The sequence below is a fragment of the Diadema setosum genome, chromosome 11 (assembly GCF_964275005.1).
Source record: "Diadema setosum chromosome 11, eeDiaSeto1, whole genome shotgun sequence".
In the NCBI taxonomy this organism is placed as follows: domain Eukaryota; kingdom Metazoa; phylum Echinodermata; class Echinoidea; order Diadematoida; family Diadematidae; genus Diadema; species Diadema setosum.
Genome location: NC_092695.1, coordinates 33,041,471 through 33,113,559, shown reverse-complemented (window position 1 = coordinate 33,113,559; position 72,089 = coordinate 33,041,471). Strand labels below are relative to the sequence as shown.

General features: G+C 38.1%; 3 protein-coding genes across 3 annotated transcripts in view; 1 reads left to right on the top strand and 2 right to left on the bottom strand.

The window, feature by feature from the left end:
* LOC140235433 (uncharacterized) overlaps positions 1-7,112 on the bottom strand; it is a 12,780-nt gene extending 5,668 nt beyond the window's left edge. Inside the window, exons 1-3 of the mRNA XM_072315460.1 lie at positions 7,088-7,112; positions 4,930-4,979; positions 2,516-2,681 (exon numbers count right to left, since the gene is read on the bottom strand). Of these exons, the coding sequence (XP_072171561.1) occupies positions 2,516-2,681; positions 4,930-4,979; positions 7,088-7,112 (241 nt within the window). The remainder of the gene's footprint in view (positions 1-2,515; positions 2,682-4,929; positions 4,980-7,087) is intronic.
* An 18,142-nt stretch (positions 7,113-25,254) lies between these two features.
* On the bottom strand, positions 25,255-35,856 carry LOC140234870 (cyclin-G2-like). Its single transcript, XM_072314918.1, has 8 exons — positions 35,733-35,856; positions 32,781-32,909; positions 30,988-31,125; positions 29,353-29,427; positions 28,437-28,703; positions 27,730-27,849; positions 27,181-27,398; positions 25,255-26,372 (listed from the first exon to the last, which is right to left on the bottom strand). The coding sequence occupies exons 2-8, from the start codon at positions 32,898-32,900 to the stop codon at positions 26,159-26,161; spliced, it is 1,152 nt and encodes a 383-aa protein (XP_072171019.1). The 5' UTR covers positions 32,901-32,909; positions 35,733-35,856; the 3' UTR covers positions 25,255-26,158.
* Positions 35,857-45,418: 9,562 nt separating this feature from the next.
* Positions 45,419-66,587, top strand: LOC140235122 (cyclin-I-like). Its single transcript, XM_072315162.1, has 7 exons — positions 45,419-45,618; positions 46,989-47,151; positions 48,936-49,070; positions 60,586-60,660; positions 62,173-62,313; positions 62,708-62,938; positions 63,791-66,587. Exons 2-7 carry the CDS (start codon positions 47,032-47,034, stop codon positions 64,172-64,174), a joined length of 1,086 nt encoding a protein of 361 aa, XP_072171263.1. The 5' UTR covers positions 45,419-45,618; positions 46,989-47,031; the 3' UTR covers positions 64,175-66,587.
* The last annotated feature ends 5,502 nt before the right edge of the window (positions 66,588-72,089 follow it).

The following is a 72,089-nucleotide window of genomic DNA, read 5'->3' as shown; positions in this document are numbered from 1 at the left end:
AGAAGAAGAAGTAGAAGAAGTAGGAATTAGTATACTTAGAGTATCAGCATTTTCACTTTCATTAATATCATCACCATTATCTTCATCGGTATTGGTAGTTGAGGCAGTTGTGGCAGTTGTAGTGTCATCATTTCCAAAACTACTAATATAGGTTTTCCCATTCATTTTCAAACTTTTTTTTAATTCAATTTCACAAATTTTTACTTCAATTTCGTCGCGGAATGTCGAGAGTAGGCCAATCTTACTTTCAAATTCGTCTTTCGTCGTTCATTTTCAAGAAAGTCCATTCAATTTAGTCATTTGGCATACATTTTCGTCATTTACAGTTCAAATTCGTCAGTCTCACTCGCAGCACTCAAAACAGCAGGATCGATTCCGTCTTTTGTCAATCATTTTCGTTAATTTTTCATTCATATTCGTCTCATATCTCTACCCGGTGTGATTTTCCAGTCATTCATGTATTTTTTTCCTGTAACCGTTCACATTTTACATTCAGGAGTTAACATACACCTAAGTGCCCCCCCCCCCCCACACACACACACACATACACACACAGAACCACAGATACAGACACACACACAAGCAATCCGAGTACACACTGAAACAAACATACATGTACCATGTGTACGTATACCGTCTCGTAAACGAAAACACTGACAAACAATTTCTAGGCAAACATGATTAAAGACAAAATTTAAGTGTAGAATTGTCGCCTGTTTAATGTCAAAGAATGGATAACATAATTATGTTTGCTGCTTTAAATTTAAACTTTGCTTCATGCATTAGGCCTATGATGCGAAAACCTGAACATTTTAATACGAGTTAAAGTCCAAAATGTGACACTGACATACTGTCCTGGGTTATGACTTTTGACTGTCGTTTATCCTTCAATCATTTTCGTTGGTTGTCTTGTTTTTTGTGTACTGTTAAAGCAAATGGTTAGGGAATAATGTGTAACGATACAGTTTACGAGAGAAAGTAAAAATATCTCGGCTTAAAGTTGGTTCACCATCAAAATAAAAAATCGACAACATCTGACTAATTTGAATGAAAAATTCATGAAATTGTGTGAACAAAGACGAATTTGATTTTCACATTCTGCGATCCATCAGCGGGAGGGACGAATTTGAATGACAACTGACGATTTTGAATGCTATGTCTTCGAAAATGTTTGACGAAAAACGAATTACAATGACAACTGACGAAATTGAAGTTAGGATTGCGTTCCACCTGCTTCTCGGGACGAAATTGAATAATAAATCTTTGAAATTGAATGACAAAAGTGCAAAATGGATGGGAAAACCTATATTACAGTCACCTTAGTTACAGACAAGCTCGTTGCGTCTTGCGTGTGATATCTGATGGTGCTATTGACATTTTACTGGGCAAGGGAGGGGAATTGGTTTTGCTGTTTCATTGTTGCAATGTCCTGTATGCACCTGCAAAACGAACATGAGTTGTTTGGTAAGGTGTACTTTTTGTTGGCACCAGCTCAACGAGACATTCACTCATGGGAGTGATACAAATTAATAAGGGGAAGTGCGCTGTAAGGTCGAATATACTCACGAAAAAAAGGGCATTAGTTATCCCGACTCTGACATTTGCGTAGGCCTATTATCTTTGTTGTGCGTCGCTGCTGTAGCAAATCGCGTGACAACTGTCCTGTTATTCTGGCTGGCTATTTTTTATCTATTTTTTTTTTTTTTTAATCTTTTTGTGTCAGGTCTCTCCTTCAAAAATCTCGACTTGCATTGGCAACCTGCTCACGCATTGCAGACGATGTGCAGCATGACCAATAGATGGCGCCATTTGACTTCACGGAGCTAGCTGTGACTGTTTCTTTCTAAAATAGGGGCACTCGATACGGATCAGGCACAGAGCATGCAGTCCGTGAACTTGTCAGGCACTCATGACCATAAGCAATGGCTGAGCGAAATGAACGAAATTCTATACTGTATATTTCACGTATCTTACGTGTCTGCTAGTGTCACTGACATGATCGAAATATTGAAATATTTCACAGCATCCGTCACATGTCAATAGAACTACGAGTAACAACTATGTCTACATAAGGTCCTCGGTCTCAAGCAGTTTACACCCCTCCCTGCCATTAGTGCCATAGATAACATAACATACCACGTCCAATGTGTGTTCACAGCGGCAAAGAAGCCTTCGTCAATATTAAGATCGTTTTGACATTTAGGAAAAAATAAGAGTATGAATAACAAAACAAAAAAGTAAAACTGTAAAACAAACATGGCTATGAAATTGAAAAGTTGCGTTGATTGAATATTATTCACAAAATGTTGCTGCTTGTGGCAGTATTGCTTACTTTGAGGGCGTTTAACACAGTAACAAATCGGAAACTCTCTCTCCCTTCCTTACTATGGCTTTTTGTTCAAATCTAATTTTAAGAGGTAACATATTCATGGCCCAAAATGAGAACAGATAGACCCAAAGCGGAAACAGGAAGTAGAAAAAGGAGAATACTAATGCACTTTGATGGTATACTAACTGATATGTCCGTTCCGAGCAGCAGCATGTAGTGACGTCGATCCCGTTATATCAGGCTGGTTGATATCACCCCCTCTCTCGGCAAGAAGCTGCAAGCATTCGACGTGACCGTTGGCCGCCGCCTTGTGCAAGGGTGTCGTACCAGTGTGGTCCTTGGCTTGCGGATCCTGATGGGGGTACAATGATGACGTTTGATGATTGTTAAAGGTGTTGTTTAGAATTGGGAGCAGTGATTTTAAAAAAAAAAAAAAAAACATGTTTGAGATATCACATTTGATGCATATGTGTAGGTCAGATGTATCACAAAACATCTTAACATATAAAATTTCGCAATAAAGCGTAAATTATAAGGAGATATCACAATTTTTCTCAATAAACCATAACTGTAGACTTTTTTTTTCTTTAAAAAATATTATAAGTATAGTTCACATTTTGTGTATTCAAACATGTTTGACATTATATTACACTGATTAAAATTTTATACTGGACAGGCTGTTTCTATCCCTAACTCAAATTTTAGAACTATTTTGAAGCACTATTAAAAGCTGGGGTTTTGTTTCATCTGCAAATGGTAAATAATGCCTTTAAGACGCAGGAACGTAAGGCAAGGGCAGCAAAAGTCACCCGTTGCTGTAAGCATGGAGCCCCATGCTGTAAGCATCACATCTAAGAATGTTAGATACGGTGCATAGTTTCAGAAATAAGTTACACTGTATCGCCGAATTCGCTACGTTTAAGATTTCCCAGTAGTTACAGTGTACATATAGCCCAAAGTAGATTTATCTAATGCCACCATCACACAGTCACATGCAAGAGCCAGGAGATGATGAACGAAACGTTTGTATTGGTCACAATCACATGCAGGGATATTGCATGAAGATTTGAAAAGGTTTTGTGGTGTGATCGCCTCAAAAATCACTCTAGACCTTCGTAAGAAATTATGTCTTTTTTTCCCATCTTTTGAAATAAAAACTATGATATTGTATAGGTGTAATTATGATTTTCGGATTATGGCGATTGAAATTGACAATTTATCGAGCCAACACATGATATTTATAGAATTCTTTTTAACAAAGCGAAATGAGAAAGTTGGAAAGTGACAACAGTGACAATTCCCACATATGGTCGGCTTCGAATGATATCAATATTTTGTAGAAACATTTGTCATTTTGCATATTCTATAACTTTCTATTTTCACGTCCAATTCTGAAGAGACCTTTTCATAATCGGTTTGATTTACTCGACGCCAACTGAAACAATGGAGTAATTTCACTTGAAGCTACAGTGCAGTCCCGTTATAACGAACACGGTTATAACAAAATTCCGGTTACAACGAAGTAAGAATTCCGGCCGCAACATTATCCACTCTATATATCTTTATTGTTTATTTGTTCGGAAACAACAAAATTTCGATATAACGAAAGAAAACTGCCGTTCCCGAGGATCTCGTTATAACGGGAGTCCACTGTAATATCTTGCAGGCATAGCTAAATTTTCAATCATGAAATGACGCACTCTCATAAATCCCTCGACAAGAATCACAACCGTACTAGATTATTATTTCGTGCTAACATCACATACATTGCTTTGACTATACATGTTTCTCATTCGCCCCACTCCCCTTTTCCCCTGCTTCATACCCAAAACGGATAATTCATGCTTGGTTTTTTTTTTTTTTGTTTTTTTTTTTTTTTTGGGGGGGGGGGTGTTTTCTGCTTGATATTCTCAATTTATGTCAGCCTCTTGGATATTAAATCATACGCGCGCCCGTCACCCGGGCGACGAAGCGGAGACGCTTCAATCACTCGAGCATGAACACTTGACTGTCGCACTGATGACGAATCGTTGAGATCTAAGCCATTTTTTAATCACCCTAAATTTCAGTTTCGATGACAAAATCTTTAAAAAAATGAACCACATCCTCCATTTGCTTAACATGTCAGTATGAAGCAGTTACGCTTGACGTATCAAGGCACAGTATATAGCAAGATACATACAAAAACAAATAAAACTGCTCTGTACATGTGTTCTGTTTGTGTCAGAAAGTAAACGAAGCAATATATTTATATAATGTTTTAGACATGGACTAGGTGGCCAAATTACTATACAATCAACCCCCCCCCCCCCAAAAAAAAAAAAAAGTAACTGTATAGTAAGAAACGAGCTATAAATTTCATATGTTCGTCGTCATAATGCATTTCAGTTTGTCGGTATCAAGCGCTTGCAATGTCGAGCAAACTTTTAGTCGTTGGGAACAACATTTGCTGTACATGATATACACTCGTATATAAAACTGTTATCGTGCAATCCTTTTCGAGAGTATGTATGTTTTACGTAAACTAAAACTGATTAAAAAACACAACTATTGTTATACGAGCTCATAATATTAAATCACGGGAAATAGCTGGGTTGTACCTGGCCTTCATCCAGTGCGAAGATGATGCCCCGCAGATCGCCTGTGAATGCTGAAATGGAGAAATGATACAGAGAATTGGGGCTTAAAGGGAAGACAAACCCAAAGAGCAATGTGGATTGAGTGAAAGCAGTAATATTAGTAGAACACATCAGTGAAAAATTGAGGAAAATCGGACAATCGATGCAAAAGTTATGAATTTTTAAAGTTTTGGTGTTGGAACCGCTGGATGAGGAGACTACTAGAGGTTATGACGTATGAGAGGACCACAATATAAAGGAAATATAAAAGGAATTCCACAAAAATTCACTTTTCTAGCAAAATGAAAGAGTTCTTGACTAACCGCTTTCAGAAAGCAGGGGAAATAAGTGCTACCCCTAACATATGTCAGTATCAAGTTGATGGAATATGTAATTTTCATGAAAAATGAATTTTCATTGAATTCCCTTTTTATTTTCTTTATATTGTAGTCCACTCATACGTCATAACCTCTAGTAGTCTCCTTACCCAGCGGTTCCAACACCAAAACTTTAAAAATTCATAACTTTTGCATCGATTGTCCGATTTTCCTCAATTTTTCACTGATGTGTTCTACTAATATTACTGCTTTCACTCAATCCACATTGCTCTTTGGGTTTGTCTTCCCTTTAAGGAGGTTCTCAGTTCTCAGGCTAAAAAACAAAACAAAACAAAACAAAAAAGCAAACAAACAACGACACCGATCAAACAACAAACAAAGTATTGCCATCATATCACAATAATAAAAGGATTACACACCTTTGTCACTGACGTGAGAATCGTCATAACTTTGATGGTATCATTAAAGGTTCTGTTTACCTTTGGGAGCAGTGATTTAAAAAAATGTTCAAGATATCACTTTTGATGCATATGCGTAGGTCAGTTGTATCACAAAACGTCTAAAACCTAAAATTATTACTATTTTCCTCATTAAACCATAACTGTAGACGGTATAGTCTGGAAACATTTTCATTATAACTATTGTTCACATTTTGTATAATTAACTATCGATTATACTGGTTCAAATTTTTACATTGGTTGTTTCTATCCCTAACTCACATTTTAGAACTATTTTGCATCACTAATGTTTGGTTTTTGTTTCATCTGCAAAAGGTAAATTATACCTTTAAGGAATGATATATAGATTCGGTTGAGATGGGGATTCAGATTTTAACTTTTTTTTTCAAGATAACTGAAACCCCTAATTTAAAATATAAAAGAGAATACAGTTCTAAAAAGAATCAAACATTTATGTGATGAACATTGGTTTTGAAATTACCGAGATATAGACCAAAAAAAAAAAAATACAAAGTAAAACAAAGTCGTCCTCAAACAAAGGTGGGACCCACTCTTTACAAAGACCTCTTTGTTTTTGGATATCTCAGCCATTTCAGAACCGATTTTCATCAAATATACATGCAATTCATTTTAGAACAAATTGTATGCTCTTTAATATTTCATATAAGTGGTTTCTAATTACCTCGCAAAAAGTTAAAACCTGAATCCCCATCTCAACCAAAACTATACGATCCTTTTCAATGCGTGACACGTTGTGAGAGCGGTAAACGCGAGTTGATGTATACACGGGCACATCCCCCTCCCTCCCCTCCCCCTCCCCCCTCCCCCTCCCCCCCCCCCCCCCATGTCGTGACAGGTTTGGAGGGAATCTCTCCGCGGACTAATCAGCAATTACGTGTATTATCACTGTCTTAGCTGTCACGGCGTCGTGAAGCGACGCCATGCATGTCATCATTGTGCCCGGGATGGAAACCGAAGCAAGATTGGGAGGAATGCGAGAGGGAAGATGAAATTTGCGAATGTTGCAGTGGTTAAAAAACAAAAACAAATGCCTGAACCACAAGTATTGAAACAGTTTGCATGTTGGCCTAATTCCCTCATGAACACAACAAAATTTTCATACATATATAAAACAACATAATGCTTAGAATGGAAAATGATGACCCGTTTCTTTCTACAGTTTCTAATAATGACAATGCTTTAAAGCGCTAATGAATTCACAAATAATTACTTTGAGACAAATTTGATAAGAAAGGGAATATCTGTCAATGTTATTGATGAGATATCTATCGTAGAGTATTAGACTGTCGTTAGATATCCGAATCTGCTTTTTAATTCTCTTACCTGCCTCGTTAATATCCAGTTCCATTCTCGTCATCACAATGGCAATGGTCTTCAAAAATCGTTTTCACGTTCGTTGTCTCTTAAGCTTTTCCTGGAGATGACAAAATCCTATTTGTCGTCGTTACAATAACTCACGTTCATAGGAAGAGTACATACATCACTGGAGATGGCACGCTAACAAATACTGTACACAGGTTCTGTATAAATGTTTACATTTCCCCTCCCTGCATTGATCTTCTCTCATACGACGACGGTTGATATTTCCAAGGAGCAGATCTTGCTGTTTCCGACTGAAATCGTCTGACGGAGTCGATCAGTAGACCTATAGGATCTAGCAAACCTACAAGCAAATCTAAAAGGAAATTCAAGCGATTGTATTCATTCCGGCGGGAATATTTATCACACAGGCTGCGAGAGAGAAATATACACCACTCAGACCCTTCCATACAGCTGTATGAGCAACATATACAGTTTCATCAACTAGAGCGGGTCACCTTGTACATTGTATCATAGTACATAACAATAACAGTCACGACATCAAACTTGTATTGTTCAAAACGAAAATGCTGGATCAGTGTATGATCGCGGTTGATCGACTGTTTCAGCAGGAGCAGAGAGGTTATGACACAGATAATGCGGATGACAGCCGTCGCTTAGAGTTCGACGCACGCACGAGAAGAAAACCCGTTCAAAGTTGTTGTACACAAATTTGGCGGCAGGATGTAACGAGATTCTAAGATGAGGAATAATGCGCACCGAATTTACGACCTTTCCGCACCACTACTTCAAGTTCACGTGTATACGATCGACGCAACGTACGAGGGTCATTGATGTTCCAACGACGAAAAAAGGTCGTGGATGGCGGCGCGAAAGCAGCCAGCTTCGATTGTAGGAATCTGTTCAGAGAAGTAGCAATGCAAATGAAATTGCAGAAAATGCGATAATACAGCACAACAGTAATAACATCAGCAGGATAGATCGCTTAATTAAAACACGGCTTGAGGATTTCCATCCCATGCACTGCAAAGCACGAGCGACGGGAGAAGATGAGGCTTTTGTGTTACAGGCCGTGGTATATACAGTTGTCGTTGTAGCTGTGTTCAGGCTATTCCGCGCCACAAGACAGAGTGTGACGGCCTCCTAAACGCAGACGGCAAATAGGCTGCGTTGCTGTGTGCGGCGGTTATAATAGGAGTAGATTTGTGCACAATGGATGCATTTTCCATCTCGAGTTGTTCACTCGCGTGTCTGCTTTCGCTAAATGGAGTTGGCTGGCAAACTCATTTGGTATGCACGCAGGCATCAAGATACGATGGGATCTTAGCAACGGCGTGCTGTTATCACCGGGGTTACATATACAAGGAGGGATTTTTTTTTTCTTTCGTGTTCTATGAGGTGATGGACTACAAAAGTCATAATGATGTGAGCTGTATAATATCAAAAAGTTGGATGCGGTTTAGAACCTCTGTCATCCATTCATGTGTCAGTTTGTAGCTCCGTTATTTTGGTATTATACCCGTCTCTTGATAATTACTGGAGTCGACTCAGATCTGGGGTATTAAATGTTTTGATATAACCTCAAAAGTTATAGAAATAATGCAAAGGAGTAATATGATTTAATACTATTTCCCTGTGACATCAAGGGACTTTGAAAATCATGGCGGGACATGTCATTTTTAGCACAGTTCAATAACCCCGCGACCTCTGACCCTGTGAGGGATGTGCATCTGATATATGCACTATCATGTAGAATATCTGTGCCAAATGGTAATAGAAATATTACGTATTTGCCATTATAAGCTTGTGAAATGACATGACTTGAAAACTGTAAAATGAATAAGATATATCTCTTTTGGTTTGTTTTTATGTTAGCAAGAATACTGGAAAATGCAAAATGGATGTTAAAGACTTTTGATGAAAGCATTTTCTTTTCCAAACTATTTTTCTTTAAAAAAGAAGCAAAAGCAAATTAAATATGCACAAGTTCGCAGCTATGAAATTCATCCACATAAATGATTGAAAAGAGTGGAAAGGACGGACAAATGAAAACATGTACAGGACTTGTAGATAAAAATAAAGTTATGATAAATGCATTGAAAGCAAGACAGATATAATCATAGAGACACATTGTATATAAGTAGAATCAATAAATGAATGAATGACTGAATAGGTATATGAATTAGAAACTGAACACACAAAATGGATCAGTGATGGATAATCTATATAGCAACCACACTAACTATACTCAACATCGACACAGCCGCAAGTTTTATCATGGTATCGTTTGTACAATGTGTGACGTTGAGAGCGTGCCACAGCGTTTCCATGACACACGTCAAGCCAAAGTCAAAGTCCATTTAGATTACCCAAAATCTTTTCACGTGTTGACAATTACATGTATTATGTTCTTTTGTCTTGTCACCCTGACTAAAGAGATACTAGTAAAAGAAACGATCGAAGATAGACCCAGGAAATGATGATACTGTATATAGTGTATACTCACCACTGCACCTGTGTGTGCGTATCAAAATAAAGGCGTTAAAGGAGACCTCCGGATGATTTTCAGATTTTTATATTTGAACAACTATGAATTACTTATAGGCCTACTGAGTACAGTTTCAGAATTTATAATGATTGGGATGAGGAATATGAATGTTTTCAAAATAACAAATACGTAGCAATGAACAAGGTTGATAACATGACAGCCTCACCATAAGAATGCATTAGTTGGGGATCAAGAAACAGAACAAAAGAAGAAGGTATGCATACATTCTACACCGCAGGTGAACTTGTCAATGAAGCAGTATTGTAATGGAATTACACTGCTACCACTGCTACATTTCTGAATACATAAGGCTCCTATGTCATCAAGACTGTTCAGTGTAATTTTTCAAAGATTTTTCAGAGTATTGGTTTATCTGCTCAAAGACCACAATAAAATTCCACAAATCTATACATGGAGCTGTCGATTTATGTACTACATGATGTGAAATTATGAAATCGTCTGAAATGCCCCTTTAAGGATACACCTATATGTATGTCAAGAACAATGCGGACCCCCTCCCAGATTTAGCATAGCGAAAAAAGCCCAGCCTGTTTAGGGTTAAACTGCCACGATCTTGGGTGGACAGATAGATGGACAGACAGTAAGGATGGACAACCTGCAACAGGAGTAATGCCTCTGGTAAGCTTCAAAGTCAAGTGATACAATTGAGGACACAAAGCTCCATCCCTGGTGTAAAACACACAGACAATCACACATGAACTGGTCGGTGTCAAGAATCAACATTTATTTGCATACAAATGGTCTTCTTTTAATTGAAATACAGTATGACAGAACACCAAAAAACAGTTCTAAAGGACGTAGTCATAACAATGAACAAGTTCACAGCGGACGGTGCCACATTATTAAACTTTATACAGACTGTGGAACGATGCTTACGCAGGAAATGTGTCTGTGCGCATAAGCGTGTTCAGAACGAGAATTGGCATGAAGGTATGAATTTGTGACTTTCCTGAGGAAGATGCCAACAGTAAGCTATTTGGATCATGACAAACACTCACATATGAGTTGCAACTGCATGACAGACAGAGCAAAATTTTGAAGTGATTTTATATCAAGTGATACTGAAATATAGAGAAGCATGGACTTCTTTTTAAAATCCTGTAAACGTTTGTCTAGAATTTACATAATTTCACACAAGGGCCATGTTTTATTCGTTCTATCATGAGCAGAATCATGGACATAGAAGCCGACAAAGATTGAATATTACTGGTACACGGTGCTCATATTCAAAAGGAGTTACAATATCCTCCAGGGTTCATACACTTCCACATTTTCAAAATTCCCTGACTTTCCATGACTTTCCAGAGCAGAAAATGTAAATTTCCATGACCATTTTACACGATGTACACATCTTATTCTATAAAGTGTGTAAAAATACATCATCATAATACTAGGAAGCAAAATAAGTGTGTATACAGGGCTGTACACTAACCCATTTTTTGTGCCGGTCCAACCTGTCTCTGTCGAACCAGTATATGCCCCGTTTTACAATTTTTTACTGGCCGAGCAGAAAATTTACTGGTCAAAAACGACAACCTAAAAAAACATTAAATGACTTGCGAACTTATTTTGTTTTTAATGGACTACTATTACCTCCCCCCCCCCCAAAAAAAAGTACATTTTACAGATTAGTATTTTGTAAACTTGCATTGTTTATTGCACAAGAAATTGAAAAAGAATAAGAAAAAGAATGAATGTTTGTTTGTGAATTACAGTGTAAAATCAGATCGTATCAAATGCGTTTGTGACTTTTTCTCAACATCGGCGCACGTATGCGTTTCTTAACTTGCTGCGTAATTCACTCTTGGTGCTCAGTTGGATTGCGATGATTTCATGAATTATTTTAGCTGTGATATTTTCTGATGCATGCGCCACAAGGGGTTCTTTATTTTTCTCCCGATAATCTCTTCGCATTTGTGCATGCGTTCTTGAAAGGTACACGACATGCAGGGCCGAATTCGCAATCCTTTTTGCGCCTATTTCTACCTCAAATATCAGCGGGATTGTGACGATTTTATGAATTACTTCGGCTGTAATATTTTATGATGCACGCGCCAAAAGGGGTTGAAAATGTGTCCTTTATTTTTCCCGATAAACTCTTCGAATTTCGTAAATGCGTTCTTAAAAGATGTACGACACGGCCGAATTCATGATACTTTTTGCGCCTATTTCTACCTCAAATATCAGTGAGGTTGTGGCGATTTCATGAATTACTTCGGATGTAATCTTTTGTGATGCAGGCACCAGCTAGAATGGTTGAAAATGCGTTCTTTATTTTTCTCCCGATAATCTCTTCGCATTCCGTACATGCGTTCTTAAAAGGTACACGACACGGCCGAATTCACGATCCTTTTTGCGCCTATTTCTACCTCAAATATCAGCGGGATTGCGATGATTTCATGAATTACTTCGGCTGTCATCTTTTATGATGCACGCGCCAAAAGGGGTTGAAAATGTGTCCTTTATTTTTTCACGATAAACTCTTCGCATTTCGTAAATGCGTTCTTAAAAGATATACGACACGGCCAAAAATCATGATTCTTTTTGCGCCTAATGTTTCCTTAATCTTCAACGGGATTGCAATGATCTTACGAATTATTATTCGGCTGTAATCTTTATGATGCACGCGCCAAAAGGGGTTGAAAATGTGTCCTGTATTTTTCTCCCAATAATCTCTTCGCATTTCGTACATGGGTTCTTAAAGGTAGGCCCATACGACACGGCCGAATTCACGATCCTTTTAGCGCCTATTTCTACATCAAATATCAAAGGGATTGCGATTATTTAATTAATTATTTCGGGTGTAATCTTTTGTGATACACGCACCAGAAGGGTTGAAAATGTGGTCTTTATTTTTCTCCCGATAATCTCTTCGCATTTGTGCACGCGTTTTTAAAATTAAACAATGCATGCAGGGCCGAATTCGAGATTCTTTTTGCGCCCAATTATGTTTAATCAAATTTCAACGCGGGATTGCGATAATTTCATGAATTACTATTCGGCTGTATTCTTTATGATGCAAGCGCCAAAAGGGGTTGAAAATGTGTCCTTTATTTTTCTCCCGATAATCTCTTCGCATTTCGTACATGCGTTCTTAAAAGGTACACGGCACGGCCGAATTCACGATCCTTTTTTGCGCCCATTTCTACCTGAAATATCAGCGGGATTGTGGCGATTTCATGAATCAATTCGGTTGTCATCTTTTGTCATGCACGCACCAGAAGGGTAAAAATGTGTTCTTTATTTTTCTCCCGATAATCTCGTCGCATTTGTGCATGCGTTTTTGATAACCAACACGACATGCAGGACTGAATTCAAGATCCTTTTTTGCGCCTATTGTTTCCTCAAATTTCAACGGGATTTCGTTGATTTCATGAATTGTTATTCGGCTGTAATCTTTTGTGATGCACGCACCAATAATGTGTCCTTTTTTTTTTCTCCTCTATAATCTCTTCGCATTTCGTACATGCGTTCTTGAAAGGTGTACGACGTGGCCGAATTCATGATCCTTTTTGGGCCGATTTCTAGTACCTCAAATATGTCAGCGGGACTGCGATGATTTCATGATTTTTTTTTTGTCCCGATTATCTCTTCACATTTTGTGCATGCGTTCTTAAAAAGTACACGGAAAGGCCGATTTCGGGATCCTTTTTGCGCCTATCTTCATTATGAGACCATTCTGAACGAATGAAAATATTCATTTGTGAAATGTGTAAAATATAAATGAACGAACAAAAGCAGGTGTATCAAATCACACGCAACTTTTGCATTTAAACGCAAGTGCGTTGCTGAAAAGACTTGCGTTTGATAATCATATGAAACTAAATTGTACGAACCTGAAACTCAATTGCGTTTAAACGCAACTCAAAAATCAAATGCAAGTCCATCAAATCACACGCAATGATGTATTTAAACGCAAGAGCGTTGCAGAGAAGACTTGCGGTTTTCGTACGAAACTAGAAACTGCGTTTAAAAGCATCTCAATATATCTACGGAAGTGCGTTATTGTTGAAAAGACTTGCATTACTTTTTTATGTCGTAAGCAAAATCAAAAATTAAACGCAACTCTGAAAACCAAATGCAAGTCCATCGAATCACACGGAACGCTGAAAAGACTTGCGGTCGATAATCATACGAAACTAGAAAATTGTAGGAAACTTAAACTCAATTGCGTTTAAACGCAACCCTAAAACTCAAATGCAAGTCCATCAAATCACACGGAAAGCTGAAAAGACTTGCATTTGATAATCGTACGAAACTAGAAAATTGTAGGGAACTTTTTTTTTTAAACTCAATTGCGTTTAAACGCAACTCTAAAAATCAAATGCAAGTCCATCAAATCACACGTAACGCTGTATTCAAACGCAAGAGCATTCCAGAGAAGACTTGCGGATTTTGTACGAAACTACAAGAAACTGCGTTTAAACGAATCTCTAAACACATACGGAAGTGTGTTATTGTTGAAAAGACTTGCATTATTTTTTATTTCGTAAGCAAAATTATGAATTAAACGCAACTCTGAAAATCAAATGCAAGTCCCTCAAATCACACGGAACGCTGAAAAAAACTCATACAAAACTAGAAAATAATGTAGGAAATTTAAACTCAATTGAGTATAAACGCAACTCTAAAAATCAAATGCAAGTCCATCAAATCACAAGCAACGCTATATTTAAAACGCAAGAGCGTTGCAGAAAAGACTTGCGTTTTTTGTCCGAAACTAGAAACTGCGTAAACGTATAAAAATTTACGGAAGTGCGTTATTGTTGAAAAGACTCGCATTATTTTTTATTTCGTAACGGAACTTTCGCCGTGACCGAACTTAGTCTGCACTTGCAGGGGAAAGATATCGCAACATTTACACTGACGTTTCAAACTACCGAAACGCATGCTGCTTCACGAAATGTCAATGAAAAATGATAACAAATTATTAATTAAGTTCGCTATGCCGCAGGTTTAAATCTCAGTCCAAAGTTAAATTAGTCCGACGATGGAAAGAGGTTTGTTTTACGAAGGTTAGTAGTCCGAAAGATGTCGTTTTCGCATGAACAAACTTTTCTTCTTCTTTTTATTTCAGCCGGGCCCGCGCCGTACAGAGCGGTAATTAATGTTGCAAATCGGAGCGCGCGAACAATTCATTTTCAGAGTATGGCAGTAGAAATTTAAGCAAAACAAATATGGCGACTTGGGGAAGGAAAATCACACATATTTCAACTCAGTCGGCACTGAACAGAATCATACGAAATCATACAGAATCATCTCGACAGAATCATACGAAATCACACGCATATCTTCGCAGCGACGCACTTGAATTTAAATCGCAAAGTTTAATGCAATTTGGGGAATTTGCGTTTGATATTTCAAATCAAGTTTAAAACGTAAAGTGTCTAGAAACGGGCCTAAGTTTCCGATCCCGCTCTCTCAAAATCTCTCTAGAGATTTGGGAAATGTGCGTTGTCGTTACTAACCCGCGCAACATTATGCATATTAGAGCTAAAACATTATTGTTGCTGATGTCAGTTGGCATGTTTTGGCGGCAAAAGGAGGAAGATTTGGGTAGCGATCCGCTTCGTGATCCAAATCTTACTCTGTACAGGGGAAATTAGTTTTCATTTATAAGTCGACATTCGCGATTTTGCTCAGTCCCGATTATGTAGACATACGCGAGGTTGACTGTACATGTACCTACAAAAAGGCAGACTTGCGGAAAACAACCATGAGATAGGCCGGTCGCACTGCAGCAAAGTAGCGCTAGCTAGCTAGAGCTCGCATGCGCAGCCTAAATGCGGACTAAATAAGCAACCACGAGGTTGCGATATCGTCCGTCGATTTAGCTAAGCACACACGATTTTTTTTTTGAGAGGTTCTGAAGAACACATGAGTGGCATATGATGCAAAATTATTTACATTGAAATGATTGTGTTGTCAATATTCTGTGGTAAAATGCTTTAATTCAAATTTTATATCAAAATCAAAGCACTATCTCGATCCAAAAGTAATCATACATTCGTGTTATTAGATGGCTGACGCTTCGATCATGCACGCAATTAATGCCAATCACATCACCAGCAGCGCTCATGTGACACATACATACATGTATGTGTACACAAAGGCACCACGGCACCTTACACCACTGCAATGGTGGAGTCGATAGTCATACACACAAGTACACGTGCACATGCACATGAAGGACGCAACACAATATCTGCGTGGAGTTTATTACGATAACGGTCTTAATACGAGAAACCACAAACTTGACAAACTATTTTTCCTTTGTTGATAAGAGAAATCAAATACCATTTTAACAAATATCTTGAAAAAATGATTTTCCCTGACTTTCCAGAAGAAATAGATGGATTCCCTGACTTTCCCTGACTTTTTGCTTCTGGAAAAAGCACTTTTAAATTCCCTGACTTTCCAGAAATTCCCTGACCCGTACGAGCCCTGATCCTCACTGAAGTAATTGTCATGCGATGACTGGACAGTAAACTCAGAACAGGCCTAACCTTAGCAATCGAGGGGATCGGATGAGAATCACAGGAACGACTGACCACATAGGGAATTCCAAACAGTCTTCAGTTCGTATACAATCACTCTGATAACAGTTAAGGCCTATTGTACGCACCCTGTAGTCCCAACATGCAGTGACAGACATGGTACAGTATAATTTGAGTTTCAGCATCAAACTAGATGAACAAGTGGACACAATCTCTGTCAGGTACATGTACAGTATTCCACCTGTCCTGCTTTTTGTTACACTGAGAAACGAATGATTAACCCGTTGAGGATGGGCTGATTTTGCTACAAAAAGCATTTTCCATAAACGCCTACCAAGTATACTCAGAACTACAACGTAGTCTCAAACGGGTCAAGGGCAATTGTGAATTACACATCACTAGACAAAATGGAATGCTGAAAAGAAATTGGGCCAACCAAGCTAAAACATTGTCCGAAACCACTGGATATTTGTGTGTGTGTTTTTGGGGGGGGGGGGGGTGTGAAGGATACACAATTTCTATATTCACAACATCCACAGTACAAAAGTACACCACATTTGTCATTCGATTTAGCAAAATTGAATGTTTGATATCATACATATAACACAGGGGAATTGCAGAATCAACAATCTAAACTGAAAATTGTACATACTACAATCTAGTCCTACAAAGTTTTCCCTGCATCAAAAAATGGGTATGAGATTATAGATACATACCCTGTTTCCTTAGTAATACAGTACACGGTAATGTGTAGTTAGCATGAACTCCAAGTAAAACAAAGGAAAAAAGACCAAAATGTGATTAGTGCCATCAACGGTGTGGTGCAATCATACAAAAATACCGTATGCATCCGAAAGTATAACATGAAACGCAATCATACCACGTGTATATATTCTGAGGTATTCAAACTGAGCAGTCCGCTCTGAGATAATAAAAAGCACTACTACATGTATCACTCATGTTGTTTGAAGACAATACCCACATGGAATGAGCAAATCTAATATGTTTGCATCTCCTATCACACTGAATAAGCATGAAGCTATGAAATCCAAATGAGTCAAAGCATATAATGTATGGATACAATTTTGATTACAAAAAAAAAAATAGGGCTACTCAACTGACGGAATCAATCATGATTTTTATTCTTACGCAGCTGACTACTGAGAAAAAGTATAATACAAATATGACATGGCACAGGAACGCGAGAAAACAAGCTACAAATTCATGAACAGTAACTAGATATATGATGACTGTTATTACATGCTTCATAATACAGAGAAACCTTGTTACAACGAGGTCATATAAAGTGAGATACCTTATACGAGGTAAGTTTTCGGGTCTCACTCCTAATACATTCTGTTGTTTTCATCCCTGATATGAGATACCTGATACAACGAGGAAATGTTCAATGTTCCCAGCTTGTTGCGAGCTTCCCCTGCACTGTTTCTTTCCCCATTTGGCAAAAACAGACTGAAAATATATCTGTAGGGTTGCCACCAAGATTAAGTCATAAAGACACTTCAAATTGCACCTTCTAAAGCTGGTGCTTTCTCATGAATTGGTGCGGACACAAATACTGGAGATAATGTGATAAAACGAGACATAATACCTGACAGGCATGGTGACTCACAAACGTAACATCAAGGTGATATTTTTCCTATTTGGTTTTGGTTTTCTCTTCCAAAGGATATTGTCAGAAGTTACAAGAAATCATAGGATATGGCAAGTTGAACAAGGTGTATTGTCATATGAAGGGAAATAAAATAAATACCCATTGCAGTGTGTTCCGTTGATAATGTCATCAATATCAGTGTATCACAAAACTCGGGGAAGGCAAAGGATAATTTGATTGTGTAGTGTAGTGCAATGTTTTCATGTCTCTCCTTATGGCAAATCATTTCACTTGATTAATCTATGGAATATACAAGAGGTCACACTTCACATTTCCTTTTACAATGGACAAAGAAATTTGAAATGGAAGAAGTGCTACACACATCTCAACATGGATTTTGCAGTTAACCTCATGATAATGAATTTGGGACTGAGTTTTACATGCTGAACATATAAAATGTATAATATGTTATGAATATTTCCTAAGACTATAAGAGTACTACACAAACGGCCATGTACACCTGAAAGTGCATGTGAGTTATCAAGTTTGTGAAACTCACAAGGGATAATGAAGGGCTAAAATATTCAAGGTTTTGCTGAAAAAAAGAACACAGTGCAACTAACAAGAGATAGTACAATGTATTGCAAGGGATAGCAAACTCATCTTCAATACCTGACAAGTAAGGTAGATTTCACAGAAGACTTGACTGTTACAACTTTTGATGGGATGTACCCTCTTCAAAAAACAGAAGTTATAAAATAAATGCAGATTTCAATTTTGCTTGCAGAATCACATGTTTAGAGGGAAATATATACAGGCATATTCTTCATCTTGTTTTTAACAAAGAATGACTTCTTGGATTCAATCATACTTGGTAAACATATCTTTTAAATGTTTCTCAGGCTTTATTTGAAACAGACTTTCTAAAACCCTGTATAAATTCTAACTCATTAACTCATTTATTTTTACTTTGTCATGTTACGCTACATGCAAGTAGTACAACAATGTTTACAGTTTCCAAATTAGGTTGTATTTTAATGAAGTGCACTGTATTGGTGTTTGTACACTAACAACTGTCTTCATGAAATAATCAAATGGCACAAACAGGAAGATAAAGAAAAGGAACATGATAGTCACTGGTATTAAAGCTCTCAACTGCGATAAAGGCAACACACCAAAGAGATTGTGTCATAAGTTTTGCATGACTGATGTAAAGCAGTCTTCATATCTACACACAGAAATTCATCAGTCAGTACCAACATCAATCAGAAAATTAGTATCAAAATTAAATAACATTGTTGAAATTATTGCTCCAAAAATTTGAACACAATATGCATGACTTTGGCAAAAGTATGTGAGACATGCCTAACGTTGCTCAATGGCTGTGGAAGTTTATCAAACGTGCAATCAATCATATAAAAGTAAGAAAATACAAATTTCAGCAGTCACTTTTTTTTTTCCAGAGGGGCAAGAACTTCTCATGTAATGGCTCACTCTTCAATCTTCCCTCAAGAGTTAACCACACACACAAAATGTCCACAACAATGTAGGTGCAGTGTTCATCCAGCATATATTCATCTTTTCCTTGAAGCAGTGGACACCACATAATCATGTCCATTATTTTGCCTATAAAATGACGACCACATGTACAACAACACCAAAGCCTCTTTATTGTCCTTGCCTTTCCCCTTATTCATTTACAACAGTCTTCAGCTGTTGTTGTTTTCTTTTGCTTTGTTTTTTGTTTTGGGTGGTTGTTGTTTTTTTTTTTTGGGGGGGGGGGGGGGTTGCGGGAGGTGTAAATTTGTAGACATTTCAGAATCAGCCTAACATCACTATGTCGGCTGAGAACAAGGGCTTTATCGCAATTTTTTTTTTTTTTTTTTTTGGGGGGGGGGGGTATTGAGTTATTGGTATCATGTTGCAGGGCTTGATTTCCTCTACATTATGGTGTCAATTTTAAATTACAGGTATTTTCATTTTCAGCAGAATGTTAAAAATTGAAAAAAAAATCACAATGGCAATTTTTTTGGCCCTATATTTGGAATGTTTATAAATCTACCCACTTTTGATTAAATAAACTTTTTATTTCGCAAAAATTGATTGTTTCGTTTTTAATTTACTCTCAAATCTTAGAATGCGATAGTGCCCTTTTGATTGTAAGCCTACAAAAAGGGAATTTTTCATATGAGCTGCTGAAATGACAGCTTGGAATGGTCCAAATAGATCTGATCATGTTCATGTTGATTGTCATCCATACGATCAAGCATATACATTGTATCTGTTCAACAACACACAAAAATCATCATTTCACTTTTTTTGGGAGTAAATGCTTATCAATCAGATTTTTGTCTGTTGTCTCATCACGATTAATCTGCCCTTTAAATTTCCTTTTGTCCCTGTTGGGATTTTTTTTTTTTTTTTTTGACAAACACAGTTCGACCATCCATCATTTAATCATAACATCATTACGTAATACTGATATTGGCTCACTTAAAATGCACTTTAGATGTCAACAGAAGAAACGTAGTGTTTGTTCTCTGTTACAGAAACAAATGTGACAGAAAATACACTTTTAACACAACAGATACTGACGACACAAGCACAATATTTTCAGTCATTTAGGGCTTGACAACGACGACAAAAAGAAACAGGAGCAACTGCTTTTCAGCACTGTGAATCTGAGGCAATGAAAACACCCACGTGTCAACACTTTGTGGGATTTACCAGTAGTAGACTGGAAAAAATAAAATACACAGCTATGACAGACTGCTTTGGAAGTACCAAAACATCACTGACTTGTGTATCTACCACAAGAAATACACACAAGTATTCTTCTCTTCAAATTTCCTGTGTATCTTTGTAACCATTTCCACTGTAAACAAACATATTTTCAGCTGTCTTGTCAACTAAAAAATTCTGGATGGATAATCAGACAAGCCAAACACAACTTCAGCAGTATCCTTTTGAGGAAAGATGTATAAAAAGACATGACTGTTGAACATACAATGCACAAGAAACATAAGTGGTGATACATCAAGTGCGATTTTCGCACCTGTGCAATGTATCGGTACCATCCTAACCAACGAAGTTTGCCATATGTTTGCCAATAAGTAGCAAACATTGTTATCAAGGTGTGACAAACTGCTGGACATTCAACCTTTAGCTGGGCACAGGCACCCACTGCTGCTGTTGCTCATTTTAAACACAGAATGCAGCATCTTAGTTTTAATAAATAACACCTGTATGTTAACCCTAACTAGGCCGGGCTATTTAGGTAGATCATAGAGCTGGGGGGGCCTCCCAGGCCCCCCCTCCAGATCTCGGCCGTCGACCGCGCGATCGCGACGAAAATTGGCACACACATTGCCTATGGTGTAATCTAAAGTACTACGAAGTTAGATTTTTAAAAAATTGTCATTTATGCTAAATTATGCTAATTTATGCATAATGATGCATGAAATCGGACAATTTGGTATAAATCACTAAATAAAGCTCCAATTGGGCACATTTTTTTTTGTGTAAATATTCTTTTTAGTGTCCTAAGCAAATATAAGAGAAAAAAATTGAGCTATCCGAAAAAATTTCTTAAGTATTTTATTGTTTTTTGAATTTCTTATGTATTTCTTTGTTTTTTCGACTTTATGTTTTTCATTGTTTTTTCGATGAAACTTGTCCGCGACATTGTTCCGAACACGAAAATATGTTATTGATTGATTTTAATCAATAAAACCCCAAAATAATCATGCTTTTATGAAATTTGACTGTAAGCACAGTTTCCATTGAAATTGTACACGAATTCACGTTTTTGAGCAATTTTTGGTCTGACATGCATGTACATATTTATGCGAAACTTCGGAACCGCGCGCCCAGGCATCGCAAATTTGGTGTCAAAAGATGCGGGAGACTCGACAGAAAAAAGTCATGAAACGTCTCGGCGATAGCTTTTCACGTTAGCGATAGATCGCGCGGAACGTCGAGGGGGGGGGCCTCGGAGGCCCCCCCCCCCCCGGCCTAGTTAGGGTTAACACTGCCTTATCAGGAGTCGTGTACATAGAACATGGTCAAACACCATCAAGAGATTCGCAGAAGGGAATGAGGTGTACAAACGTTTAACTCTGACAATGGTTTGAGTATACTCTAGTCCCTATATCTACTTTGCTCTTACAAACATCATATCTTTCACCATGGATGGATTTTAGAAACTTTTCCCACAATAGAGTTTTGTGTGTAGCTGTTACAAACGTAGGCCAGTTTGAAACAATTTCTAACATTTGGCATTTGATATAGCAGCTGCTTCTGGCCTGTAGTGTATTGGCACTCAAGTGTAATCTGCTGATGCACATTGTTGTATAGCCCTATCAAAGGTTGCTAATGTGCCACACATGCAGTTCCATGACATTTGCCCCTGGGACAATTGCTCCCATGAAATATCTGCACGCTAATCCAGACATTAATTCAACCCACAAACCTAACCCTAACCCTAATCCTAATCCTAATCCTCACACCAAACTAAACCTAAAACCTTATCACAACCCTAGCCCTAGGTCTTTAGAGGAAATAAGACTGGAGCAATTGTCACAAGAGCAAATGCCAAGTCACCCATCCACACACACATATACACAAACATACACACACTATGGGACTAATGACCTTTGTAAGGCACACAATGTCATGTGATCACCTAAAATCTTATCACAGCTAAAAGTTCCAAGTTCATCATCCAGAAAGTCTTATCACGTGGTAACTAGACCAGTCAAGCTTTCAAACGTCAATGCACTTAAACTCTTCTACCTCACGGACAGTATGTCTAGAGCTTTGCCCAGGGACAGAGCCTCTTGTTCTCAATGCTTAACCATGCTCATAATAATACAAGTATGTAATACATAAATGCCTACAGGCCAACGAGTGTGGTAGTAAGAGTAGAAGATGTTTTTAAATAGGATGATAAATAAGTTGTTAAAAACTCTACCTACATGTATCTCATCTATTCACAGCAGCTTGTCATTTCATTTGGCATTCTAACAATAGACACAATACAGAATTTAAAAAACACACCTTGAAGGGGCACTATTCCATATCCTGACTTCCACTCAGTTTCTTCTCATTTAAACAATGAATGTGCTGGACCACAGCTGTTTGAACTTTATTACTGACTGCAATTCAGTATAGAACAAAACTGATTTGGTACCTTTACTTAAGGCTAAAAAGGAAGGTCACCAACAACTGATCACAGACGACACACACTCTGTCTAAAGACTTATTCATTCTCCCTTAAAATTAAACTGATGTAACTTTACATCTCAATAGGCATACAGTGGAGAACATTACATATCTAAAAAATGATTGTCAAAAATGGTGTTGGCATAACTGCTCTTTATGTCTTACACACTATGGCACTAAAATTGTTTTATTTAGCTTATGTACGTCTATGATAAATTAGGTTTCCTTACAATAATACAGCAGGAAAATGATGTATGAAGGACAAGGGAAATGGAATAAAGGGGAATATATGCTAAAGGAAGAAACAGCAGAGGAAAACATGATAAATTAAATAGTAGAAGCATACAGGTTGATATAAAATCCTTTACCTACAGAACACCTACAGAATACAGATGACCTTCTCTCTTTGTTTAAGCCTGACAGTGAGCCTGATAAGAGCAAAATTTCAAATGCACCACAGTGAAAATTGGACATAAACAAAGGAAGTTATAAAATTGTAAAGTTAAGCTATTCATCACAAAACAGTTGATGCTATCATTGCCTCATAACTTGCCACATAGTTCATACACAATATTGTGAAATTTCTTTTCTTTTCTTTTCAAATGCAATAATCCCTCGTCCCAAATCTCAATACATCATATTGATCATTATTTTAGTCATTCAGCCAAAAATGTTTTACTTTTTCATTGCAGAACCATTGACCTTTTTTTTTTGTGCAAGATCAATGGAAAATTGTGAAGCGATGACATCATCATCAGCTCACTCATTTCAACATTCATATCAACTGTTCAAGCACTGTCGCACAAAAATTGGCAAATCTTTGTGAACTTCCTTATTTTATATCCCATTTTGATGAAATATTCCCTGCTGTGCATTAAAAAAAAATCACTCGTTCTTTTCAGACTAACCAATCCAGAATACCCCTTTAATTTTCTTCACTGACAAAGCACTCACTATCAACAGGACTAAAAAATAGTGTGTTCTGAATCTAAATCTAATTCTCTTTTCATTATTTGGCAACTTCTACTGATTCATCCATACTAATAACACTTTTCCCCAAGTATGTCCTACCTCTACATACACAATACAACAATTACACTTTCATTACCTCACAGAAGGAAAAGTGCTTATAACTATCCTATCAAAACCAGTGACTGCAAGATAAGACCAGAAGTGATGTGACATCAGATATAAAAATGGTGACTAAGCACTGACACCTCATTTAACTTCCATACCTCTCTGTAAGGACCAGAGCAATCAGTAAAATGTTCACTACTTCTCTTTTGCTTTATAGTACACTCTATTCATGTACTGTGGTAAAATTTCCTAATTTGGTCTTGACACTGTGTTTCATTACATCTTCCCAAAATTCATGAGCGAAATGCTCCCACATACATTCCAATCTCAAAGCATTTCATGAAGTTCAGTCTTATTTCCGTGCAGCAATTTTAGAATAATTAACCTGCCGAAAACATGCAGAATTAATAGAATATGACACAGACCATCACAATGGCTATCTCAAGGAGAAAGGGTAAAAATTGACCTTATGAAACTCACTCGTGCACCCAGTTTTTATCATCTAGTTTCTTCTGCAATTCTCAGAGAACCTTCAATGCCACAAAATGAGATTCTCTTTGCCCGTCGACAAAGAAAAGACAGGTTGGTAATCAGCCTGGGCGAAAGCAGTCAAGCGGCACATGCTCCCCCTTACCCCTTAAACATGGAAAAGATGTAAAATCTTGACTGAATGTCATGATAATTTCTATTGGACCATGTAGAAAGATAAAGGAAGAAGAGAGAAAGAAAAAAAAAGGATTGTTTCATATTGCTACTACCTACATTCATTGCATTGTGATTGTGGAACATTTGAATTGATCCAACTTGTGAAGCATTTGCTCTCAATGCCAATAATTGCACTGGACAGAGTCTCTACCACACCCTCAGAGCTGGCAGCAAGCAGCATTTGCACAGTGCTTCAGGACAGTTGGGCAGCTGAAGTGGGCAATGCCCTTCTATCTAGCTGCTCCAACCAGCTGGCACTGACACTGATATACCGCAGCATCCCTCATTCAAAGCAGCTAGACGTCAGCACCATATCTTGAAAGCAGCAGCCTCGTAAATAAATAGAATTCAAGCAGAGCTCAGTCAATTCAAAGAAGAATCATCCACTGCTACGGGTGCCTTGTGTGATGTTCTGCCCTGAAATGCAAAGTGATATGAGAGCCCCTCCCCCCCCCCCTCCATTTTTTCCCCTCCCCACAATCTCATGCAGTTCAATCATAAGACAAAACATGAGCACAGCCTCAAAAGCATGATGTCACAGTAACACACAACAACAAAGTGGAGATTTATTGCAACAGAGTTTGGTATTACCCCATACATTCACATGTACCTCACGAGTTGCAGTTGCAAATCTATCACCTGATGCTACATCGCGACATTTAGGAACTTGGGTCAACCTTGCCACAGCTTATCTCCACTGCTCTAAAGACAACATATGCAGTCAATATCTCACTAGTTACGACGATTAGAACATTACAGCATGCTCTCTCCACATAAAAGCAGGCTGTATCACCATAAAAACGAGCAGCATATGAAGAGAGTCCAAACGTTTCTCTCATCAGAATGACGTAAGACTGATGCATGGCATTTGCATCTCTGGTTTTGCCTCACGACTTTCCAGGCATTACATATAACGACATACACTGCGTCTATATCAGAGAAGAGCCTTAGGCAAGACGTTTCACTGAGTAAAGAGGTTTTTTTTTTTCTCCTGGTCATCCCACATCAGACAGGTAGAATTCACGCGCTCACTAGTACCATAGTCAGTTGATGCTCTTGAAGGTTTCCTGGTGGCCAGCACCAAAGGAATTCATCTCTTCAAAGCTTCCGGGACAATTTCGCAAGCAGCTGCATCTCAACGGCAGCAGGAATGCTGAATTCATACATGGTCCTGTGCAGCTTCAACATAAAACAAAACATTTATGCATGACAATTCAATTTGGCAAAATGATGCTACACTGTAAGAGGATGCTCAGCATCGACACAGTGTTCAGTTTCAAAAGGGCGCAGATTGATACCTCTGTCAACCCTGGTGTACCCTTGGCTTGTAGAAGCACGATTTTCGCAGGTCACGACCGCCCCCTTACTCAGTCGTGGCTGCTTTCCGCTAGTCAGCTGCCACCGTGTATCCTCGTCGGGCAGTGAGCCAGGGAGTCGCTCTCGTAGGAGAACAGCTTGTTCTCGACGCACACTGTGTCGTCGGACGACAGGGGGACCAGCTGATGGGTGTTCAGGACCAGCGCACTTGATGAGCTGTCACCAAGGACCTCTTCCTCCTCTGAGGTAGACTGGCTGACAAGACTGTCACTGAGAGCCTCACAGGATCTGTGCATTCAGAAAAAGAACAGATGCAACTGGCATCAAATCTCCATGTGATCAAATCTCTCGTGAACCGATTCACTGGTGATTCCTTGATAGATAACCAAGGAAAGGAATATTTGGTGAACAGCACTAGTACAACTGCAAAGAAAGCTCTATCGCCAAATCTTCTTTTCTCTGCAGGGGATTCCCTAAACACTTTTTTTTTCCCCTTCTTTTTTTTCGCTACTTGCTTGATTGCACCATCAGGCTAGTCTAACACATTGTACAGGCATGCATCAAGTCGTTTACGTGAATGTCTGATAGTTTTGCATACTCCATGCAAGCTGGCATTTGGGTTGCGACATTCTGACAGTCTAGTAAGTAATAGATATACCCAAATCCATTTCCTAAGAGCTACACATGCTGTGGTGTTCATAAAGCAGCAAGTCCCTTCTATCAATATTCCAAGTAGCAGCATATCGGGACTCATGGTAACTTTCGAAGTCATATTCATGTGAAAGCTGAATTTGGTTATCACTGACAGACTTGTCAATGCTGGGGTGTGATGTAGCTTAGGCTATTATCAAGAACACAGCAAATATTTTCCTGACTCTCTGATTGGCTACATAAACAGCCAACAATTTGCTTAATGGGTGACACACCTGTAGCAAAGGGGACATTTTTTTTATTATTATTATTATTATCTATCTTACTCTATTTTCATAGCTCAGCAGGTGACATACTTGTTACACTATATCAGGAACACGCCATATATTTCTGTAAGTTTCCATTCTGGGGATGCTGGGAGGATCCCCCAAAAGAAAATACTCACTCATCTGTATCACCGTCGGAAGAGCTGTCCAAGATCCCGTTCTCGGGGATGGGGGCCAGGTCGGAGGACACCTGGGCACTGAACTTGAGCTGGCGGGCGGTCCTGGTGGAGACCACCCAGGTGAGTCGGCTGAAGGGCATGCGGGACTCTGGTGAGGAGTAGACCTTGAGGCACTCGCTGACCTGAGATCGGCAGCTGACTAGGTCAGCATCGTTCACCTAACAAAACAGAATAGGATGGGGCGAATGGGAGATAAATACAAGTCAGAGAGTTAGAGTAGAAAATGGTCCAATGTCATTAATTGTCCTCACATGCCCACTCCGAGGGGGGGATGATAAACTATGTTGATAATTCAAACACTTTTAAGTACAAGGCTCTCTGCCTTCTTTGAATCAGTAAAAAGTGAAGGAAAATTTCATATGACAATAGAGTGGCTGAAGCCTGCCTGGTCGTGAAAAGAAAAAAGAATGCAAGAAGAGAATTCATCTGCACTTGTACTTTTAAGCTTGCACAAAATCATGTCAGCAAAGATAATGTTGTTACTATTACCTGTGAGACTCTCTGGATGTCCCAGACGATTCGAATCCACCTGATGTCGTTAGGGTTGTGCACTTCACAGGATGAGTTTGGCAGCTCATGAGTAAGGACAGCCAGTGCCAGCACTGACGGCTACAAGATATAAAAGAAGAAAATAGGCAAAACGTATGCTTTTAGGTTAGTATTTATATCTATTTGATTGAAATCACTCTTTGCAAAATGCATTATAGTAGACACTGACACACAAACACAAATCAATGACGTAGGACGTAGGAAAAAGAGTGCATGACTTGAAAGCGGGATTCTGCACTTCACAATCTCTTTGTTCATGAGTAACTTGTGAAAGAAATGTTATCAAAAGGAGCTGGCATTTGTGAAATATGGTCTGATGCTACTAGCCTTTTCCATTTCCTTGATGTCTATGGATGTATATCATAAAAACATGTAAATTAGTAAAAGTGGTAAATTTTCCACCCAAAAAATTCTTTACATTTTTTTTTTTTTCAATCAAAGTTCCCTGCAAAAGCATCAAGGCACTAGAAAAACATGATATCTACCACTTTCAAGAATCATAAAATCGGGCAAGGGTCTCATACTTAGTACTTTTACCAGGCAAGTGTCTACTCATTTTGACTGCCCAATGTGAGGTGCCTGCAAGAGAATGAATGAGAACACATACAAGTACATACATGTACCCCACTGGATAGGGCAAACTGTACCTTGAAGAGAGTGAGAGGGAAGTAGCACATGCAGGCCTCCAGCTTCTGGGTGCTGCTCTCCAGCTGCGAGTTCTGCATGGCCGTGTCGTTGCCCAGGATGCCCTGCACGACGCTGTAGGCGTGGAAGAGCTTGAAGAAGCGGTGGGCCGTCGGGGCCTGCAGGTCGTACTGCAGCTTCTGCAGGATGATGCGCTCCATGCGCAGCACGTCGTTGGCCGTGCAGCCGCACTGGCTGATGCGCACCAGGTCCTCCGTTGGGATGTGGGACTGAGAGGTGGGAGGTGAGATGGGAGAAGGTATGTTTAGAGAAGAAGACCACTGGCCCAATCTTCAGACGTTGGAGCAGGATATGCATAAAATCACAACACTAAGCGTACCTTGTCAAAGAGTACTGGCTCTCCATTAAAATCTTCATGTGGAGAACTGGTTTCAAAATTAGAGAAAAACTACAGCACTGAGACACTACAAATCTTTAAAGTGACTTTTAATGTCATTCGAATGAAAAGAAAGCAAAGGAATACTACACAGTATAACCGACAGATAGAGGTTTTTGTACCTGATCACAATGACTGAACAAACAAGAAACAAAAATGCATTTTAACCCGTTGAGGATGAGTCCGGAATATACTTGGGCAAGTGTCTATGGGAATGCATGTTGTAGTAAAATCAGTCCATCCTCAACGGGTTAAGCCTTTGAACAAAATTCTACTTCCTCCCACAAAAAACAGAAAAATATGAAATAGGGCAAAGTCCACACTTGCATACATCCCCCTATTCCCCAAAAGAATGACAAGTGAACTCCGGACAAATTGTGCAAAATGCCTGAAGTTCACACTAAACCTAGCACATATGTAGGAATCAGTCTTTTTAGCACCTAGACATCTTACAAGTAACATCTTCTTTCTGTGAACCTTACCTCCATTGGCTCCAATGCTTTGATGGCCAGATTGTAGCTTGCCACAGCTACACACATTAAGTGATGAGGACGTGCCTGTTTGAGAAATGGATGTGCATCAATTTAAGAGGTTCATGGAATTTCCTGTGATTACAAAGAAAATAACAAAACAAACCAAAAAAAAAAACAAACAAAAAAAACAAACAAAATCTATGGGGCCTTAAAAGCTTCAGTTTTGTTTTTGGGAAGCAATAGGGAGTTCTCAATTGGGTGAACGAGAAGGACGTGCCGCCGAGCGCAACCGTACGTCAAGGCGTCACGTCTGTACGTTGACCCGCTGCTAAAACAGATTTCGATTTCCGGCGCCGGCGTCACGTCTCGTGGCGTGTGCAGGAGGCAACCTGTGCCTTGCATGCATATATATGCGGAATTTGTGACTCGTTTCTGTACTTGTAATATTTATTTTGTCTTTGACTAGATGCGTATCCTGGGAGGAATTATGTGGATTTTAAAACATGATGCATGGTAAGACTACTAAGCAAATGCACTGCTGCACTAGCTAGGCCAAAAGCACCAAGATCTGTTTGCGTACAGCATTACGTGTAAATGTATGTGTGGGACTACGGTAGGCAGTTGCAAAGTGCGAAACAGTGAAAACGGGCAAATAAAGTAGGTACCAGAGGCTGTAGTTTGTATGTCAGCGCTGCTGCTGTGACGTATCAGGATCATAAGCTTTCATGTAATTAGAATATAAATATTCTCTTGAAAGAAAAAGGAAAACAGGTGAACTGAGCACGGATTTCCCCCAAGAGTCATCGTGCTCTTTTGCACGATACCCAAGAGGAGTGTGACGTCATAGCAAGGTGGGTTGAGCGCGGCGCAACCGATTTGGGTGGACGGTGATAACCGGGGTTAACGCGTTCGAAATTTGTGCGACGAGCCGAGGGTCGACATTCGCAGTACGTAAAAACTACGTCATAACAGGGTGACACCTGGCTCAACGTGCAAATCGAAAAGTCCCTAATGATGGAATCAGCATTCTGTTCTGAATGGACTATGATGCAAATTCAAATGTATTCTGGATCATACAGAAAAACAAATATTAAGCAATTCTGACAGAGAAATTAACTTTAAACAATGACACAGTAGATTGGGGTATGTTGGGCTGATAATCATCGGCCTAGGTTGGATTATTCTACGTTTACAAACAATATTCTTGGTAACACAGGATTCTGAAAGTTTGATCTTCAATATCTTAATTGCTCACAATTGTGCAAACAGCAAACTTTTTCAGTTTCCTTCTTGGCTGCTTTCCTGCAGATATACAGGCGCAGTCTTGGCATTATTAAAACCTGTCACACTTTACAGTACCAATAATTACTTCTACACGACAGAGTACACAGCTCTTTCGTAAACTTTTGCTCTCCTTCAAAAGCCAAGGTTTTCTACTTTATAGCATTATATGAGAAAAATTGCACAGCAGAGGGTGTACATTCTTTACATGATTTTTTTTTCTATATGAAATTCAGATGCAATATTTAAATAATCATTCAAAACACAATTACAATATATCATCTACACAAGTGTAGCTGCACTGTGTTCGTGATCCTACCAACAGTCAGACTTGGACCAGCCCTAACTGGGAGTAGTTCTCACCTTGACCAAGGAGAGGAACCTGTCCATCGTGTTGACCGATAGGAAGAAGGTCTCTGGACACAGCTGGAAGAACCGACTCAGGCTTCTCAGCCGGTCCACCACAATGTCGTGCATGTAAGGCATGATGCAGTCAGAGTCCTAGAGCAATTATGACAGAAGGAGAAAAATGCATGCCTTATTGATTCATTTGTCCTTGTTTTAAGTTAAGACTATGTAACTGATAACAAGAGACCCGCGGGTCTAGCGCTCACCTGAGTATTGCAAGTTCACCTTTCACGCAGTCACTAATCTAAATTATTCACAGCTCTACTAAAACTTGACCAGGCATTCTCAAGTAGAAGATGAAAATGTACAATAAGGGCCCAAATTTTTTAAGATTCCTTAATTTGGGGGGATTGGGGCCCCCTGGGGCCCTCTGGGTGTGGGCCCAAATTTTTTAAGATTCCTTAATTTGGGGGGATTGGGGCCCTCTGGGGCCCTCTGGGTGTGGCATGGTGCCCATTTTGATAAATTGAGATCCTGACCCCCTAGGGATGCTACCTGCCAAGTTTGACGAAAATCCATCATGAGGTTTTCAGGAAGAAGATGAAAATGTACAATTCAGGCCCCCATTTGGACCTCCCCCCCCCCCCCCCTGCCCCCAAGAGGGGCAACCCTGGATCTGCTATAAACAAACTTGAAACTACAGTCATTAATGTACTCACTCATAGTATTATCTTAGCTCTGTAACTTCTGATTCTAGAGAAGATTTTCATTTTGGGGGGTTTGGGCCCCCGTGAGGGCCCCTTGGGTGGGGCATGGTGCCCATTTTAACAAATTGAGATCCTAACCCCCTAGGGATGCTACCTGCCAAGTTTGGTGAAAATGGGTCAAGGGGTTCTCAAAAAGAGGATGAAAATGTACAATTTAGGCCCCATTAGGACCCCTCCCCACCCCCCTGCCCTGGGTCCCAAGGGGGGCACCCCTGATTCTGCCATGAACAAACTTGAAACTACAGTCATCAATGTACTAACTCATAGTATTAACTAAGCTCTATCACTTCTGGTTCTAGAGAAGAAGATTTTTACAGATTCCTTAATTTTGGGGGGTTTTGCCCCCCCCCCCCCCCCCTTTGGGGGCCCCCTGGGTGGGGCACGGTGCCCATTTTAACAAATTGAGTTCCTAACCCCCTAGGGATGCTACCTGCCAAGTTTGATGAAAATCAGTCTTGGGGTTTTCAAGAAGAAGATGAAAATGTAAAAAGTTTACGCACGACGCATGACGGACGCCGGACGAAGGGTGATCGCAATAGCTCACTTGAGCCTTTGGCTCAGGTGAGCTAAAAACCCAAACTATTTGTTTAAAGCATTTAATTCTGAATAAAAAAGGAGTAATTTCTGCATTTGAACTGCAAATCTGAATTCCTTTTTCCATCTTTCCCACTTTCAGCTGGCCTCAAAAAATTAAACTGTCATAGCGAAAAGTCCAACAGAGCCATTGAATCCTGAAGCTAATGTTGCAGAAGAATAATGTGTCTCTTATTTCTACAGAAAAACAAAAACCAGATAAAACCATGTCATGACCTTTCAACTTTGTCAGAACCCTTCACACATTACCACTTATCATTCAAAACAGGCCACAAGGTGGCATGAAGCTGGCCGTGGGAGAGATGTTGAAAAATCATGAAAATCAGATCCTCCAGGTAGCTCTGTTAAAGTTTTTGCCCATTTCTGAAGAACTGATGAATAAGAAACTTGGCCAACTGTGATGCAATTTCATTCAGTCTGAGCAATCTGTGTCGGTGAAGCACTCACCTCCTGCTGCTGGTTGACATAATCCAAGAAGGGCTGGTAGAAGTCCTCCGTTTCCACAGCAACCTGCATCATCTTCACCAAGTGACTCTTGGCATCCATACTCCCACTGTCGTCTTCCATGACGATCGACTTGGATATTTAATGGGGTTACCAGATCGGGGAAAGGGAATCACAGAACCAAATTAATTCTACTTCAATCAGGTATCTTTAAGTCCTCTACTTACAAAAATCAATTTTCATCATCATTGAAGCCTGCAGACTACACAAGTGTCTACACTTTTGCACTTGTAGTTGTACGTCTACAAAAAAAAAAAGTAAGGAATTTAGTGCATCGTGTGCACGTGTGTAATCTAGAGTAAAAGCCCCAATTTTCGGACACTTAAGGTTTTTTGCAATATTTATTCAATTAAGATTAATACTCTACAAAACTATATCTATGATAATGTATGTTAAATGTATTAACCAAATTTTTCCCAATACTGATTTTGTTAAACAGATCATAAAATTTCACAAAATCCCCAAATATTATCACCTTGTCAATTCCCCATAATTCGGACAGCGTCTCCAAAATTCGGACACGCGCGCAATGTCAATATGCATACAAGGATGCTGAAAAATCCGCGCGCACCATACCTTGTTGGCGCAAGGTTGCATCGGGCATGTTGCGGCGCCCGTTCGTGTCCGAATTTTGGGGACTCTGCACTTGCATTCAGCCACTGTACATTTATTCACTGCATCGGCACGTATGGAGATTTTGCTTTTCTTTTGAGTTTTTGAGGATACCATCACAATCTGAGCTTGCGATAAGCGAAAATCTCGCAACAGAACGGTGTAATTTTTCAATTTTTAGCGCTTTTTCGGCGACCCTGATTCTTTACAAGGGACCTAATTCGCGCGCGTTTGGAAAAGTTGCGGCGATTCCGCGTTTTTGACGGCAAAATTTGGGATTTTAGATGGATTTTTGGAGGTGACTCAGGCACTTTCCTGTGGTGAACGAATGTGCTAGTATGTAAAACGATGTGATATGCTTGTGTTGTGACAGCCGACTTTGCTGCCTTGTGACAAGAGGTAAGCGGATAATGGAGGCCGGCCGAAAATTGAGGTTCTTACTCTACTTTCTAGCTACTTAAAATTGTTAGAATCTAACCCTGTTGTTAGTCATACTGTAAAAGTGGAAATTTATCGGGTGTGGAAATTTTCGCACATTTCGCGCAACCAGGCGCTAGTGCGAATATTTATGCATGCCATATTCCAGCAAAGCTGGTCTAGAAGGTATCTAGAGTAAGTGTTGCAGTAAGCGGCCGTCCGGCGGTTTGCGGCCACTACAGCATATTTGGTTATATAACGCTGAACACAGCCACACACTTTATACATACCACACATTCACTAACACACTATCATTCTACAAAAACCAGCCAATAACATGGAAAAAATCTCCAACAAAAGTGAAATTTTCTCACTTAAATGATGACATCTCGCATCAAAAACTTCATTTTCGGTACTTCTTATCATCACAGTTAAGGATTAAGGGTCTAAGAAACTGGATATTTTGTCGTTTTCCCGATGTTTGCGGATTTTGAATACATGTCCTCACGTAGAAATAGAACTTTCGCAAGCCGATGTGGGCCGCCATTTTATTCCGGAAGTGGATGTTACGACCGAAAAAATAGGAAAAATATGAGAAAGACATCAATAACACCGCCATGTCTGTTTGCGGTCAGTGCAAGCGCGCGAGCCCTTTTCACGTGCTTTCGCAATGGGACTTGGCGCTTACGCAACGTTCGCGAGCCAAAATGAGGCGTTCAGCAGAAGATCGCGGAGTACGCGCGTATCGCATAGGAATTGTACATTGGGCCGCAAACCAGACTACCACGGTCGCAAACCAGCGGACGCTCTGCCAGGTTGCGGCCGTGGTCTTTTTTTACAATCTCGATGGACATTGGTCTTGCGATTTCCACAATATTGTAAACTGGTCATGCTGGTAGCAGTAAGTGGTCAACCGCTTTGATATAACCTGGGTTAAAGCAATTAGCAAGTTTGCGTTTCAGAGTGGAAAAACCCTTATGCGGCCACAAACCGCCACTTTTACTCTACTCTAGACTGGTCTAGTTAAATGTCCTGATTCCGTTCCGCGGAATTAAAAACACATGAAATCTATCTTACCTGGCCGAGCGCGAAAAATCACTTGCGTGAATAGGTCTATATCCACTTTAATTAGTTTCTAGATCTAACGTTACTTTATAGAAATCTGTTAGGTTGTCTATAGAAACGTTCGGATAGATCTATTCTTTTCACAAAAAAAAGGCTTCATTTGTCCAACCGACCAAGATCAGAACAGAAGATGGACATTGTTGACAAGAAGGCCGTCCGTCCTGGTCACATGGAGCCTGTTGACAGTTTTACAGAAACTATCTTTAGTCAATTAGCTAATACTTAATAGCCTAGTGTCATTCTTTCTGTAGAACATGTGGAATGAGTGGTTAGATCTCACTCAGCTCAGGCTGCCATACCACCCAATGGGGTCTGCATCTCGTTCTCGACCATGTGCAATAGCATTACCATTAACCTGTTAGCAATAATATGCATGCATGTCTATCTCAGTATCTGTCACGTTTGTTTGTAGACATTCTTCCATGGATTTATTCGTATCTACCTGGCCTCTAGAAAAAAAAAATCCTACTTGGGAGGTGTGTAGCCTAATGTGTGTTCCACCGATGTGCATTAACACAATTACACACTTATGAGAATGTCGCACAATCATTGCGACGTTAAAACTTCATTTTGGTGTTTGGTCTGTTCACGTCTTTTCGTGCCGATACGTTACATCACCATACGAATATGGGTGGGACTGTTACAATCTCAACTTCGGCTACAAAAATATCACAGATTTTCTACGATATGCAACATTTTAAACCATCGATGCAACCTAACTAACGTAATTTGCAAACTTACTTTGAATCTGTGGTAGGTGAAGTTTTCAAGTAACCGAAAACATTTGCAGTTACGTGAAATCTTAGCCGAGAAATTCAAGAGATCTGACGCTCGGTGTGGCCGTTTTTCGCACCGCTGTCAAAATTTCATAGTTGGCCTTTTGGCGCGGTGTTATTTTACCCAAACAAAGGGGATGTCAAGAAAACGAGTTTGCGTTCTCTACCATATATGTGACAACAGACTGCCTTTTGCGGTAGTGCGACGCATATTTTATATCAACATGAGACGGAGCAAATCTGAGCAAATTTCGTCTTCTTCATCTGTTTATTCTGCCTCCCTCAATCCTGACGATTAAATCTCCTTAAATGCAGGTTAGTCCCATGCAGAGTCATAAAGGCCTATTTTACAAGGGAGCCCTGCGTCAATTACTAAGTGCGCATTATCGAAAACAAAAATAAAACGAATATAAAATATCATTACAGGTAACAAACAATCGATTTGCGAGAACATAAAAACATTAAAAAGATCAGACACACATGAAAGAAGTGATACCATGATAGCTAACTACACTAACTAGTGCAATGGTTGTAATAAAACCCCTCAAAAAAAAAGAGGTTTTACTCGGACTATTTTTTTTTTTCTTTTTTTCACGTTGTGGCTTGTTAGCTGATGAAACGCGGAAGTGGAACCAGAAATATAAACGCACCCCACCCCCTTGAAAAAAGCTGGTGACGCCCCTGATGTTGTCGTACATTACTTAAAAGTCTGCGATAAGAAGCTGCTTATAATAATGATAATGATAATGATGATAATAATAATAATAATAATAATAATAATAATAATAATAATAATAATAATAATAATAATAATAATAATAGTAATAATAATAATAATAATAATAATAATAATAATAATAATAATAATAATAATAATAATAATAATAATAATAATAATAAGGTCTTGTTTACCCAGGGTAGCCTCTTCAGCGTTACCACTACTCTACCACAGGGCCCTGTCATTATTAGTACCCTATAGCGTTGCCAGGTAACCATTTATACACCTGGATCGAGAGGGACATGGTGGGTAAAATTGATTCAAAGTTATTCTTATTGAAATTTAAAGTTACTTTTTAAAAGTTATTATTTAAAAGAAATTTAAAGTTATTTTTATTGAAATTTTACAACATCCAACCGAGTTAGTTTCCCTTTATCATCTCAGTCAAGTCATCACTCTTTTTTTTACAGAAGTCCTCCTTCTAATTATGTTACTGTCTGTGTTCTAAATATAACGATGTCTCTGTTCTCTCTTTCTCCTGCATTCTTACCAACATAATTACGTATAAAAAAATGTTTTGCATTATATTCAATCCAGCTTGTATTTCATTACTTATTTCACATTATGGAATCTAGATTGCTTGCGTCCACGATGGCACGTGCTGTAGTTTTTCCCCCTTTTTTCCTTTTTTTTTTCTCTTTTTTTCTCCCTTTTTTCCTTTTCTTTCTTTTTCCGTTCCCAAATTATACGCTTTATGTATAATATATTAACAAAGATGTAATTGCATCTACTTCTCATTTTCACATGTACATTGTCAAATTACGTTCTGCATGTATCACAAATATACTGTACATATGCAATGTATATAATTTCTTTGTTTATTTGATGGAAGTGAAAATAAAGTTGAATCTTGAATCTTGTCCAAGGACGTAAGCACTGGGCGGGATTCGAACTCGGATCCTCCGATCGGGATTCGGGAGTCTTATCCACAATGCCACAGCGCCCCCACAGCGCTCTAGGTTTTGGTACATATTGTAATTGGCAAAAAAAAAAAAGAAAAGGAAAAAAAAAGGGCATACCGAGTGCTTTAGGTATAATACAGAACGCCCAGTCACAAGATTAACAACGCATTTAATCATGTTAATAGTGAGGCTAAATATTGTGTAACGATTTGTAGGCAATATCCACCATAACACAATAATTGTATTGTCATTTGAATACCTTTTTTGGAGTATGAAGAGCGAGGTTGTGTTGACATAATCTACCACAATTCAACACCAAGGAAACATACTTGTTACCTGGCTTCGTTCCAATCTGATCATGTCTTTGCTATAGAGACAACAGTGTGTGATGTATAAGAGAAAAATACACGACGGGCACGTTCATAATTTTACGCGTCAAATAAAGATTTGATTCTTATTGCAACTGTTTTGACATATTGTCTTACACCGACGTAAATAGTCAATCAATTACAATAACAACAACTCAACGCAAAAATTTCATTACTTTGAAGATTTGATTAATCACGAGAAATTTTGATGACTTAAATATACATTTGCATAGGGAGACCAGTCAATATTGAATATGTTCAAGCATGCTTGAATCCCACGACATACAGTCATAAGGGCTTGCCATTCATACAAATTTGAATAACAAGATCACAACAAGATCTATGTAACATAACTTTCTTTTTATCTATCAGATATTTGAAGACCGTATACCGTTTCAATAGGTTACAGGAGCAGAGCATACAGGAGTTGTTCTTGTACTGTGTCGGCATTATATTCTACAATGCATGCATGGGTGAAATATTGCCGTGTCGTCTGCATAATGCGATCAGTTTACTCAAAGGACTGAAGGATAGAGGGCAACGACCCTATAGTATTGAACCCCGAGACCCCTGATTGAACCAGGGAGGGTTCCACCTCCCTGATTGAACGGGGAGAAATTCAGATCTGCCTTTGTAAGGCATCGCTCCCAGTTACGTAATAAGTCTCAAACTTCTATCTACAGTTCAGTTTCTTTGATGCCTTAGTACGGCAATTCCTAAAAGCAAGTCATTATGAGGTGTGATTTCAAAGACCTTTGTTAAGTCTAAAAAGACTGCCCCGCAATCACATTGCCTTTGTCAAGGTTCTCAGACAAAAAGTCTCAAATCTTGTGGTTGCGTGACTGGATCTAAAAACTGATTGGTGTCCCTTTAACAGATCTTCTCAACCATCCAAGTAGCTATAGAAGCTGAAAGTGAACTGCTTTTTCGAAAACGATTTTTAATTTATTGCTATCATTATACTGACTAAAAGTGATATAGGACGATAATTGTCTATGTCACTCTGAACTTCCTTTTTAGGTACAGGTACAGGTATTTAGCAAACTTAGATAAACGAGGGTGGAACATGTTTCCAACTAACGATTGATTAAAGATATATGCATATAAAGGTCTAATGGAACGCTTATTTTCAAAACTTTGGAATGAAGTTCATCCAGTTCTACACATTGACTGTTGAGTTTCTGTAATTTCATTTGAACAGAATTATACTTATAATATTTTCATCAAAAGAAAAAGGAGTTCGTACAGCATGCAGTCTTTGTATATGTATTTCTTTCTTGTAATTTAATTTAAACATAGTGCAGTGCATAAATGATGTCCCTTTTCTTTTCTGTATATCAGACTTTTCCTTTCTTTTTACCACTTCTAGTTGGGTGTTTCCCTTTTTTTCCCCTTTTTTTCTTTCTCCCTCACTCTCTTTCTTATTTCTTTCTCCCTCACTCTCTTTCTTATTTCTTTCTCCCTCACTCTCTTTCTTATTTCTTTCTCTCTCTATCTTTTTATCTCTTATTAGTCTCTCTTCCTGGTTACTCTGTATTATGATTGTGAAGATATTTTAATTGTGTTTTAAATTTACGTGGATTGTATATTATGTGCGACTGCTAAGTTATATTGTTGTAGTTATTTTTTCATGTCTGAATTATGTATACAGTGTACTTTGTATAATTTGTATTGTATTTTTTCACCTGGAAAATGATTATCTTTTTTGTTGGAAGAAAGACTAATAAAAAAATATCTGTATCTGTATCTGTACATGGTTGACATAATTCAAGCACTTTTGTTGTTGCTGGATCTTATCATTCCTTCCATTATTAATACTACAACATATTTTTGCCAACATCATCATTGAACATAATACTTTGAAACAATCCTCATATGGAAATCATCAACCGATTCCCCATCGTTTGGTTCAATATTTACTTTCTTATTTGGCAATAAATCTTTGAGTACCTTCCACCTTTTTCTTAACTGGATTAACACTATCAGACATTTAATTACAATGACAAACAATTAACCTTTTATTTAACCCCTCAGCTTTATTTCTATAATATTTCTATTTTCTTCAGAATGCCGTTTCCTTATTTTTTTTATTTCGTCTCAGATCAATGCCATTGTATTTCGACTTTTTAATATACATTCAATTTTACCCATTTTATGACGCTGCGTATATATTATATTTCAATGCTCCTTGGTTGTTTTTAACACGTTTATCCTACCTAACACATTGCCACGCAATCAGATGAAGTATACACTGGTGTAACAAACATAAGAAGTGTGACAGCAATAGAATTGTCAGTTCATCAATAATGTTCAAATTGGTTAGTTTCGTTAAGATCTGAATTACGAGTCACTTCGATGCGGACGCTGTTCGGTGTTTCATGCATCCAGAGTTTGTGATATTTTTTTTTTCTTGTTTGCTTTTTTCTTTTCTTTTATTCTCCAGAACAGATGGGCTCCTTCCTTCGTTAAAGGGCAGGGAGGAGAGTGGTTTCCTCTCACCTCCCTGGTTAGGGTCTCGTTGATGAAGATGACTTCACAGGGGCGGATCCAGGATTTCCGTAAAGGGGAGGCGCCTTTACAAAATTAAAGGGAGCGCAAGAGCGCCCCCCCCCCCATTTTTCTTTTTATTTCTTTTGTTTTAACAAAATAATAATAATAATAATAATAATAAAGAGGGGGCGCGCGCCCGGTGCGCCCCGCTCTGGATCCGCCACTGCTTCATTCTGTAGACTCTTCGAGATTCATTCAAACACCGGATTCATGCCACTTTTCGTGAATTCTATAATTTGAGAATTTCACGATGAGGTTGCAGGGCATTTTCCTGTCTCCTGCGCTGCAATGGTCACTTGGATCCCGTAGTTGGAGCTGGACCAAGTCGATGGCTGCGGTCGATGTCGTTGATGTCCATATCAGTTGAATGTGTAGTTTCTCCATGTACACGGATATGATGATTTCATAGGCATTTTCTTCAAAAAACAACCCCCAAAAAGAGCTGAAAATGAAAGCCGTCTAAGAGGACTATAAATCATCTATCAGGACACAAAATAATGACTTCATCAAACAGCAGTGGATGTAAGAATACTGTGTTTTATCTATGCAAATTCCAAATGAATTTCATTCACTGAATGGTTACACTTATACATTAACCTGTCGTTGCATTTTGGCACATTTTCTTCAGAAGTTAGACAAGTTGAGCTGCATGTGCATGTACATGGGTGATCGGTAAAACACAGCAACCAAAATGACACATCTTATAGCCTCACGAATGTTTTCTGATTCAAGATTTTTTTTTTCCCCACGTGATGCGAGCATAATTATTATGCCATGGGTAAGAATTCAAAATGTGCGGATGAATGAGATCTCGTTGAGTGGTTGGGGGTGGGGAGGAAGGAGGGGTGCTTGCAGTGGGAAAGTGAGAAGAGACCGTAGATTTAAAAAAAAAAAATGGAGATGACTGTACTCGATTTGAGTGTACACAAATATCCGATAATCCCTGATCCTTGAAGATTAAGGTCAAGGGGAAATATCATATGAACCTCTCTAGGCTAAATCATCAGTAAACGAGAGTATAGTTTCTCACTGTAGCTTTACATTACTGTCTTTACTGTTTGTAAGGTTATTTATTTATGCATTCATTCATTTATTGTTATACATGTATTTTTCCCAATTTATCATCTAGAAAGTTCGCAGACAGAGGCAAGCATTACATACTTAATTATAACGATTTATTTTTATCTTATTTGAGAGTTATCGGGTTGTTGACTTACATGAGAGCGTAATATTTTTGGTCGAAATAAGGCTATGAACATACCAAAGGATTTTTTTTTAATATATATTTTTTGATAATTTTTCTTATAATGCACCACTACACCACACCCCCCTTTTTTTTTCTCTCTCTCTCTCTCTCATGCACTAAAATGTTGATGAGAAACGAGCGATCGCCTAAGCTATGGTACAAATCGGAAAAGCGAACACAGATGCACCTGCACAATGGAGGAGCTCGACCGTTCACAGTTGTCTGCATACGCGCGATGATACAGATAGTCTTGGATTACGCACCTGTACTCCTTATGACTTCTGACATTTCGACTACAAACGTAAGCATCTTTTAATGGACAACTTTATTATGATCTAGGCAAAATTTAATGAAAATCGCCGTAGTTTTTTACAGCTCAGTAAGGTCATATGTCTGACAATCATACAACTTTCGTGTTTTAGGACAATAATTCTTGCGATGTGACAGAATTGTAAAGACTATCCCTACGCGTCTCGAAGTAGCGACAGACTCATGGGCGTTGCCTGTGGGATCACCCCCCCCCCCACCCCACCAAGATTGTACAGGCATGAAGTCTTGCCTTTCTGATTGTAGTAGGGACAGTCTGGGTAGGGCATATCTGGTACGGCCCATGGTCTGATCAAACATCAAATATAAAACACAAGCCAAGGAGATTAAATGTCGATCAATCTGACTTGTAATAGAAAAGGTCCTTGGGGTATGGTGTTTTAATCCACGGACAAACATTAGCGAACTCATGCACGTTCGTTGTGCATGATGTTACGTAACTGACCGAGTTGTCGACTCACATCACCGGACTCGGTATTATATATCGTTGTAGTTACGCAATTGACCCAGATAATTTTGGCCTACAAATTTTGTGTTTTTGTTATAAGTGTATATTATATTCATTGATTTTATCCATTGTGTAGTTTTAATGGATCGTAAAGTACTGCAGTTTTCTGTCGTAGCATGGCGCTGCATGGAGGCTTGAAAGAAAAAAAACAAAAACTTTCCATCCTTTTTAATTCGCAGCCTGTGATCATGTCATGATAAATAATATATCATAATTATCATGAATATAGGCACGCGACAACCTCCATGCACCTACACTATGAAAAAAAAAAATCTCGAGTAAAATTATGTAAAACATTCCGGTGTTATTATGGAGAAATGCACAGTACAGCATCAATCATAAAACTTGAATACATCAGAACCACCGAAGGATTCATCCCATCATTGCAATTCGAGAAACCAGAAAACGACGTTTCCCCACCCAAGTGCTTTCTACCATTCATTGCAAGATGCGATCGAATAGGCCTAAATACAAAAATTACCGTGTTTTTTTTTATAGACGTGGATTCACTATAGACATCGTTTTATGCTCTATAACTTATGGCCACCATGTTAGCATAGGACGCGTAAGAAGTTGATTGTATGTACACATGCTATCACAATATCAACGTGACCTATAATGACACACACATGCACAAACGCACAAAAACTGAACAGTGTTCTTCAATTGCAGTCTTTTAAACGCACGTCATTGATAATGACTCAATTTTTACTGTAAAGCGGCTTTTATACGTTGATCCATAGGTGTACATTTTTTTTTTACTTTAAAGGGGAAATCCAGTCCAAATATAAGTTAGTCTGATAAGAAAGAGAAAATTATTACGAGTTCAACGGTATAAATTTGATCGAAATCGGATGAAAATAAAAAAGTTATGACATTAAAGTTTCGCTATTTTTTGAGGAAACAGTTCTTGAACAGTCAATATGAATATGCAAATGGCAGAGTGATCATGTCATTCCCCAACAACTTACCATATAGTTTGTCCAAAAATTTTTGAAATTTGCAGTTTTTCATTCAAACGCAATTATGCCCGAGACTCAAATCCTCAACTGATCACTAGGCCTATTCTGAAGTTATTCAACCAGGAATAACATCATGTTTCAGACTTCAATGACAGAAACAATGAATTTTCGTCATTTTTTTTTTTTGGTACACAATCAATGGAAAATTGTGAGGGTATGACATGTTAGCTCACTCATTGGCATATTCATACCCACTGTACAAGAACTGTTTTGGAGAAATTATCAAAATTTCAAAATTTCATAACTTCCTTATTTTCATCCGATTTCAGTCAAATTTGTGCCGTTGAACTCGTGAAATTTTACTCTTTTATATCAGACTAACTTACATTTGGACTGGATTTCCTCTTTAAGTCTGTTGTGCTTTTTTTTTATTTACAGAAATATGTATTGATGACACGATATATGTAACTTTAACGTTTATTCACGTAGACTAAGGGTATATTGTGTAACATTGTATGGCCCACATTAATCGGCTTAAAGAGGCTCTTAGTTCAGGACAAGCCATGCATTTACTTTGTAATTCAGCAGTATCATTTTTGTATCAAATTTGATATAATCAGGAAAACAAGTCAATACCCTAACGCTGAATTCATAGTTTCAGTCATTTATTAGCCAGTGGCAGATCCAGGGGGGGGGGGGGGCGCAACCGGCGCACGCCCCCTTTATTTTACAAAAGAAATAAAAAGAAAAAATGAAAAGAAACACGGAAGTGGCACCAGAAATATTAGTTGCGCCCCCCCCCCCCCTTTTACAGAATTCCTGGATCCGCCCCTGTTAACGATACGTCATAATACAGTGATCAATCTTGACTTGCTCACACAATCAGTAATAGTAATCAGGCGGGAAATAAAACAAAGTGCTTTAGAATATCTATGGACAGTCAGGAAACATATACAGTGTATCTCATAGCATATGAAAAGTGAGATTACTAGATTTAATTGTGTTTCAGTCCATGGTCTTTTGTTTAAATAAACGATCACTAAAAAAAAAAAATGTGATTTGTGTGATTAAAACATTGCAGTTATTATGATCAAGAATATATAGATCAGTTTTGTCACGGTCTTTACGATGTTTGTTTGGAAAGAAAAATGCTTCTTGAACTTCGAGCTAGCGCCTTCCGTATCAAACAGCCGCCATCAGCACCCGGTCCCTTTGTCTGCGAGTAAACAATGAAGAGCAATGGCTTCGTAAACAGCCAGTGAGTACGAAAATCCAGGGGCCTTCAAAAAGCCAAGAGACCGTTTGAATTTGGCGCTCTCGTCAGCTGCCACCTATTGTCCGTCCGCCCACTCTCGGCTCTCTCTGCTGTTACTTCGGCCGCGTACGTAGAGTAGAGTACGTGCGTTTATATGGGCAATGGAACTCCTGTCCGGACTAAAGACGATGAATTTAATTTGTTTTAAAATATCTTACGACAACTACTGAGATAGGAAAAATGAAAGATCTATAGAAGCAGAGACATTTCTCTCTAAATAGGAAATGACTGCAAGAAAATTACTAGTTTGTTCCGGTGTATTTTGCAGTTTTTCGTACCGATTTCCGGGTGCGTAAGAACGGAACTAGATGTGGGTTTGGATGAGGAAAAACGATCGTGAAAAGCTAGCTCGAGTGACGTACGTGACGAAGGGGATTTTTGCATGATTGAAAGGTCGTAGCACAACAGACCAGCTGATCGATATGACTACGCTACTGGCGTAATCTTAATGTAGTCACTGGTATATAAATGCCTCAAATGGGTAATAAATCCGCATATTATGATTGTTATGTTACTGTTTAACTGTAATATGTATCATGCCTATAAAGGGATCATCAAGACAGGGAAAACTTCAAACAATTACGTACTTTTGACATTGACACGCGGACTAATTTGTCATCTAGGACATGTGAATAGGCCCAGTAAACAATGATTAGGGCGACTTGGCTCTATGTGGTAGACAAGCGTACCCCGTACGAAGCCGGCGACGGAAGAAAATTTCTGTACGGGCCCGGAATTGTTTTCATTTTTATTTTTATTATTTATACCTAAATTAGAGTAAGTTAATCAAAATGGAGACAACAATGAACTAGATCGGCTTTCCAGGTCTTCACGGACGCTTATGGATCAGGGTGGTTCGTTCAGGCGTCGCTTGTGCCGCTGTTTTTGGGAGAAGGTAAGACGATTCAGTTTTGCCAAATTATTTCTGCCGAGCCGGTAGCGTAGGCTGTCGACGCAACCCAGCGTTGCTGGCCGTTGTGTATTGGGCGGTTTCTGCAGTAACGCCTAACGAACTTCTCCGGCTCGTAACAAAACAAAGTAGGCCTACGCCTACTGCTGTATTCGAATCCTATCTACTGGACCCTGAGTATGTTTTCATTTCTGATAGTGATTGTGATGGGTCAGTAATGTTTGCGGAATCTCATAGTAGGAATGCATATGGATTGAGAAGGTAAGGTTAAGAATATTGTTATTTATTCAGTGATTTATCTTATTTTTTCAACAGTGTCCACCCAGCAGTGAAAAGCCAGTGATTGTTTTTGACAATTTTGTTGTGGGACCTTACTCAACTCACCTATACTGACAATTTTGTTGTGGGACCTTACTCGCCTATACTGACTAACGTTAGACAGAAGACGTTTTATATCAGATGTTCTAGAACTTTCATGACATTGCATCATTGACATTGTATGTCACTAGGCCTATACCATTCTGACTGGATCTAGGTAGGGACCTACAGAGGTTCTACTGCGATGCAGAGCAGTGTATAGATAATGCCATGGATAAGGAAGGTGACAGAGCATACGAAACGATGTCAATAGGTTTTGCATTTTTAGACATCTTGTTACTTGTTTAGGTAGACTATTTAGAGTTAGAAACTTTGGCCTTCCCCTTATATAGTTTATTTGTAAGCTAAAACTCAAGCCAGCAATGCAGTAAATTTCGGCTCTCTGACATGGATAAATTGTTCGCAGTTTTTAAGCAGGCAAATCTGAATGGTGCCTTCTGAAAAAGACAATAATCATAAACTTTGACCTAACCAGAATATGCTTGAATATTGATCAATTCATATATTCTTGTCCATGTCAGGTAAGTGAATGTAGATCTAATGTGAAATGAGTAATTACTAATTGACATTCAGGCCAAAATGCCAACTGGAGATTTTAAATGTTGTAAATCTATAGCATCTAATGCAAAATTCTGAACTTTGTGTAACCATAAAGAAACCAATAAAGCAAGGAGAATGTAAACATTTTGGTAAAAGCAAAATCAGATGAATATCAAAACAGTTGTGACTTAACTTAATCAAGTACTTAGTATCGCATGATCCTTTAGCATTCTTTTGGAATATCAGAACATTTTCTTGTATGTTCAGTCATATTTGTGTATCTGTCACAGATCACTTGTTCATTTATACATGAGATGCAAAAAAGTTATACTGTCATGGTACACTAAATCATATTCTCTAATTCAGTAAATCAGTTGTGAGATTATACTGGTATTGAATTGTATGATTTATTATAAAATGTATCAATTCGTTGGCAGGTCCCCTTGGTAGCTAAGAGTGAGACGGTAGACTGGTGTCACAATGTTGGACAGCTCTGTTAAAAGAGTCCAGTTGAAGGAGCTTCGCACTCGTTTGTGCAGCGCCATCAACAAGGAACACCAGTCATGGAAACCTCTGCTCATAAAGCCCCCAAACAACAGTGTAAGTGTGTACATGTGTTGCCTCCAACTTTTTTTTTATTTTTGTTCGTATGAAAGAAGTCAGTCTGTCAATATGATATGTCCTTTGTTTAATCTGTACTCAGTTTTCATTCTTGAGATATAAAAAACAAACAAAAAACATGATATTGTAAATGAGACCAGGAGCTAAAGATAGTACCTATGTACGTAATGAATTGTCCAGGAATTTCCAGGAAAGCACTAGTTCAGTCGTTTTGACCCCTCTTTGTAAATTACCTATCCATTCTCATGCATGAATTGTGAATTCATTTAATATATATTTTCAAAGTAGATGTTGGTATGTTTTTCAGTGATTGAGGAGTTTGTTTAACTAACAACTGTTAGGCCTATACCCAGAAGACAACCCAAGTGCTAAATTATATGGGTATGAAAAAAAAATAATAATAAAACATTCACACCCAGAGTTGATAAAGAAAAAGAAGAAGGAATGTGGAAAGTAGAAGTTGAAATCTGAAGGTTGTTGAGATTTTTGCTTTAGTCTAGATAGCAGTTTATAAATCGCTGATGGTATGATTTATGGTGTAAGTTTGAAAATTGAAAGTAGAAACGAAAGCAGCAATCATTCAACTTGATTAATACACAGTAATCTAGAATCATCTTACTCTGCAAATATAAGCGTGATGAGAGAATAACTGATTTACAGTGTTCAGTATCATGGGATAATCATAAAATACAAATAAGCCACAAAAAAAAAAAATGGCTACTTTAACACATGATTACACATGCAAACACACACACACACACTTGAGATACCCATAAAAGTCCACTGTACATGCACATGGACTACATACATGGGGCCACAGGTAAGGGTGTTTGCAGCTGATTCGTCTGTGCATACATTCTGCTTGATGTCACCCTTCAATGGGCAGAATGAGTTTACATAACATGTCCACTGCATAAAGGTCTTTGGGTAATGTTGGACTGGACTCTTGTAGCACAGGGTTAATTCAAACAATTGCAAAGTAGTTTCATAGTATAAAGAAGAGGAAATTAAGTTTTGTTTTCTCATTCTTTTCTTTTCTTTTCCAACACTTTAACAGAGATTTGGTTACCATTCAAATGTAATTTTTAAGTAAATTTATATGCATATGAGGAGAGAGGAAATGATCTTAGTTATTTTATACTAGTATTTAAATTGGAGCTTGGTAGAAGATTATGTCTGTACCAGGTAATCAGTGTAGAACCGTAATTGATATTAATGTCTTATTTATCTTTGTTGAATTTTGTCAAGAGTAATGTATTAATTTGTTCTCTGGCGATCTTCTATCTGCTGATTTTGTATATTTGACATCAATGCCCTCCTCCAAGAAAACAATAAAAACATGAAAGCAGAACAAAGAAAAAAAAACTGATACAAATTATTTCATTTTTAACAAAGTCAAGTTCTTCGACAAAGGATCAGTATGTACTAGTGCATGTGTCTGTCATGAATACTATGTAGTAGCAACTTCAACGTGCTTGTATAATACTGTATACGCCATTATTTTCGCGAATGACGAGGTCATAGACATTTTCGCGAGATGTTGTTTTCGCGAATCGACGCCGACGCTTACGTTAATGCTCTATTAACAAAACGCATGGAGACAATTTCGCATGTTGTTAAATTCGCGATCCAACTGCAATTCGCGAAATTCGCGAAAATTAAACCCTCACGAAAATAACAGCTTATACAGTATACATACAAAGTGTGAAAAGAGGATATTCATGTGACAAGTGTCTTTATGTTCCTACAATGTATGTGTGCAGGAGGCAGAGATCGGGCCCAGTCAGCGAGATGAGATGGTGCAGTGGTTGTTGGAACTGAATGTCAAGTTCCGTTTCTGTCCAGAAACATTCATGTTGAGTGTCACGTTGCTGGATCACTTCCTCATGGCAGTGAAGGTAGGCTTGGTATTATTTTTCCTCTTTGTAAAACCTCATGCCACACCTTTAAAAAAATTTTTGCCCTTGTCTACCCAGCCGTTCACTTAAACACTGTAGCTTCTTCTTAAAAAGAGTACAACTTGTTTGGCTTTGCGCTCTGCCTTCTGTGTTTCATTATCACTTTGGATCCCTAAACTCAAGTGCCATGATAAAAGAGGAAATGTCATTGTGGGTAATAAAGAAGGTATTCACAGATGCTGGTAGGACATCCTTTCAAAATATAGGTCCATCATGGATTCAAGGCAGTCATCAGATTGTTAAAGGTACAACTTTCTACACTGACTGAGTGAAGCATTCTGTCTGTGCACACAAATCACATGCAGTGGCTGGCAGTAATAAAAAATGTAGTGCAGTTTGTGTTTGACACCATGTACATTTCTTTATATGTTTAATGCATTGAAGTCCGTTGGATCGGGGGGGGGGGGGGGGGATGGGGAACTTGAGAGAAAGGACTGATGAAGGAGATTTTTCTGTATTCTATTTTCAATCTCTCTTCCTCTAACCTGTCCTTGTATGTCATGATAGCAGTGTCAGTTTGTGAAAGGTGATTTAATCAGAGCTGTTGCTGGTGACCTGGAGAGAAAGGAAAATAGGAAGGAGGGAAATTGATTCCTAGCCAGACCTGGTTGTGGATATTGGGAATGAGTGTTGGTGACTGTATCGAGGCCAGCAATGTTCGGAGGGGTGCTTCCCAAATTAGACCCAGATGGATGACTCAGAGCTCTGCTTTTATATTTATACCTACACCATGACAGTCTGATAGACAAGACATCTTGTATAGTTTGTCTTGATGAAATATGCGACAAAATTTGTTGCTGTTCTTGAATGTTATTTTTTCCAAAATTGTGCAGCAAGTTCACTATTGTGCAGTAATCGACTTTAATAAAAGAGAAGGGGTAATGGTTTTCAGAAGAGCCACTGTGTAAGACTATTCACATTAAAAGAGGTACATGTAACATGCATATAACATTGCAAATTCCATATAGTCCAAGAGCATTAGGTCAAAAAAGGCTTAAACCTGGACATTTTTGGTAACAAGCTGATTTTTTCAGGATAGGTCCAGAAAAATGTCTAGAATAACATACTAAAAGTCCTCATGAATCCTCTTTGAGCGTTTTCCGCAATCCAAGATGGCGTCCAAAATGGCCGCCATTTCCAGAAATTCTTATAACTTCTCAACCAGAGAACCAAAATACAAAATTTAAATGTCTAAATATATGTTTTGAAGCATGAAGAACTCAATAAAACACATATCAAGAGATTTTGATGCACGCGAGTACGGTAATCCAAGATGGCGTCCAAAATGGCCGCCATATTTTGAAATTCTTATAACTTTCCAGCCAGGTAACCCTAATACAAAATTTAAATGTGTAAATATATGTTTTGAAGCATGAAGAACTCAATAAAATACATATTAAGAGATGTTGACGGACATAAGTACCGTAATCCAAGATGGCATCCAAAATGGCCGCCATATTTTGAAATTCTGATAACTTTCCAGCCAGGTAACCCAATTACAAAATTTAAATGTCTAAATATATGTTTTGAAGGATGAAGAACTCATTAAAATATATATTAAGAGATGTTGACGGACATAAGTACCGTAATCCAAGATGGCATCCAAAATTGCCGCCATTTTCTGAAATATTTCAAATAGGCAACCCAATACAGAATTTAAGTGTCTATGTTTCGAAACATTTATAAAGAACTCAATGAAATAAATATTAAGAGATGTTGACGCACGCATGTCCAGATTAAACCGCTCGAGCTCTTCCTAAAATGCAAAATGGCGTGCAAAATGGCTGGCAGTCACAATTTTATCTCACAATTATGTAAATAGATGTTAGTATAGCTTTTTATTTACAAATAGTTCTTATGAGTAAAGTATACAAATAAAACATTTGGATGTTAAACTCAAGGGCCCGAATTCACGAAGGTGGTACAAATTAAACCATGGTTTAAACCATGGACAAAAACCATGGAGCGCCAAGTGTTGCACGGAATATTTCGTTACAAGATTGGTCATTTTCGTCGACAAAATGACCGTTTCGATAATGAAATTATCATTTCGTGGACGAAATGTTCATTTAGTTACAAAATGTTGTCATTTCGTTACAAAATAATCATTTCACCGACGAAATGACTGGTTTTGTAACGAAATTTTCCATGCAACACTTGGCGCTCCATGGTTTTTGTCCATGGTTTAGACCATGGTTTCATTTGTACCACCTTCGTGAATTCGGGCCATTGAGTGTGTCCTTGTTTCGATAGAAACATTCACCATCAGATATGTTGCTAAGCAGAGAGCCTACTAGATCTTTTTACCACATGCTCTATTTTCGTCACCTCAAGCACATGAAATGAAAATTTAGTACTAGCCCTTTTTTATTACCAACGAATTTGATGTCTACCATGAGGTGAGTTACATTTGAAACTGTCAGTTATCACTCAAGAAGTAAAAACAATTCTTTCTGATGTCTGTGCTACATAACTGTTGAAAATTAGTTTCTTCATGTGCGACAAAATAATGTGTAATTCATCAAATGACAGTGAATCTCTTTGCTGCAGTGTATTGCTCCACCTTAAAACAAAGTGTCTAAATTATCTTAGGGTGGCCTATTCATTTCGTGTAGATTAGGTAAAATTATATTACAGATAGAAATCAGAGAATGTGGCACTCATAGTTATTGGTACATGGAGGAGGAATACTCCTCTCCCACACGAGGGATCTTCTTTTTTTTACTCGAAAGTGAAACATATAGTGCAAACGTTTGGTAAGATATTGAATTGTTTCCATCAAAGAGTAGGAAATATATAAAGAGTTTTCAGGGAAATGGGCAATATATGGGAGGGGGTGGAAGGGGATCCCCTCCCCCCAACATGAGGGAGATTTTGCATTTTCAGACTTGATATTCAGACATGGATGCACCATATTGGTGAAATATTAATTTTTTTGTTTCCATAAAAAGGAACAAAAAGTTATGTAATCATGGAAGTGCGCAGTCATAGGGATGCCCGCTTCCACACGAGGGCATAATTTCGTATTTTCAGACTTGAAATTTACAGATCTGTTGCACCTATTTGGGGAAATATTTGATATTTGTTTTCTATTTAACGCTGGAAGAACGAATTCAGGAAAGTGTCGGGGAGGGGGAAGTGTGTGGGGAGAATACTCCTTCCCATACGATGGAGATTTTGGCATTTTCCCATTTGAAATTCAGAGATTTAGCACACTCTTTTGGTGAAATATCTGAGATTTGTTTTTGTCCTAAAAGTAAGAAAATATATATTACTAATGGAAATATGCAGGGGAGGTGTATAGGGTGATGCACCCTCCCACAAAATGGAGGTTTTTTGTTTTTTCTTTCAAGATATAGGGGTTTTATGGTGCACAATGTTGATGACATACCAGATTGTTGTTTCTATTAAAAAGTGTAAGTACAGAATAAAGAATAAAGACTAGTATATGCAAGGCAATGAGCTAGTAGAGGATGTGGGGGGGGGGGGGGATCCCTTTCGACTGGAGGGAGTTTGGCATTTCTATGATCATTAACCGGCCTAGTTCACCTTTGGTGTTATATTGATTGTCCATCCTTAAAGGGTAGATAATTCATTGTCTCAGTATCCCCATCCCCTCCAACTCCAGGGAGCTATTACACTTAAATTGAAATGAAAATAATTATATCATTTACATACATTCGATGCAATATTTGGGAATTGTTAATCAAAGGGGTATTTAATTTATATTGGGGAAGTGAGCGGTGGAAGGATTTTGTAGGAAGGGCAAATTACCCTTACTTTTGCATTTTGTAAGTGAAAGATCTAGTGCACACTTTTTGATGACAAATTCGGAAATTTGTTAATCTCAAAAGTGTACAAAGTCTATGGAAAGGGGCCGAGCGAGGGACGTTTTGCATTTTTATGATTGCAATTCAATGACTTCAGGATGAATATTTGGAAAATAATGATTGTACAGGTCACACCTTTCCCCAAGGGGGGGGGGGGGGGGGGGAATGCATCCAAGCAAACCTTTACCACCAGACCATCTGAGTTGTTGGATCTCGAACATTATGTTGAATATCTTTGTCTCGTGATAAACAAACGGCGGCCATTTTGGGCAACATTTGGTTTTCGCGAAGAACTCGCGTTGTTTTATTTGTACTTACGTGCTTCAAGATCACTGAATAAGTATTTTGTTGGGTTCCTTATGTCTCAGTAAGTGCGCATCGCGGTTACGTAGTTGCAGGGTTATGAGAAAAACAGGAAATGGCAGCCATTTTGGACACCATTTTGAATTTCTGAAGTGCTTAAATGCTTTATTTGTGTTTCAAAATCTCCGAATAAGTATTATACTTTGTTCCCTGTGACTCAAAACGTATATTTCGACATTACAAGTGTGTACAGTTGAAATCTACTTGCAAAATTATGAGAAAAAAAAATCAGGAAATGGCGGTCATTTTGGACGCCATCTTGGATTACGGTACTTATGTCCGTCAACATCTCTTAATATGTATTTTATTGAGTTCTTCATCCTTCAAAACATATATTTAGACATTTAAATTTTGTATTTGGGTTACTTGGTTGAAAAGTTATAAGAATTTTAAAATATGGCGGCCATTTTGGACTCCATCTTGGATTATGGTTCTTGCGTGCATCAACATCTCTTAATATGTGTTTTATTGAGTTCCTCATGCTTCAAAACATATATTTAGGCATTTAAATTTTGTATTTGGGTTCTCTGGTTGAAAAGTTATAAGAATTTCTGGATATGGCGGCCATTTTGGACGCCATCTTGGATTGCGGAAAACGCTCAAAGAGGATTTATGAGGACTTTTAGTATGTTATTCTAGACATTTTTCTGGACCTTTCCTGAAAAAATCAGCTTGTTACCAAAAATGTCCAGGTTACAACTAATGCTCTTGGACTAATAGGTTTGCCCTTTTAACAAGGTCTCAGACTGAATGTTTATCATGCACTTTTCATGAGACATGTCCAGGAGGGGGGAAAAAACTTTGAATGACTTGGAACACTTAGCAAATTATCTATAACCTGCACAGAAATCTTCCTGTAATCAAACAAAGCAGAGTATGCAAAGCATGCATTTGTTTTAGATGACACAGATTAATGGATTTTGAGCAGCGGACAAAATTTGGTGAAGCATGTTGTCCTATCCCACCTTTTCTTTAAACCTGATTTGTTCTTTATTGCTTTATGGTCACATGCAGATTTGTAAGATAATCAGGCTGTTTATGACATTATTATTTAATGAATCATACGCCCATGAATGCCTGAGTAAACATGTCAGGTCATGATGAATACAGTAAACAGTTCATACGACATGACATATTGGACTTAAAATGTCACCCAATCTGTTCTCTCCCCGCTTCTTTTTGCGTGTGTAAATGCTGTTGTATCACATTTCTGAAAAATCAGTACTCTGACGTTCTCATTAAGGTTATCATACGTGTAAGCAGTGTTTTAAAGAAAATTGTGAAGAATTCATTCAGGTAGACTCTAATAGAATGCGTGCAGGTATTCATGTCAGAACATGACAACTGGGAAAGCTCTGTGTGGGGTTGGGAGTGGGGTTGTATTGATTTGGATCTATGACCTTTGCTCTCTACAGCCTCACAGATTGTGGGCTTCAGCATTAGGAAATGTGCACAAACTTGCATGATACACCTTGTGCAGTCTAGGCTTTTCACCGACTCGTACGTGTAAGCATGCACGTAGGTCACAGAGTACTGTTGTCTGTGTACTGAATTGCGGCTTATTTTCATCTGGGATGGTTTTCTGCTAGACCCTGTTTGTTTTTTCCTGACCACACTGATATATTTCTTGGATTTTGTTTTTCTGTGGTCTTTAAGGTTCTTGCATCACATCATTGGCAAAATGAAATAAGCTGTTACTTTGACAATTACATCATATTCTTCAAAATTTCCATCAGATGTACGCATTAGTCAGAATTAAAAGGCAATGTCCAAAACAAACATACAAACAAACAACTCTTCCAAACAAGTTACTGTAGTCTTGGTAAAAGTAGACAAGTTAGTGACAGAGTAAAATGTAGAAAGCAGTCGCTGCTCATATTAGATCCAAATCATTTCTCTTATTTTTATTTGTATTTATTTACTTTATGGTGAGTTTGTGGTGTATCATGCAGTAACATGCAGTTGGAGCCTGCTATCAAAGATTTATGCTGTTAGAGTGTTAGTCACAGCATTGGTCTTGTATTTTCAATATAAATTATGGCCAAAGCCAGAGGACAGAAGGTACTGCAATCATAGTACCAAGCATAATGTACTCATTTTAGTCTTATGGGAAGTAGGTGTCATTTAATCCATCTGGCTGGTATAATTTATGGTAATGGGACACGTACATGACCTGTACTTATCAGTTTTCAAGTTGCAATTAGTAAAGCATGTGTGGCTGATTGAGCTTGCATCTATTGACATTCACATAAGCTGAAGTAATTTCCCTTTTTATCCATTTGCAGCCTCATTGCACATACGTTTCTCATTCTGTGCAAAGTCTATTGTTTGTGTTTCTAACCTCACCCCTCCCCTCTTGCACCATTCTTACAATACTGTAATCCAGGCTTGTACTGAAGCAATGACAGAGCAATGCTCCATTCCCCCCTCTACCGTGTGTTTATAGCACATACAAGTACAATGTACCGTCGGTACTGTAAAACGAGGAATGTTCGCGTGCATTTTAATTTTGCGAATTTCGCGAGCGCGGAGATTCGCGAAATTAAAATGCACGCAGAAAGTTCATTTCTACACCATATGCATTGAATGCCAATGGCAGTTCGTGAAAATTTCATGCCGCAAAAAAGGCCGTCAGCTCCAATTTGCGAAAAATTCATGCCGCGAATATATCATGTTTTACAGTAGTATTTGATATCGTGAAATAAGAAATACTCAGCAGTGTAAGATATTTTCAGTGTGTTAAAGAAATACTGTACGAGCTGAAATTTTCGCGGTGGTTTTATTTTCGCAAATTTCGCGAATCGCCTTCGAACCGCGAAAATAACAACGCGCAATTAACTAAGTTCAGTTAGACCCTCGTAACCGCGAAATTAACAACACGCGAAAATGTCCTCCAAGTAGCAATTCGCGAAAATATCTGTATGCGAAAATTTCAGCTCGTACAGTAGATTTAAATAGATTCAAATCACCAGCATAACTGGTGGTGCCAGTATAACGTTGTACATTGTACATATGTACATGTACATGTACAAATTGTACTTGTACATGCCGGGAGGTGAGAAAACACCTCCCTGGTACAACATGTACCTGTAGGCCTACATACATGTAATACATGGTGTTTGAATAAAAGCATTTATGTATTCAACAACACTCGTGAACAGTATGTTAAATGCTTGTTGATGATTACAGTAGTTAAATTGCATAGGATGTAGCAAGTAGACATAGATTACAGATTTCATGGTGTAGAAAATTGCCAGAGTTGATATCTGTTTTTTCATTTGTCGTTCACATGACACAAACCCTTCTATCACATACATGACAGCTTGTACAATTGTGCGTTGCTCAACTGCAGAGATCTGCATTCTAGTTCTACAGCAAAAGTATTGACTTCAAAGGCTTTATAGCACAGACTGAATACACTGTCTGGGGACCCGAACAAAAGAAAGAAAGAGGAGGTCTGTGAGCAGGGGTTTAGCCTTTGTTGCACAGTCCCTTTATAGCTTGGCTGTAGCAACCTATGAAAGGCAGGTATTAAAATGTCATCAATTCTGTAACCAGCTACATACAATACATTGTAATATTTGTATTGTAGCTTGTAATGGTTGGATGTGAGTCCACTACTGTAAAACATGATGTTTTCGCGGCATGAAATTTTCGCGAGTTGCCTCTGACATTCAATTCGTATAGTGTAGACAAGAACTTTCACATCATGCATTTTAATTATGTGAATCTTGGCTCTCGCGAAATTAAAATGCATGCGAACATTCCTCGTTTTACAGTATACAAATCCTGAACTGTTTGAATACAACAGTATTACTCTCCTCTTGTCTTTGCAGAATACTATATCCACGATGACCAGTTATGTACACAATCCAAGAAACACACTGTGCACAACTTGCTGTTATCCTCATTAGGCTCATTTCCAAACCATTGTACAATCTAGGTGTCTGGCTGAGGGGAGAGGGAGGCCTGATGGGCTCTTGAGCAGACACCATGTGCAGTGCATTATTTAACATGTGGAACAACAAGTCCTGTGCTAGACAATTTGAAATATTTTCCAAATAAGAATCATCAAAATGTTGCATGAAGTACATCTTCCATGTTCCTTGATGCAAGTCTACATGTATTTCAGGATGATTTAAGACAAGAAAACAACAAAAGAAGAAGAAGAAGAAAGGCCTCAAAGGAATTGCAAGAAAATCAAGGAATAAATGTGTTTTCATAACATTAAAAGCATGCACAATTATCAGTTTGAGCTGAACATGTTGATACCAGCTGTCATCTAAAAAATCTTGGAGAAAGGGAAAGTATTGCTCAAAGCAAACACAATATGATTCATGTTGTAATAGAGTAAGACACGATTCCTTTCATTGAAAATCTTAATGATAAACATTTTGTTTGCTGTCATTTCCTTTAAATAAAAAAAAAAAATATGCGAGAAAAAGTCTTCAATTTCAATTTTTTATTTTTTTTAATTATTATCAAATTTTTTTTTGCTTAGACAGCAACTACACATGTACAGTTTGAACTTTTCCTATATATCCCTTCTCTTCACAATCAGTTTCCATGGAATTGTGGCTGATATAATGATACTCCTCCCCCCCCCCCCCATTTCTGTTAAGATAACAGATAATGGGGACAAGAATCACTTCATAACAGGCTCTTCCATCACAGTCTTATCATATTCATTGGTCATCATGCTGCAAAATGATAAGGTAATAGTAAGGCTACATTTTGGCAGTTTATAAGATGAAATATAATACAGTGCACTTCAATGCCAACAACAACTCAGTTATTTGTGCATTCAGAAAATAAATTGGCATGATATTATCTAGACTTAGGGATCTGAGAGATTTAAGAGATCATATACAATTACTCGCTGTGTGCATCGCTGCAAGTACTCAGACAGCTTATCCAGACACCCCAAAGTCAGCTGAAAAGATAATCCGGTAATGCTGTAGAGGGAAGAGAGTGATTTGCGCATATCCTAATTTAGAGGGCAGTAAACATAAACTATATTCGTGTAGGTTGATGCCAAAATACAGTTCATTCAATGAAATCTAATCGACAGCAGCAGCTGTATAGAAATTCCTTGTGATTGTCATGTATGCAGTAGGCGTTCAGAGATCTTTCATAGTTGAACTGAGGCTGCTTCATGATCATTTTGCATAGGTCTCTCCTAGCTCACATCATGTGCGTGTGATTTTTTTTTTTTTTTTTATTATTATTATTTTCCTGTGAGGCCAAGTAGCAGGAAAAATTAGATTTTGGTTTGAAGTCATGCTACATGCAATTTCCTGTGTAATGATAACACATTTTAAGCCAACTGTACTGGAGAGGGAGATTGAAAGCCCTTTGCACACTCACAGACAATGAGGCATTGTTTTATTATTATTATTATTATTATTATTATTATTATTATCATTATTATTATTATTATTATTATTATTATTATTATTATTATTATTGTTATTATTTAATGACAGCACATTAGTTTATAGGCCTATTATCTTTTTATATCAATCATGGTTTTGTTGTTGTTTTTACCATTTGCAGGATGCTGGCTAAATGTCTTTTGAAATCGTAGAGAATGCAATATATGCAGAATGGTGAAATGCAAGAAAAAACATGTTGCATAATGTGTTGCCAAAACCAAATAGACCGAGTGTTTGCTATTTAAAAAAAAAAATGATAACGCAAGTAAGTGGGGAGCTTTGTTTGGCCTTCGTATTTATCATACATCTGAACAAGCATGATTTGCAGCAAGAATGTTACTGAAAAACATTCTAACAGGTGTCTCAGATACACTGCATTTTGATACACTGTGTATAAAGTCTAATTATACAATGTACTTCCAGGGCAAAGTTTGTAGGGTTCATGTTACTGATTGTGACCTTGGGCCAGTGCACTGTTACAGTAGCCCTCTATGCTGTGAGCCTATCTCCTATCAGAATGTGCAGGTGGGGTGGGGGTGGGCTCAGAAAGGCATAACCTTCAGATGCTATCAGACTTGATGTTGACATGGCAAGGTCAGGAGTAGAAGAGATCAACATTGTCTGCCCTCTTGAGGTCAGATAAGAGGACCAACCTGACAGCACCTAGTACATGAGCCCTGTAAACTAGAACCAGGTAGTCTGGCTCCTCAGACTTCATTGTCTCACAAGGAGGGAAACTCCACTGAGAGCTAATCAGAAAATTTTAGAGTGAAATGGCAGCATCTAGTAATGCATTATATTCTATCGATACCTTTGCTCGGACATTTTGGTATGCGGCATGTACAATGTACAGCTCAAGAGTATAAGCATGTCGATCAGTAGATCAGTAATTGCTGGACAAAGTTTGTGTTATCTGGCAAGCCCTTATCTGCCTGATATTATCAGTACTCCACCATGAGTCTTTGTGAAGACAGCACCTTCTCTCCCGTCTTGACGTCAGCTATTTGTCAAGTGTCAGATACCAGGTCAATGTATAAATAGTATCCAACAGAAAATGAATCACCTCACGTGACTGAAGTGTTGGCTCACAGATCGCAGGGGAGCTCGACCAGAGTACAATGTACATATTTCTTGACTTGTCTTCCTTGTAGATGTCTGGAAAAGACAACTGCTACTTGTATGTCTCCTTCAATAGTATCTTTGAGGGGATTTGGAATGGAGAACAGAAAGTGGTTAATTCAAATAGACCTGATGAAATGTAACAATTAAAATCTGTTTCCAGTCAGATGACACAACTGTAAAGCTAGTGTTGCGGTATGTCTCACAATATTCAGTGTAAAAGGTAGTTATAGCATGTTAAAGGAGAATGGGTAAAGGAGATGTTGAACAGGGTGTAATTGGAGATGTGCAAGTACATACATGTACAATACATGTACGGGCGGATATGGCAGTTGGCATGCATGGTATCATGCTTACGCAGGCTGTGTGTCACTTCCTTCTGTTATTACTTTTCGTTTGTCCTGCCTGGCCAAACATTTGATGTAAAAAAAAAAAAAAAAAAAAATGAAAGGACTAGACTCTTGATGTGATACATGTCATGTGAGTGCTGAACTTTTAGAGAAATGTAGAGTGTCAATATTACATGTACCTTGTGATTAGAAAGTTTTGAATATCAGTTTCTATATTTTGGCAACTGTTACAGAGGATATGTTCTTTATATCACAAAACAAATATGCAGCAGAAATAAAGAACACAAAAGCCAGAGTTAATGTATGTTGGAACATGTATTGACAAATGTTTTTATGTATTTCTGCATTCTCTTTGTAGGCAAGACCCAAGTACCTGCGATGCATTGCCATCACATGTTTCTTCTTGGCAGCAAAGATGAAAGAGGAAGATGAGGTAATTGACATTGATGCATTCATGTGAATCAATTAGAAATATTTGCCGTGGTGTCCTGTAGCAACCTTAGCCTGTAATAACCATCAAATAGTTACCTGTAGCAGTGTGACTGTAACATAGCTTGTTGCTGCTGTTATTTTCTGAGCGAACATGAAATCTTACATGTTATAATTTTTTATTCAGTCTTTGTGGTGGATGGAATGATTTTACCTCTGTTATATTGAATAAGAAAGTATGTAACATTCTTGTTAAATATTTAATGAGAATAATAGAAAAATAACAAACACAAACTGATATTTCTTTTTTTTTTTTATGGCCAAGCCTGATATGTTTGTTGGCTAGAATATTTTTCATAGGACAATAGAACTGCTGCTGTTGATTTACAGTGTACCTTCAAGGTTACTATTTGCATTATGTCAGAGGCCAAGACATTATATATCCAAGTTTTTGCCAAGCTTTTGATAATTCAGATGCACACACAACAAATGTTTGTATCAACACTACATTGTTTATCAAGAGACCCTCAATGCTGCTTATTCACTGCGGGTTAAGAAGGTTGATGTACAAAAGCATTTCATTCAAAGCTGCAACTGAAAACAGTGTACATACGTTGTACTGTGCAGACAGACTTGACTCTTTTCAGGCTGATGTATAAGTTGTGGATCTGATAAACACTATCACAAGGAGGTCACACCTGGCTCAAAGCCAGTGTTATGACGTACCACAGTATTAATGGTCATTTGCTTTTTATTGCATACTGTACATGTACACACAGTTGCACTGGGAATAGGTTTCAGGGGAAGTACCGGTACTGGTAGACTGTAGATCAGAAAAATCCTGGTAGACAAGGAAATGTCGACATTCCAGGAAAACTGAGAGTGATGTGCAATTTCTAAAATTCATTCCATATTTGTGTGTGCTTTACCTTCCACATGCCCTCAGATTGCATTCAAATTTGCTTTTTAGCTACATGGAAAACCTAGCCAAATATTGTGATTGTTGACTGTACCTTCATTATTCTGACTTATAGACCCAAACTGATTCATTTTTGTAATAAAATGTTGTACAACATGTACAGTTGTACATATTTTAATTGGTCTGAAGGGTACCAGTGCATTGTACATGAAGCAATTCTAGTCTAAGGAAAAAAAAAAAAACCCAAAAAACTTACATCAACAAGATAAAGATCCCCTCATTGCAAATACCAGTTCCTGTACTTTCTCCATCCTCTTAAATTTGTAATATATGTACACATACATTCTTCCAATTTCATGAAGTAGTTACAAAGCAAACGAAAGTAAACATGGTGAAAGTCATTGCAAATTAATGCCATTAATGTCATTGCTTTGTTCACTTTGAACAGTGTATGTGTACTGTATATTTGTAAATATGTACAAGTTTGCAAGTGTTGCCTTTCATACACATGTAGATATACATTTTTTTTTTCTTTCTGTTTTACCACCAGTGTACCCCAGAGTATTTATTTTAATGATTATCTGTCCATCTCAACAGATGGTGCCAGCTACTCAGGACTTTGTACGTGACAGTCAGTGTGGATGTACTGTGAGTGAAGTGCTACGCATGGAACGCGTAGTGCTTGACAAACTCAAGTGGGAGCTTAACTTTGTCAACTGCTTGGATTTTCTACAGATAGTAAGTACTTGATTTTTTTTTTTTTCATTTTGTTCAAGAAGCCACAGGTGTAGGCCATTGTAGGGCCTCAAATGTTTTATTTATTGGGCAGCATAAGTAGATGACTTGCTGCATACTGTCTTATGATGGTTGATTCATGTCAATAATGTTGCACTTGCCTGCTAACTGAGCTCGTTTGGAATCACTGCGTGTAATGTGCAGAAGTTCCAAGCAAAGAACAAAAAGCAGCTGCTTGAGGATATAAGAGAGTAACACTGTCGCTTTAATGATAACTATCAGCAGAAGCTACACATTTGCAAAAAACAGTAAGAAACACCAATAGAAACTGATCAGTTTTCATGAAGATTTTAGGCGGCCAACACACTTTCATGTCCATCCTCGTCCCCCGCCACAGTTCCATGCCATGTTGCTCAGCCAGCGCCCCACCCTACTGGAAGACCTGCACCACATGACCCCATCCCGCCACCTCTCCATGCTGACTGGCCGGCTGAGCCAGTGCATGACCAACCACCAGCTGGCAGCCCACCGGGGCTCCACTCTGGCGCTGGCCATGCTCAGCCTGGAGCTGGAAGTGCTTGCTGCTGACTGGCTTCCCCTTACTATTGTGCTGCAACGCATGGTTCAGGTGAGTTTTATAGTTTACCTCATGTTACATTGGAGTTGGGGGGGGGGGGGGTGTTCCAAGTCTACTGAGGATATGTTGGCTAGACAAATCATATCTTTTTCTGCAGCCAATCACTGAGGACAAAGCCTGGTGAAATGTATCACTCTGCTTTGCTGAGTGCAAATGGCAACCGGGTAAGGACACTGCTCAAGTCATGGTCCTGCTGTATCTATTACAGCAAAATCAGTCAAATTTGACATTTCCTCAAGCTCTTAATAAGTGTGATGTCTCATGGATTTACCTTATTGCTGTTGGCACACACATTTTACAGATTTGGTGAAATCAAATTCAGTAGTGACTGCTCTGTTATTAATTGCTTTGACTTTTAACTGAAATATCAGATATTGTGAATTGAAAAACATCTATGTATATCAGAATTGTGAATTGCCAACTAAAGTACTTTTCAAGATGATTGTCCTATGTTAGGTTTTGGTTACATAAGTTGTCTAATCATGCAAATTTCATGCACTACAAATGTGGACAATAAATGTTAAGTAATACTATGTTGTAGAGTGTGATATTGCTTTCAAGTAGGCTTATTAAGTTTTCCCCTGTTATAAGTTCATTTGATAGATTAATTGTATTTAGATATTCAGTCACCAATGCCTTCATGCTGTGAAAGTGTGATGCAATAATGTCCAAAAGCTTTTCATGAGTGTGACACTCAAATAGAATGAATGATATACATGTGCATTTGCTCTTTATAGTTGAAGATGAAACACATGAAGCCAATATTAATTGTACACATGATAAAGGAGGTCTTGAACATTTCTCTATCTTATTTTCAATTCTGTGTTGCTTTCTCCCCTTCAGGTTGACAGTCAATGGCTTATCCATTGTCGGGAACTGATTACGTTCACCTTGTTTGGCCATTCTGCCTCCCATCGCATGCCAAGCACTCGCCCAGTTTCTCCCCCCGACTCTGCCTCACATCAAGGGGACACCTCCCAGAAAGCCACCGCAAACACGGCCAAGCGCAAGAAGTGCGAGCTCGGCGAGAACGTGTACGGCACGGTGAAGCGGCTCGTCGACAAGGATACCTGCGATGTGACCCTGCCCGCGTGCCCCGTTCCTAACCCTCCTGTTCCGGGGAAGAATGCGGTCTCTCCCCCAGGTTCGTGCGGGAAGGAGGTGCGTGCCGATGGGGACGACAGTGTGCCGGCCCACCCTCCTCTGACTTCCATTCCAGTCACTTAGACCTGCAGCCACAAGAAAAAGCCTCGCTTGAAGTTTTTCTGTGAGCCTCTCAGCCCTGTAGTGTTGTTAACAGTGTTTGTCACGACAACAATTAGGTAAATGTTTTGTAAAGAGTAATTGTGATGGAGTTTTCCTGATTCATTGGCAAATTGTAGATAATGCTGTTACCCGAAGTTGAAAAAAAGAAAATCATCCTAATATATTGAGAAATTCATATTTTGTTCTTTTGATGTGATTTAGCCTACGTTTTGTGTAGACAAAATGCCATGTTTCATCAGTGCCTAGAAACTTGTGTAGAATCCACCTCTTTGACTGCACCAAATTGATTTGTATAGTACAGCAATATTGTAGTGTTTGTATATATATATATCAAAATGAGATATATTCCAATGTGCTAGACAGTACAGTCGAATGGGGTTATCCCCATAACCTTGATCATAGCGTGTTGATGCCAAAACGTGCTGCATAGAAACAGAATTGTAGCTGCTCATAAAAATGTGCTGTGAACTTGTTCCCAACATCTTTATGTGAATCACCATGTGAAGCAAGTTATCACTATGGAAGGAGAGAAAAATCAGATTGTAGGTCATAGCCAGACCGCTCATTTTGGGGTTTTGTCTAGTATTAAAAGAGATGATTACCAGGCGGACATTTGAAATTTGTGTGCGGCAATTACAGCAAATACAAAAATAACAACAACAAACAAACACAGGTGATCTTCGCCACTTGGATATTTGAGCAATTTTTCTGCTGCCAAACAGGCAGCCTTTGTCCACAGCACCAGTTGGCTATGTTGTACAGTTTACTGTTTATGACACCAACAGTATTTCTTGTCATGAAAGTGGCTTATTTGATACTGGGGCGCTACCCCCAGAAATTTTGTACTGAAATCAATTACCTCTTGAAAAGTTGGACATCTCACTGTGATTATGTTTCATCTAAGCCATTTTTTGGATACAGGAGTAGCAGTCACCAGTGGAAGCGAGAAGAAGATTTCATTTTCTTTATTGTTTTTCCTTGCAAGAGTGAGATTAGTTTTAGTGGTCAAAGTATTTGTGAGTTGGGTAGTCTCCCAGTGAAAACAGAGGTGGACGATTAAAAAGATGGTTTGTTTGTGTGCACCTTGTGTGTATATCTTTAAATTTTGTTACTGCTTCATCTTCACTTTCTCAGCACCAGAGAGTAAGCTTTGCCGCGGTGAAGTTTACAAAGATAAGTTGGCCACAGCACAGGGTTTGAAGAATCTTCATGGCAGATATGGCTTTATTGCATTCCTTTCTCATCAGAATGCAGAGATAGTACAATGCTGCACATATTGTTTCTGGTAAGCAAAGAGGATATAGGAATAGCTATCAGTTCTTGGTCAGTATATGTGCTGTTTTGATCTACACACTCATTTGTAATTGCTTCATGTGTCGTGGTGCTGCTCAGATTTGTATATGATTTAGATTTCAATTCCCTAACATCTAGTGGAACATTTTTATAACCTAAATGTACAAAATTTCTTGTTTTATAGGCCTCTATATGATGTAAAAATGTAAAAAAGACCAAAAAAATCTAATTATTGTTATTTATTCTGTTTATGGCTGTTGAATGTACTATGTATCTTTTTTTTTTCCTTTGTTGTAAAGATCTGAAGTGGAAATATGAACTTGTATTACCCTACCTAGTTTTTCTAGGTAAAATTCCAAAGGAGAATTCACCGAAAAATTAAAGCTGTTTTGAAGTCACAGCAAGAAGATCAGTGACAGTTTAAAAACAGGTTCTGACAGTTTGAATGTCATTGTATGGAATGTAATGGGGACCTTGAAATAGTTATCTTGCTCACGAGACTGCGACATCATCCAGTAGAAACTCTCGTTCACTTTGCATGCTGAAAGGCAAAAAGTGTGATTCTGTACAGTGTGAACTTCCCTCGGCTTCATGGATGTTTGTCTCCTTGATGTCATCTGAGCTGAGTCATGAAGATGGAGGGTATTCTTAAAACAGATGCAGAATCAATGACATTTCATGAGTGAAACAAATGAGGGGGAACCATGCCAAAGATGTCACAGGCCGGTGAAAACAAGACAACTGGTGATAAGCACAATCAGGGTATGCAATCATGACTTTCTCACTTTAAAAAATTGTAACTTCTAAAAGAATGCACCAACTGACTTAAAAATTCACATGCAGCATGCCAAGACATCAGTAATCACATGTGGTAAGACAATAGCTAATTTCTTCTCATTTACTGTTAATTATTAAAGATTAATTACCAAAAAGTCCCCCAAAACCCACGTAATGCGTCAAAAAAAGTGTTTTACAACTTACGTAAAATCAAGATTTGAGGTCCATATTTTAAGTCTACCCCTATGTGTTTGGTATCAAATTAATGGATTTTTTCCTGGCATTGCTTGCATGATATAAAAAACAGTGGTTCTTTCAGCTGGAGAAAGTTATAAGGTCTGAAGTCCCATCCTGGTAGGAGTGTAATGCTGGCTTATTTTTTTGACATTGTGACCTTTTAACCCATGCTGTACAGCTATACATGGAGAAACAGCTTATTTTTTCGCTTTTCCTGAAAGTACTGAAGACACACTACAATATGGTGTGCTGTTTGCCAATAAATGTTCAGCCAGTTTTGAGTTTTGAGCCATTTTCAAATGCTGAGTAAAATAAGTGCAGCCGTTTTTCAGTACTTTCAGTTAGGTATATCCTGATTTGACTACTTTAAAGAATCTTTTCCCCTTATTGAATATCCTTGTTTTTTTAACCATGAATTGTACATATGTAGAAATCTATTGTGTGAAAATTTTAGCAAATTTGAGCAATAGGAACTTATTTTTTTATATTTTTACAAATTGCTGAGCATAAATAAGACCAATACACGCCCATGTAATACTGCATGAAGGTCGTATGATAAGTGTTCCGTGTTCATATTTCAATGCTTGTTCAATTTCTAGAGATATCATAAGCAAAAACATAGTATTTTGGCTTAGTATGTCATTGTTTGAGTGTCACAGCTTGGATATCAACTCAAGTCATCATAAATCTCACATTCATTCTTCTATCTGTGTTTACAAATATGAGAATTGATCCAAACACTGTGTGCACATTCAAGGTCAAACTGTACAGATAATTTTTTAGATGAAAAATATAATATCTTCCAAAGTACCAGCCCTAATTTCATAAAAATTTGTAATAATGGCCACTATATGTCTGTTACCTATTCCTGAAAGTTTCGCCTCTTCACTCTTTGGCAAAAGTGAAATATGATAAAATATGTAAAAGTGGTTTTATTTGAATTCAAAATAATGCCTACAAAATTGACCATCCATTTCGAGAAGTGAAAATATGAAATTCATTCATATTTTGTGATATGTCATGGCTATGTGCTGGTGGTGAATGAAAGGGATATTTATCAAGAATATCTAACAGCAATATCAGATGAAAAAAGCATTCTCCTTTTTTTTAATGAATTTTTCCAATATATTAGTCATTTCAATGTAATTTGACACCCCTAATTTAAATGCTAATTTATGCGCAGTTTAATGCAAAATTTTGACTCTTTCTATACATGAAATGAAAATTTGAACACTCAGCTACAACAAACAACAAAAAAAGCATTTTCACCAAGTTTTTTCATTTTTGCCCTGTTACACAATTGCATACCCTGATTGTGCTATTGACCAACTGCGTTAAAAGGCCCATGTGTTGTGATTTAAAAAGCATGTTCATCACTTCATTGACATTTATTCCATTTCACAGGAGTTTTTAACTGATCTCTTCTTGTCACGAAACTGCTTGAGAGTCCAATCCGTTTTGTCATGTGGGTTCAATCTCCTTTGAAGATGTTGGTGTGTAATATAGTCAGAGAAAAGAGTATATTGATATTCCCTTGCCATTTTGTGACATTTAGCGTATGTATATATAGTTTTGTATTATTGATAGCATAGTGGAGTGGAAGCATTGTATTGATGCAGGGAATGGGTGATATTTGGGTGAATGCTACCATGCCCTGGCTGGGGAATCTCCAGCAAAGGGGAAAGGGAAGGGGAAGGAAATAGAAGAGACTAAGACTTTATAAGTGGAGGGGTTTGTGAGTCAATTTGAGACTGCAAGTCGCATGAAATAAAGTAATGTGTGTGCTTTGCAAATAAAGGCTTTACTGCACACATGTTTTAAAGTGTCTCTTGTACAATACAGACCACCATCATAAGATACTGAGACCAGAGACCTATTTTGTGGACAACTTTATCTCAAGTTTGCATACTGTACTGGGGAGTCTAGTCATTGATGCTCTCATTTCTGTGACATCCAGCTCACTACCAACATCAAAATCACGCTGTGAGATTTCACGAGCTTGTGTCTAGGCAGATCATCCCGGAACAGATGCATAGAAGTACACGTGTAGTTTGGTGAAGATTTTGACTCCACATAACCAGTTTGAATTTATTTGAAGAAGAGCATGTCTAGACTCCTCATACCAGTATCTTACCTCTTTCTTGAATCACAGTATTCTACTCTTTAGTCTATCTCATTTGTGTTCCCATTTGTGTTACAATATGTGTATTTTAATGTCTTAGTATGTTTGTAAACTGCAATAGGAAATCTATATTTTTATATTGTGAGCAGTGAGGGATGGTGTGTTGACAAAACCCATCGGCATATCATACATCCCTGAAACTTAGCATCTTTTCTGATGTGTAAGTGGGAAGGTATAGGGTATATTTCATTGATTGGAATCCATGCTACCAATTATGTAGCACCAATTACAAGTGGGATGGTAAACCACCTTGCAAAGGTTTATCCACTCTCCTCAGCCATCAAGATGCCTTTAGATAGGCCAAGTGAACCAGATCTTGAGAAATATGTCTCATGCCATGAGGAGACTTGTAAGCATTGACAATATGTGTACATCAGCTTTATTTTTCTGTTCTCTGAAAATGATCTGTGCTTGTCAATCTAGCATGGACTTTTTCCTTATAATATCGTCGGTTGAGAATGATAAGGGTGTTAAGTTGTCACTAAACCCATAGTGTTCAAGACCACTTAACGCCCTTCTCATTCTCAACAGACGATATGAAGAAAAAATATAAGTTAATGCAGAGAATGTTCTAAAGTTATAAAATGGCTTGTTTTTTTGTCAGATGAAAGGAGCAGAGACAAATTTGAAATTGTTCTTTCAGCTGGCATCCTTCATAATTTGTTCACTCCACATTTTTACTGAGCTGCCCCCATTGTGTGTTGAGTGAATTTTATGAAACATGGTTTTTCCTTTGGGTCTAAAATTGCAACTCATATTTATTTTTTCGTTCTGCTTTAATAATTGTCAAATGTAGTCATTCAAGTGATATTATTGAGGCTTGTTGTATTCAATGATGCTATTAGTAAGCAGCGAAAATGAGTATTAATTTGATTTTCTTATTAATTTTGTTATATAAGGAACTCCAAAATGAAAAGTTTGAAAAGATAACTGATATGAAGGGAGAAAAAAAAGTAACTTGGTCTTTGGGAGGGAGTTTGTTCAATTTGTGCAGGGTTTGCACATGCAGACTTGAATGTCACTACTTGTTAATGATGTCTTTTCCATATAGTGTGAAAAATTAAAAGCAGTGACAAACAGGGAACTCAACCAAGATATATGGAGAATCATAAGTCATTGTTCAGAGATAACAGATATTTCTGTATTTTGGTTATACTGTCCAGCCAGTCTGCATGATGTGCACAGATTTTCCACCCATTCTTGTTTCTTCTGACTTCCATGTGTTCAAGCAAGTTCTTCAAAATCTGTTTCGCTGTCCATTTTGTTTGTTCAAAGGGGGATGGATTTACATGTGATTTGCCTAAACTTTTGAGTATCTGTGTATTCTCGTTGAGCATCGTTGAAAATACACCGTTTGGTGTCTCGAATGTGCCATGCTTCATTCCATCCTTCTGGGATTAGAACTTATTTATTAATTCTTCCTAGATATCCCAGAGGTTGAAGCAGAAAGGAGGGAGAAGTCTGTCATTATATTTGTCCTATCAAAAGGATTCTTATAAATCTACCACAATTTGCCATATGACTGAGGAAAAATAATGTTGAGGATGGAGATTCTGTCCTCCTACATTTCTTGTTGGCTTGACTTCATTTTGTATCGTCTAATCAGGAAAACTGCTTAGATGTGAAGGGGATGAATAAAGGCTTAAGCATTTTGTGTTGTCTGAAAACTAGTCATTGTTTATTATTCTTTGCTTTTCTTTTGCCACTTTGCATCCTGTGTGCTGTAAGTGAAGAATAATAGTTAACAAGTGTGGCTGAAAGAATCTACTGGTGAATGAGAGGTCTATTCATTGATCTAGAAGAATATGTAATGATAACAGATCAATAAAGACAAGACAGCCATTAAAAGGAATTGAAAAATAAAATTTCCTCTTCATTCCTTTTCATCTATTGAGGAGGGATATTTCTAATATTGTTTCCATATATTTATACACATACATCCCTATATACAAACACACACACACAACATGATTCACCTCATTACATACACTTGATAATGGTTCAGATATGCTAAATGACATTCATGTATGTATGTATATATTATAATATATATATATATATATATATATATATATATATATATATATATATATATATATATATATATATATATATATATCAGGGTTTGGCATCTGAACAGTGGGTGCGGTCTGGTGGCCCACGGCCAATAAAATTTGATGACACTTCTACAAAGGTTATCTGTTATGTAAGGACAATACACCTGTATCTATAGTTTCATATTCATGCTCAGTGACAGAAGGCCAATTTTCCTAACAATTATACAATAAATTGTTACATGTTCAACATTTCTCTTGCCCAAACTAATGAAAGAATTAGGAAAGCACACTCATTCCAGCAGAAGAAGAAAAAAAAGAAAAAAAAAAAGACAGACTATAGTAATTTTCAGAAGTGACAGACATGGGCAAAACCAGAAGAAAAAGGAAGTGCCCAATGGCCAATACAAAAGATGAGTTATAGAGAAATTCTACATTTTCTCATTCCAAAGATTGAAATCAGAGTGGGATTGAATGATACTTCCTTGGTTTGTGTTTTTCATCAAAATAAGACATGCCTTTCCTGCAGTTCTTTCTACAACCATGAACCTAGTACGACTAACTGAGAGTAGGGAATTAATGCAATAGAACTGCAGTGTATGTGCAGTAAGTTGTCAGCCCGTCCGCTCGCTTTTGATGTGAAATTTCTGATTTCTAATTCTGATGCAATACTCAGTAACCGGGCGCCTTATCTCCACTTTACGTGCAATGTTTACACGTATGACTCCGTGTTGGAAAAGGAAAGCACTCCCTCTTGAGTCATGTAATCAACGTCTCGCCTTGGCATTTGCGGTGCGCGCGAGAGATCTCGATGAGTGTCAAATTACAACTGCAGGTAATATGTGCCTTTTACAAAAATTATACTGCAATATTGTATACCTCTTTGGTTCTCTGTGTGACACCAACATGTGGTTGGTGAGGTTTTGTTTAATTACAAAACGCCAGACACAAAACAGTATAACCAGACAGACAGCAACAGCATCGGCAAATAATGCTCCGGCGTCATTTTGATCGCGCCGAGGGGATGAAGGGCCTATAAGTGAGTTCTTCGTCCGAGAGCCTCTCCGGGTAGCCTCCATTCCATCAAAACTACTCGAAATCTTAAAGCAATAATGGAAGGGCCATTGGTTTTTCTCATAATATTAAACTCTCAAGCCACGGAAAATGCATAAACATTTGAGATTACTAGTCTCGATCAAGGAACAAGCACCGTCCTACTTTAAGTATCTCATCGTGCACGCATGGGATTCAAGTAACCTCACGTCACAGTCACGTCATGGGATTGTTTTGTTTTGTTTTTGTTTGTTTTGTTCGTTTGTATTTTAGATGAATG

Excerpts from the sequence above, each read along its gene's own strand:
- LOC140234870 (XM_072314918.1), bottom strand. The coding sequence starts at position 32,900 with ATGGAAGACGACAGTGGGAGTATGGATGCCAAGAGTCACTTGGTGAAG. Across the intron at positions 31,126-32,780 it reads ATGTCAACCAGCAGCAGGAG|GACTCTGACTGCATCATGCC; the intron begins GTGAGTGCTTCA and ends TAATTGCTCTAG. Across the intron at positions 26,373-27,180 it reads TCCGACGGTGATACAGATGA|ATCCTGTGAGGCTCTCAGTG; the intron begins GTGAGTATTTTC and ends CTGAATGCACAG.
- LOC140235122 (XM_072315162.1), top strand. The coding sequence starts at position 47,032 with ATGTTGGACAGCTCTGTTAAAAGAGTCCAGTTGAAGGAGCTTCGCACT. Across the intron at positions 60,661-62,172 it reads AGATGAAAGAGGAAGATGAG|ATGGTGCCAGCTACTCAGGA; the intron begins GTAATTGACATT and ends CCATCTCAACAG. Across the intron at positions 62,314-62,707 it reads GCTTGGATTTTCTACAGATA|TTCCATGCCATGTTGCTCAG; the intron begins GTAAGTACTTGA and ends CCCCCGCCACAG.